General features: G+C 46.0%; 4 protein-coding genes across 7 annotated transcripts; 3 read left to right on the top strand and 1 right to left on the bottom strand.

Moving 5' to 3' along the window:
- The first annotated feature begins 476 nt into the window (after positions 1–476).
- On the top strand, positions 477–1,322 carry LOC125550218 (uncharacterized N-acetyltransferase YoaA-like). Its single transcript, XM_048713164.1, has one exon. It carries the CDS (start codon positions 693–695, stop codon positions 1,320–1,322), a length of 630 nt encoding a protein of 209 aa, XP_048569121.1. The 5' UTR covers positions 477–692.
- LOC125550219 (uncharacterized N-acetyltransferase p20-like) lies at positions 1,246–2,251 on the top strand. Of its 2 annotated transcripts, none has more exons than XM_048713165.1 (2): positions 1,246–1,745; positions 1,834–2,251. In XM_048713165.1, the coding sequence occupies exons 1-2, from the start codon at positions 1,380–1,382 to the stop codon at positions 2,053–2,055; spliced, it is 588 nt and encodes a 195-aa protein (XP_048569122.1). In that variant the 5' UTR covers positions 1,246–1,379; the 3' UTR covers positions 2,056–2,251. The 2 variants fall into 2 exon arrangements, with proteins under 2 accessions (XP_048569122.1, XP_048569123.1); XM_048713166.1 differs by having other exon boundaries at positions 1,246–1,781.
- Positions 2,252–3,282: 1,031 nt separating this feature from the next.
- LOC125550217 (FCS-Like Zinc finger 8-like) lies at positions 3,283–6,764 on the bottom strand. 3 transcript variants are annotated; one of them, XM_048713162.1, is made up of 3 exons: positions 6,360–6,760; positions 5,463–6,247; positions 3,283–3,639 (listed from the first exon to the last, which is right to left on the bottom strand). In XM_048713162.1, exons 2-3 carry the CDS (start codon positions 6,224–6,226, stop codon positions 3,561–3,563), a joined length of 843 nt encoding a protein of 280 aa, XP_048569119.1. In that variant the 5' UTR covers positions 6,227–6,247; positions 6,360–6,760; the 3' UTR covers positions 3,283–3,560. The 3 variants fall into 3 exon arrangements, with proteins under 3 accessions (XP_048569119.1, XP_048569118.1, XP_048569120.1); XM_048713163.1 differs by lacking the exon at positions 3,283–3,639 and adding an exon at positions 3,647–5,212 and having other exon boundaries at positions 6,360–6,764; XM_048713161.1 differs by lacking the exon at positions 6,360–6,760 and having other exon boundaries at positions 5,463–6,298.
- Positions 6,765–44,966: 38,202 nt separating this feature from the next.
- LOC125553379 lies at positions 44,967–59,452 on the top strand. Its single transcript, XM_048717170.1, has 5 exons — positions 44,967–45,044; positions 45,144–45,166; positions 58,415–58,538; positions 58,841–58,981; positions 59,018–59,452. Exons 1-5 carry the CDS (start codon positions 44,967–44,969, stop codon positions 59,450–59,452), a joined length of 801 nt encoding a protein of 266 aa, XP_048573127.1.
- Positions 59,453–71,218: the final 11,766 nt, after the last annotated feature.

The raw sequence follows: 71,218 nt of genomic DNA, 5'->3' as shown, positions 1-71,218 counted from the left end.
GGGCGGCGCGCGGGTGCGAAAGCGGCGACGGCTAGGGTTTAGGATCGACTTACGATAGATATCATGTTAGAAAGGAGAAAGAGATTTGGTGAAATAATTCGTTGTATTGCTTGAGTCTCGTGGGCATATATATAGGAGTACATGATCTACTTAAAGTACAAGGCAAGCCAGAATATTTCCTAGTCTAACCTATGTTTCCTATACAATCACGTTACTCAACAATTCACTTCATAGGAATTTTTTTTCATTGAGTCTAGGCTAATGTTTATTTTCCTATGAAATGCGAAAGATTGGAAGAATTTCTTTATAGAAATATGATTTTATTCATACAAACCAAAGGACTTTAAAGAATTTTTTTTTTACAAAAATCCAATCCTATGAAATTCCTGCAAAAATCCTCGAGGCCTTATACAGAAGAGGAAGAAGAGGAACCACTCGAAACCAGCACCTCACACGTGTCAGTGTACCATTGGACCCGAAAATTCAACCGAGACCAAATGAAAAATCAGTCAGACTGATTAAAAAAAGATTCACCGGGGCATGCATTTCCCTTGGTCTCTGTCTGTGAGTCTGAAGCACTCTGGAAGTCTGGAGTCGATTCAAAACCGCGGCGAGTAGCTTCTTTGTCCGGTCAAGATCGCCGGCTCATCCACACATAAATAATACGTACACGCCACAAAGCGAGAGGAAGCATGGAGCAACAGCGACGGGAGCCGGCGCCGGAGACGGAGGTCACCCTGCGCGAGTTCACCGAGGCCGATGCGGAGGCGCTCTTCGCGTGGGCGTCGGACCCGCGCGTGGTGCTCTTCCAGCGCCGCGAGGCCTACACGCGCGTTGACGAGGCCCGCCGCTACATCCTCGACCACGTCCTCCCGCATCCGTGGTACCGCGCCATCTGCGTCGGCACCGTGGTGGTGGGCTCCATCTCGGTCAAGCCCGCGGGGGAGGAGGGCTCGTCGTCGTCGAGGGCGTCCCTGGGCTACCGCGTCGCGCACGGCTTCTGGGGCCGCGGCATCGCGACGCGCGCGGTGCGGATGGCCGCGTCGGCGGCGTTCGCGGAGTGGCCGTGGCTGGCGCGGCTGGAGGCGGTGGCCGACGTGGAGAACCCGGCGTCGCAGCGCGTGCTGGAGAAGGCCGGGTTCGTGAGGGAGGGCGTGCTCCGGCGCTACCTCGTGCTCAAGGGCCGGCCCAGGGACATGGTCATGTTCAGCCTCTCGTCGTCTCGGACCGCGACGAGAGGGCCATGCCAAAATTTACAAGTGAAAGAACCATTTGAATTGAATAATGAGCAGGTATCGAAAAGCAAGACGATAAAACGTTGAACTCTCAATCGCCAAAGACTACAATCAAACTACACGAGGAGAGGCGGGCGGGGAGCGATGGACCCTGATGGCGACGCGCGGCATCAGCAGCGGCGGCGGCGACCGGAGGAGGAGGGCCCGGTGGTGTCGCTCCGGCCGCTGGGTCTGGCGGACGTGGACGACTTCATGGCGTGGGCGTCGGACGAGCGCGTGATGCGCCACCTGAAGCGCCCCCTGTGCGCGACGAGGGAGCAGGCCGTGGCGCAGATCAGGGACACCGTGCTCGGCCACCCGTGGTTCCGCGCCGTCTGCGTGGCGGGGCGCCCCGTGGGGCAGGTGTCCGTGTGGCCCTACCCGGACGACGGCGGCCACCGGGCCAACCTCGGCTACGCGCTGGCGCACCGCCACTGGGGCCGCGGCATCGCCTCCGCCGCCATCAGGATGGTAACTCCGTTAGCTGGTAACCCGGGCGGAGCTCCGGTTCGGCCTCGCGCGTCGAGTGACTGACTTGCTGTGTTCTTGGCGCGCGCAGGTGGTGGGGAGGGTGTTCGAGGAGCTGCCGGGGCTGGGGAGGCTGGAGGCGGTGACGGACGTCGGGAACACGAGGTCGCAGAGGGCGCTGGAGAAGGCCGGGTTCCAGATGGAAGGGGTGCTGCGCAGCTACATCGTCCGCCCCGGCGCCGGCGACGGCGAGGCCAGGGACGCGGCGGTGTACAGCTTCTTGTCCTCCGACCCTCGTCCTCCGCTCGCGTGATCGCGCCCGCTGTTTCGCTCGCTCGCCACTTCGTGCCGTGTAAACCTCCACTGTTAATAACAAGTTTAAATCTGAAGCCCTGATGATTGCCAGTATGTAGTGTTTGCTGAAGGAATTCCATCAGCAGCAGAGAAGATATTCCCATGGCTTTGCTTCAGTCTTCAACTTTAGCATTTTCTAAGGGATTTTTCATATATTATTATTGTAGGATTAGAGGACTTGTGTGGAACGCATGAATTTGACTGTGAGAGAGAAACCTATCAGTCAGGTTTCAAAAGCTTAAGCTTGCCCATGATTCCGCTCCCAAGTACTCCCTCAGTAAAGAAATATAAGTTTGTTTAGATCATTATTTTAGTGATCTAAATATAAGATCGTTTCAATCACTACTTTAGTGATATAAATATAAGACCGTTAAGAAAATAGTGGTTCAAACTTCAAAGTCCATAACCTAGCTAGGTTCGATAGACTGATAAACTGTGTCGAAACATGGAAAATGGAAAGTCACTAGAACTAGCATATGAACAATCAGATGCAGTGACCTGCCAGGTTAATAAACCTACCAGGGGTCAAAAAAGCTCAGATTAACCCCTTGCCCATGATTCCTCAGGGGTCAAAAGCAGTACCAGCACCAATAATGCAGTAACAGCAACCAAAAGACAAAGAAAAGATCGATACCCAACAGGCAACAGTACAAGCAGAACTCACTCACCCATGAATGATGGCATGACAATCATAACTCATAATCATGTTTGGTCCAGCACCTGCACTGCACCCACCGATTTTTTTACACAAACAGCGTGATGATTAGGAGCAGTTGAGCTCTCATTATGCCGGTCCGGGCTGCTGCATTTTGTTTTAGTACGAGTGATGGGCCATGGCAAACCACACAAACCTATGAATCTTTTTCAAGATGGCTACTTTTGGCCCCCTTGAATCACTGAACAGGGTGCAGTTGGTTTCAGTTCCATCCTCCCTTTTGATGAATAAGCAAGCAAAGCAAAGTGTTTGATGGTGATTGAAAAAAAAAACCCAGAAAATTTGATGATTGACGAGTACTAACTGGTGTTTTGTTTTGATCAGAGTGGATCTGTCAAAAGAGCCATGCTGTGGATGATTTTGCTTTCCAGTAGTTTAATGAACACAGTTTCTTTCAGAGTGCATTGTGGGACAAATGGCTCCATGTCACCTCTAATGGCCAGAATTTAACTTGCAGCATACAGGGCAGGGTAGAAGAACACTGGCATCAAATTTCATTCCATTTAACTAGAACGTCGAACAACATCTTTCAGTGATTCAGGGGGCAAAGTTCTTTTAATCCGCGGCAAAAGACTAAAAATCATTCTGTTCTCCATGACCAAAAAACATCATCCAGTCTTGCAAAGTCGAGAAGAAACCAAAAATGAAAAACAATAAATCTCATCTCGGTTATTCAGGGCCATCATGCATGCCTTCTCCTCCACTGAAACACTCTTGTGAAACGCACCGTCCCTCGCCCGTTTAGCTAGCTAGCGCAGGTTGTCCACCGCTTCGTCGAAAAGCATTTCCCGGTACCGGCACTCGTCGCTGCAGAATGCTTTGCCACCCCTGATGAAGAAAGAAAGAAAAAAGGACCAATTATATCACAGAAATGTGCCAATAATATCCAACTGATGAGTTATTTAAAAAAAAGCAGAGCTTTTGGGGGCAATTGATGTTCATGTTATGCTCTTTGTGCAAAGCAGAGGCACAAACAAAACTGCTCTGATCGAGAAGATAGCATCTGAAATCGTGAGGCCGGCTAAAAGTTTTTGAGCGCATCTCCAGGTTTGAGTTTATCACTTCAATCCATGAACAAAGACATGGCACAGATCCCTTTCCTATCGAACCAAACTCAACTCAGTATAATCTTTTGGCATAAGGCTGTCAAACTAGCAAGCATATACTACTATGCGATTCTTTTTTTGTATTTGCGATGACGATAATAGCTGCTTCGGGTCATGGTCAGGAGTAGGCTTGGGACAGGGACCTCGTTTAGCATTTAGCAACATCATCAATTAGGAGGCCTAATAGTTTAATCCCTAGGATGTTGTTAACATAATCCCCCAGGGGACCCAACATTAGGATAATGAGCTTCTTTTTGCATAGTTTTCTACGCGAAAGCGATGCGGAAGGAAACATTTTATTTTGTTCGCACCAAACAAGGCCTACTCTACTATACAAGCTCCAATAATGAAGAAGAATCAGACCCATCGACGAAGATATATTATTGGCATAGTATAGAACTGCCATAATCTTGATGAAGTATATATACTGAAGATGTACTATCTGCTTCGCTTGACGGAGAGCCGGGGGTATTCCTCCTTTTCGAAAACAATCAGTGAGTTGATGATTACATGGATAAAACTTGCAATGACGAAGCACTCCATGTCAAATTGCAGTAAATAAAAACCAGAACTTGATGTCAATGCACAATTTTATCCCTCCCCTGCCTTGTATTTTTTGTATTTGTGGATGATGATGATAGCTGGTCCGGGTCATGGTCAGGACTCAGGAGTAGGCTTGGGACATGGACCTGGTTTAGGATGCCAAATAGTTTATCCCTAGCTACTCCCTCCGTCTTATATAGCATTAAAAAACGTCTTACATTATGGGACGGAGTAGTAGGAATTAGTTGTTAACATAATCCCCCGGGGTAGGGCCCCAACAATAGGATAATGAGATTGTTTTGCATGGTTTTCTACGTGAAAGCGATCTGGAATCGAAACAACTCCCTCACAAGGACATATTTTGTTCCCACCAAACAAGGCCTACTCTACTAATTAAGCTCCAATAATGAAGAAGAATCAGACCCATCCTCAAAGATCCCTAATAACATATAAAACTGCCATGATCTTGATGAAGTATACTGCAGATGAATTATGTTGATACTATATATCAACAATCAGCGAGTTGATGATTACACACATAAAACTTGCAATGATGAAGCACTCATGTCAAATACTGGCAGTAACTAAAAACTGAGAATTTGATGTCAGTGCATAATTTTATCCCTCCCCTGCCTTCTATCTACTCTGCATCTGATGCATACTACTAGTTGTGACAGTATATTCAGAAATTACATTCTGCTCCATGTTGTGAATGCACATTCTTTTTTGTGTAAATTGTGTTGTTTCAGTACCTGCAGTATAAGTTCATCATGCATGTTGTCAAAATTCATGCCTCCAAGCTTTCAGATCATCTTATACTGTATTTATCATGGACAGACCATTCGCATATATAAGCAGAGCAACCGGTAGAAACAGCGACATCAATCAATCATCAACATATACGCAGTGTCTACAAACCATATATTTGGTACAAGAAAATTATTAAAATGGCGAGTAATAATTTTTTAAAGAGATCTGCATACATACAGAAAGGAAACTCACCGATGGATGAAGGTATCATTGGCATGCCCTGCAAGTTGCCTGCGGCATGCATGGCAAGAGCTCAAGAAACCGCTCGCCGGCACGGCGGCGGTGCCCGGTCCGTTGTCCACGAGCACATCCCCGCAGCTCTCGACTATGCAGTCGTCGAAGATGTGCCGGGTCCTCGGGTTGGGGCCGCGGGAGATGACGCACGTGTAGTCCTCCGACATGGCCATTTCCCCCGGGGCGACGCCGGCGGCGAACACCCGGGCGGTGGGCGAGCTGACGACCTCCGGCAGGAACCTCCTGGCCGGGGACAGGACGGCGTCCCGGTTCTTGACGCCGAACTCTATCGGGGAGGACACCAGCTCCGCGGCCCTGCCGGACGGGACCTGGATCCTGAGCTGCGACCCGAACACCACCTTGCGGCCGCCGGCCTCGGCGTTGCCGTGCTCCCGGAGCACGTCGGCGAGGCCGCCGGCGCCGGCCGGCTCCGCACCCAGAGCGGCCGTCTCCATCTGCGCCTTCCTGAGGCTTCTCTCCGAGAGGAAGGGCGGCAGCGCGGAGCAGCAGAACTGCTTGGTCTCGAGAATGGAGGTGGGGCTCATGGAGGAGGAGGGCCCCTGCTCCGCGCCGTCCAAGAACCCAGCCTGCGGCAGCGCCATGTACGGCCTCGGGGAAGAAGAAGACTGAGCAGTGGCGCCGGCGAGGGGCTCAGGTTGAGGCATGAGACCTCCGCCCCCGCCTCCGGCGCCAACCGCTCTCCTCGATCTGTTCCGCAGCATCGCCTCGGACGGACGGAGCACCTGTGGAGCAGGCAGAGGCAGGCCATGACCAACCATGGAAAAGACGGCAACTGCCGCGCGAGCTTTTGTTCTGTAGCTTTAAAGAATAATCAGAGACGGGCCAAAAGCTCACCAGAAAGCAACGTTCTCGGACGGACGGATCGAACTACAATGGCCGCCGCCGCTCCCAACGCATTTGCCTCGATCTAGGCTCCGTCAGGGACCAGAGTCTCGTTCTGAAATCGAACGGGCCGCGAGGTGGAAGACGAGCAGGGCGGTTCCGGACAAGGGGAATGCTTGCCGAGGTAGGTGGCCGAGGAGAAGCAGGAGAGGAGAACACAAATTCCGCCGGAAACCGCCCACGGATGAGCAACCAGCCGCCGCGAAAACCGCCGGAAAGCCGTCGGGCTGGGCTCGGCTGGGCTTGCGGTTGCTGGGTAGTGGGTCTGTGTATTTATACAGGCGGGGAGCGCGGAGTCTCCCGGTCCATTTTTACCCCGGGGAAGTGGCAGCTCCTCCCACGGCCACGGCGGAAGGGGACATGGAAGAGAAGAGGAGAACAATAATTGATCATCTTTTTTGTTAGCAAGTGCCTACAAACTGTAATTGATGCGATCTTTGATGACGGAAGTGCAGTGTGTTAACTCGAGGGAGTACTGCCACAGTTGAGTTAACTGCACCTGTAAAAAAATTTGGAATCTTAATTGTGGTCATGCTAGTGATCATGACCGTGTTATCTTTGTTTGACATTATCTTTTGTGTGGAGGTGTTTGATTTGTACGATGGAGTAGATATGCGTTTCTCTATGCTCCCACTTCATTAGACCTAATTCCAAAGAATATTTTTATTTACCCTAACTTGTTGGGAAAAGGTTCTTTTTTTTCCGAAAAGGAGGTTACCCCGGCCTCTGCATCAGAACGAAGGGAAAAGGTTCCTAAAGACTAAAGAACCAACATCGGTTTTCTAGCGATTCAGAGCGAACACTCTTCTTACCATCCGATCAAATAGTACGGATCTCGGCGCAAGGCTGGTGCCACGGGGTCATTTGGAATCGTTCGCGCAGTGATTGAACCGAGCGAACGAAGCACCGCGTTTCCTCCTCACTGCTATAGCATGGTCGACATTTTTCATACATTTTGCCATGTCAACATTTTTCATACACATGCCTGCAATCCTGTGGCCACTAGCTTCATTCTAGCTTGTTTCTTTTTGTACAAACAGAGCATGTGTGGAGAAAATTACCTCTCTGTACCCCCTCAAAGTCATGGTTGTTCTGAAATTGCATTGCTATAGGGGCTTGCTTTAGACAAGTTAAATTGGCACCGTAAAGATTTAAAATTGGCATGTTTTTCTGTCATGGCAAGTTCATCCCACTACAAATTTGCCATGTGTCCAGTACGAATCTTTGTACAATTGCCATGATCACAGTATTTGTCATGTGAAACTTTTTTTTATACAAACACACACTTTTGCCATGTTCAATGTGAAATATTATGTAAAATGACATGGAAAATTTTCGACACACTGACATGGCAAAATTCAGAAAAGTTTGTTTACCCAAACATGGCATATTCAGATTTTTTTTAATAAATGTTTGTACTGCGATCATGGCAAATTCAGAATTTTCATTTTGACCCCAAAACTGATGGCATTTTTCTTAATAAATTTGCAATGTCACATGGCAAACTTATGGATTTTGTTCTTTCGAAGTCATGCAATTGCCCACATGGCATTTAAAAAAATCTCACATGGCAAATTTAGGAAATTTATTTTTTATAAATCATGGCAATTCTTAAAAACATTTCTACTTTTTACACATGTCAAATTTATGATTTCTAAATCATGGCAACTTTACAACTTTTTAAAAATGTCCACAAGGCGAGTTTAGTACTTTTACTCCACAAAACCATGTCAACTTTTTGTAGAAATATGTAGTCGTCACATGGCAAATTTAGATCTTTGATTTTCTAAATCATGGGATTTTTAAAAAATGCTTCTACTTTGTCACATGGCAAATGCATTGTATTTACAATGGCATTTTTATTTTGTATACTATGGAAATTGTATACAATGGCAGCTGCTTCCAACCCATTTGACTCGATCTAGATTCTGTCAGGACCAGAGTTTCATTCTGAAGTCAAGCGGGCATGAGGTGGAAGACGAACAGGGCAGTTGTGGGCAAGGAAATGCTTGCCAAGATAAGTAGCCGAGGAGAACCAGGAGAAGAAACCACAAGAAAATCACACGGCAAACTCAACGGAGAGGAGACGCCAAATTCCACCGGAAACTGCCTAGATGAGCAATTAGCCACCGAGAAAACCGCCGGAAAGCCGCCGTTTTGGCCTGGCTTGGCTTGGGGTTCCTGGGATAGCGGGTCTGTGTATTTATTCAGGTGGGGAGCGCTGAGTCTCCCAATCCATTACCCCAGCGATATGGCAGCTCCTCCCAAGGCCACGGGGAAGGGAAAATGGAAGATAAGAAGAGGTCCTTATTCAAAATAAAAAATAAATTGGGCACACTAGCAGAGAGAGATGAGTGGCATAGCTCGGAGAACAATAATTGATCATCATTTTTGTCAAAAAAAAAATTAACGAGTGCTACTAACTGTAATTGATGCGATTTTTTATGACGGAAGTGCAATGTCTTAGCTCGAGGAGTGGTACTACAGTTGAGTTAATTGCACCTATGATTTTTTTGGGGGAGTCTTAATTGTTGTCATACAACCGTGCTATCTTCATTGTCATTTTTTTGGTATGGAAGTGTTTGATTTGTATGGTAGAGTATATATGCATTTCTCTATGGTCCCACTTTAGACCTAATTCCAAAGAAATTTTTATTTCGCATAACTTGTCGAAAAAAAATTCCAAGACTAAAGAACTCACGTCAATTTTATATTGATTTAGAGCGGACGCTCCTCTTACCATCCGATCAAATAGTACGGATCTCGGCGCAAGGCTGGTGCCATGGCATCATTTGGAATCGTTTGCGCAATGATTGAACCGAGCAAACGAAGCACCGCTTTTCCTTCTCACCTCTATAGTATGGTTGAAATTTTTCATAAATTTTGCCATGTCAACATTTTTCGTACACATGCATGCAATCCTGTGCCCACTAGCTTCATTCTAGTTCGTTTCTTTTGTACAAATAGAGCACGTGTGGAGGAAATTACCTCCCCGTACTCCCTTAAAATCATGGTTATTTTGAAATTGCATTGATATAGGTGCTTGCTTCCCCTGAAAGTTAAATTGGTGTCGTAGAGTTTTAGAATTGCCATGTTGTGCATTCCCAGTGCAAATTTGCCCCGGTTTTGCTTCGGAAACAACAAAACTTAATTGCCATGTGTTCAGTACGAATCTTTGTATAATTGCATGATCATTTGTATAATTTAGGAATTTTAGTTTTTACAAATTATCACAACTTTTACAAAAAAATTCCACTTTCTCACACGGCAAAATAAGTTTTATTATCATTTCTAAATCAAGGCAAGCTTACAGATTTTAAAACATGTCCACATGGCAGGTTTAGTACTTATGTTCCACAAAACCAAGGAAACTTTTTGTGGAAATATGTAATGGTCACATGGAAAATTTACAAATCTTTGATTTTCTAAAGCATGTGATTTTTTTATGTTCCAGTTTGTCACATGGCAAATTTATTGACACCTATATTTTTTTGATGGAAAACTTTTTGCCATGGCAAACTTGGTATGTGATTTTGTGCTCACATTTTTTATAAAGTTTTTGCCATAGATGACGATATTGTTTTGCCATGAATTAGAGAACATCTTCTTATAATTTTTACCATCATTTTGTATATGCTTTTATATAGTTTCTTGCCATGGATCATGGCAAATTTATGTGCCCGTGTTTGCCATGGAGCATGGCAAACTTCCTGACGTGTTTTCATATGTCTTATTCGTACTGCTATATGCCTACATTTTTAGTACCAAAATGGCAAACTATACACATCTGTCTGATGACAACTTAATATGCCTATTTACAGTAACAAATTTTATACATATTCAATGGCGATGTTTGTAGGAAATCTCTTTGTTCTACTCGTATGCCCATCTATAATCTTTTATTACTATGGCGGCAATTAAAGAATTTTAGTATGTGCTATTCTCAAGGCACATTCATGCTATTCTCAAGGCAAATCTATTTTTTACGGCAACCATTTCTGTCCTTTTGTCATTCTACTTGTTTTATATCGGTGTGAATCTCATTTGGCCAACATTTTTTTTATTTGTGAGCCTTTTGCGAGTGGCTGAGGTGAGCGAGCGAGAGAGTGGGAGGGTAGTTTCGGAAACGACAGAAACATCGTAACGCGATGGCAATTGTACTAGAAACTCCCAGCGACAATTAAATCGGTACAGAGGGAGTAGAATAAATAACATTATAGAGAACCGGCCAGCATTGGTTGGATAGACAGGAATGGTGGCTGTACCTCAAATCCATCTGGGAGCAAATCATTTTCTCTTTAGCGGGGATGCAAATACAAAGTGTGTCTCATTCATACAGAATAATTTGTAAATTGAGACGGTGTCATCTTGACGACGTCAATCTTGAGCAGTACTAGGTGATGTGCCAGCGTGCTTGTACGCTGTACTCATCCATGCCTTCTTCTTTAAAAAAAGAATCTTTAGCTGGATTCACCATTTGGTTTTGCTTCAATTTTGTATCCCCTCCCCTTCAGTTAGAATCTAGCCAGAGAGAGAGAGAGGGAGCCCACGCGCGGTAGGAAGGAAGGACGCTGCGGATAAGGCAGGGGTGCTGTTGTGCTGTTGGGTGTTGGGGGCGGCAAAAACGATAAATTTGATCAGTGGACGAAACAGTATCATAAAATGAACCGTTGGCAAAAAAAAAAAAATCATCCGGCGGACCCTTTTGTGTAGCGTCTGATAGTTAGGCGCCACACTATACTGTGTAGCGCCTGCCTGACTGACGCTATACGTCTGACCAGCGTCGCATCCCAAGCTTTCTGAAAAATGCTAAGTCAATAATGTGTAACGCCACACAGTGTAACAATAATTGATCATCTTTTTTGTTAAATTTTATTTCCAACGAGTGCTACAAACTGTAATTGATGCGATCTTTGATGACGGAAGTGCGGTGTCGTAACTCGAGGAGGAGTACTACAGTTGAGTTAATTGCACCTGTATAAAAAATCGGAATCTTAATTGTGGTCATGTTAGTTATCATGACCATGTTAAGTACTCCCTTCATTTTATTTAGTCTGTGTATTAGCTTTGGTCAAAGCCAAGTTTTGTAAATTTCGACAAATTTTATAAATAAAAACACTAACATATACAATAACAAATCGATACCATTAAATTTATTGTTGAATGTACTTTCACGTCATATAGATTTGTTATGATGAATGTTTATATTGTTTTCTATAAACTTGGTCAAACATTACGAAGTTTGACTTCAGTCAATTCTAACATGCAGAGTAAATAAAAACGGAGGGAGCATCTTCATTTCACATTATCTTTTGTGTGAAAGTGTTTGATTTGTAAGATGGAGTAGATATGCGTTTCTCATGGTCCCACTTTATATTAGACCTATTTCCAAAAAGAAAAAATTTAGCCTAACTTGTCAGATTCCCCCCTTAAAGTCTAAAGAACTGACGTCAGTTTTCTAGCGATTGAGCGCGAACACTCTTCCTAGCGTCCAGTCTAATAGTACGGATCTCGATGCAAGGCTGCTGTCACGTCATCATCTGCAACCGTTCACGCAGCGACCGAACCGAGCAAATGAAGCTCTCACCCTGTCGACTTTTTCATACATTTGCCATGCCAACATTTTTCCTACACATGCCTGCAGTCCTGTGTCCACTAGCCTGCAATCATGATTGTTCTGAAATTGCATTGCTATAGGGGCTTGCTTTGCTACTGTAGTCTGTAGAGTTTTAGAATTGCCATGTTTTTCAATGATGGCAAGTTCATATGTGTTCCCACTACAAATATGCCATGATTTTGCTTAGGAAACATTTTTTTTGCTTAATTGCCATGTGTCCAGTACGAATCTTTGTACAATTGCCATGATCACAGTAGTTGTCATGTGAAAAAAAAACTGTGCAAACACACACACACACACACACACACACACACACACACACATTTACCATGTTCAATGTGATTTTTTTGTAAAGTGACATGACAATTTTTTGACACATTGACATGGCAAACTTCAGAAAAGTTTGTTTTCTCAAACATATAATTTTTTTGTTCTCCTCACATGGAAAATTCAGATTTTTCTTTCTGTCCCCACAAATGGCAGGATTTTTTTGATAAATTTGCAATGTCACATGGAAAATTTGTGATTTGTGTGCTTTCTAAATCATGGCTATATTTCAAAAAAATTGCTATGTTACATGACAAATTTAGGAAAAGAAAATCAAAACCATGGCAATCCTTTACAAACATTAATACTTTTTGTCACACAGAAAATTTAGATTTTTTTTTTCTAAATCATGGCAATTTACAACTTTTCAAAAATGCCCACATGGCAAGCTTAGTATTTTTGCTCCACAACACCTAGAAATATGTAATGATCAAACGGAAAATCTAGGAATCTTGCGTATATATGAGCGCTTGCGTCTATACTGTGTTAAAAAACATGGGATTTTTTTAAAAGCTACTTTTTCACATGGCAACTGTATTGTACTTACCATGGCGTTTGCATTTTATATACCATGGCAATTGCGTTTTTTCACATACCATGCCAAATGTGATGTACGCATCCCGACTATTTTATTGAGCTTGCCATGACAAACTTTCAAACATACCACGGAAAATTAATTGACGCCAAAGTTTTTCTCATATATGACGACATTTTTGTTGTACATACTATGTGTATCTTGATATTTTCATTGAACACAGTATAGACGCAAGCGCTCATATATATGAATGCACACACGCACACCCTACCCTTATGAGCACCTCCGAGGGACTGAGCCGGCATATCATCTTGAGATTTTACGAAGTCACCGTAGGCGCCTCGTAGTCAACGGGAATGTCTCCTCCCACCGAAAGCGTATCGCCAGAAATCCTGAAGTAAATCTAAGAATAAATGCGAGCAACTGGATTTGAACCCTGGTGGGCTGGGGATAACATTTTTTGTTTTGTATCTAATAAAAATGTTGGTAAATTTGTCATTGCCACATGGGAACTTTTTGGGGGAAAAATTGATCTGGTGACATGACATTTTTAGGGAAAAAAGTTTTGTCATGTCACTTGTGCAAATATCTATGGGTTTTCCGACATGTCTAATTATACAAGATAAAACTATATTTTGCGTACATATAGACCTCTATTTTTTTTAATTTTCCATATCAACCGCTCATACATTTTAGTATTTTTTTCCATGAATTAGAGAGCTTCTTTATATAATTTTTCCATCATTTTGTGTAGGGTCCTATATAGTTTCTTGCCATGGATCGTGGCAAATTTGTTATGTGCTTGTGTTTGCCATGGAGCATGGCCAACTTCTTGATGTGTTCTCATATGACTTATTCGTATCGCTACATGCCTGCATTTTTTTATACCAAAATGGCAAACTATATACATTTTGTGATGACAACTTAATATGCCTATTTACAATGACAAATTTTGTATATATTCGGTGGCAATTCTATGTTTTTCTATTTGATGGCAACCATTTCTGTTTTATTTTGTCATTTTTCTTATTTATACCGGTGCGAATCTCATTTGGCCAGCACTTGATATGTGCAAGCTTTCTAGTTTGAAGCAAAAAGAAAAAACTACATGTTTGCCGCATTGTGCAACCATTTAACTACATAAGTAAACATAAAAAACATTTTTCTCATTTATGATTATATTTTTACGTGATTTTTCTGAGCCTTTTTATTTATGTATATGTATTTTCATCTATAATAAATAACATTATAGAGAAGCAGCCACCATTGGTTGGATGGACAGGAGTGGTGGCTGTACCTCAAATCCATCTGGGAGAAAATCATTTTCCTTTTGCGGGGGTGCAAATGAAATGCTCGTATTTGATTAAATGTGTGTCCCACTCACACGGAATAAATTGTAAATGGTGACGGTGTCATCTTGACGATCTCAACCTTGAGTGCGTTTAAAGATAGAACCTGTGGCTGCAGTCACCATTTCCGTTTTGCTTGAATTTTGTACCCCGTCTCCTTCAGTTTGATACAGTATAGTTTTGTTGAACGGTCTCGTCTCTCTTTTGGGTCATTTCACGTCGTCCGGCCATAAATAGCGCGGCAGTGATCTGGCCTTTTAATCATGAAAACAAGCAAATCATAATGGCGCGACAGTGGATTCGTACGCTACGCGAGCGGCCGGTGATGCCTTGGCCATCACACAATCACACATACGTACGACTGAGCCTCTAGAGGCACGTACGTACGCGTAGGCGCCGGGCTTTTACGCTGGCGCCGATGCACGGATGGAGCAAGTTTGAAGTTTCAACGCTGGAACAGTTGACGCATAGTAGATTAGAGCATCCCAGCCGCGCCTCCAACAAAACCCTTAGGCGATTTTTCGGCCGTCGGTACCAAAAAAATTGGTCCAGTCGCGTTTTCAAAGGTCTTTTTTCATCGGCTCGGGCCGAGATTGACGCCGACGGACCCAGTCCAAACCCGACGCGCTGGTGGGTGCTTGGGGGCGCCGGCCGAATCGTTTTTGACGCGAAAATCGGCGGGCCCTCCTTGACGCCGATCAGCCTCCTTCATTGATGCCTTACGGGCGGCCCAGTGAAAACGGGACGACGCGCGTCCCTCGCCCGCCACGCGTACACATGGCGGCCACGCGTACGCGCGGCGCCTCCGCCCATATAAGCCGTCCCCAGCGCGCCGGTGACGCACAGGCTCTTCACCGCCGATACCCTCGTTCCTCGAAACCCCCATTCCTCCCTCTCTTCTCGCCGTTTCCAGTTCAACCATGGCCGAGCGCTTTCCAAGCGATGGCGCGGCGGCGAACGGCTTCGGCCGCCGCCACCTTCATGAGGACGAAACTCGGCTCCTCTATGAGGCCGAGTACCCAGTCTCGTCGAACATGTGGGTGCCCGGGGCGTGGAGGATCAGCGCCGGCGGGGGGTCCCGGTGCCGCCGCCGCCCACCGGGGCGGCGCGGCGTGCGGAGATCGCGCGTATCCGCGCCAATCTGCCGTAGGCGGCGAGGGAAGGTCCGAGGTACGTCCCCGACAGACCGCTGTGGGAGCCCTACTTCCGTCGCCGCCACGCCGAGCAGCTCGCGGCCACCAACGGCGTCGTGCCCTCCGAAAGGCTCAACTCGGAAGGCCGCCGCCGATAGTGGGGCGTGTCCGGCCGCACGCTGGAGGCCGTCCTCGAGTACATTGAGGGCCACAACACGCCTAGGCTGGAGTACCCTGCTCCCCCGTCCTTCTCCCGCCGGTGTGGGAGCTCGTGGACGCCGAGGCGCATGGATCCGGTGGCGTCCTCCTCCTCGTCCGGCTCTCACTGCCTCCGTCCCGTCAAGCTGGAGCCCCAGGACACGTGGGTCAGCCAGCGCACCCGCAGCCCCGGCGTCCGCATCGCCGACTCCTCCCCCACCTCTGGCCGCCTCGTCCTCATCAGGCCGAAGGTGGAGCCCGGCCTTCCCGCGGATTACGAGGCCATTGTCCGGCACGGCTTCTCCAACGAGGCCGCCCTAAAGTGGGCGCGGGACGACTACCTCCGCGACGAGATGGTCCGGCAGCGCCGGGCCCTGGAGGAGATAGTCGCCCGCAAGCGTGGGCGCGAGGACGAGAACGGCGTGGTGATCCTCGACAGCTACGAGGACGCCCCGGACCGTCCAACCCGCCGCGCCAACCTGGGGAGGGGTGCAGCAGGGACGACGCCCACGGAGGAGGCGACGACGACGACGACGGCGGCGACTACACGAAGTTCTACAGGCTTCTCGGCATGTAGAGCTTCGCGGGCGGCGGGCGGCGAGGAACGGCGAGGGCGACGACGGGCCTAGTAGCGTTTTTTTCTTCTTTTGTAAAATATTTTAAATATGTATGAACTCGCTAAAATTGGGTTGATTTGCGCCTTGTTTGTGCCGTATTTTAGTTTTTAAAAAAATCGTGGGCGCCGCGACTGGGTAACGTCACGTTCCCAACACGCGATTTGCGCCGGTGCGCTTTCAAGTGGCGATTTTTAGCGCCTCCTGGAAGGCCAACGGCTGGAGATGCTATTAGATCGCCAATATGTGTTGGGACGGACCTGCCTAGCAGAACTAGCACGCTGACAAAGTGGGCGCGGTGCCTTGGCTTAGCGTGGTGCCCATGCCATATACCATGACAATTGGCCTGCGTCGGTCCGGACGGAGTCCAGTGAGTGCGACGAGCGGCCTGCCTCATTCATCGCCGGCGATTTGCGACTGTTGGTTGCTCGCGGCGCAGGAGCAACGCGTGTCGGGTGGGAACGAGGCAGCGCGGGAGGCAACAGCCGAGCGTGCAGAAGGTCTCCTCCTCTTTTACTTGCGCGCAGGCGCAGGCGCCGCGCCGTGCCCGTGCCCGTGCGTGCCGTGTCTAGCCAGAGAGAGAGAGAGGGGTGGGCGAGAGAGAGGGGTGGGCGGTAGGAAGGAAGAAGGAAGGACGCTGCGGATAAGGCAGGGGCGCTGGTGTGGTGTTGGGTGTTGGGGGCCGCGCCGGGGCGGGGCGCCGAGTTCGAGGCCAATAGTGGATTGGAGTACTACCCGTACTAATTATGCGTGCGTCCGGGCGAAAGAAGAGGTAATAGCACCTCAGGTACCCTAACTTGCACCCAATGTGATGATCTAGTTTCAAACTTGCAAAACTAGACCAAGCCATACCTCAACTTGCATCCAATGTGATGATTTAGTCCCAGGCCAATGAGAACTCACCAATTGGCTGCCAAGTGGCTGGGCCGGTCAGCGCGCGCATATTTGCAAAAAAACCTACCGTTTATCTGATTCAACCCGCAGTATCCTCCCACATGAATTAAATCTGTCGCATACGAGTTCACGCCCGTTCGAGAGGGAGAGGTTGGTCGCTGTTGGGGCGACAGAGCTCACGGGCTGGCGAGGCGATGGTGACATCAGCGACCGAGGCGTCGTCGCCGCCGTTTGCCGGCGACGTGGAGATGCCGGCATCTGCTCATCTCGTCCGGCCGTTGGGTGCATTCCCTCCTGATTACTGTGAGCTCGGCGCCCCGTCTCTGCTTTCTTTTCCTCCCTCCCTCTCCTCTCCTCTGCTTTGCTCCTCTGAGCTCGTCGCCCCGCCGTTTGCAGCTCTAATCGCGTCCATTTGTGCTCGAATCGGGGTCGTCTAGTTGTGTTTATAGAGTAGGGTCATCTATGGCGAAGTGGAGCTAGGTTTTCGGCAGATGAAATTAGGTTTGGGTTCGACACGATAGCTAGAGTTTATGGGGGACAAATTAGATGTTAATGCCTTTGTAGTTGCCTTTTTGTTCTGCTTTAGCATGTACTCTACTCAAGCATCTGTTCGTTTTGTGAAATTTAACTAGTTTTTGCTGTTGAACATGTTCAGTTATCTGTAGTTCAGTGAATATGTTCAGTTACTGTATTTAACTGAATATGTTCAGTTACTGTAGTTAACTGAATATTTGCAGTTACTGTAGTTATCAGAATTTTGTCAAGTACTGTAGTTATCAGAATTTTTTTCAGCTTACTGTAGGTAACTGAAAGGTTCAGTTAACTGAACCTTAAGCTATTGTTCAAGTATGTTAAATCTTTGTTTATTCAGTTAACTGAATATTTGTTTTTGAACTGATGCATCTTTGTTTTGAATACAGTGTGTGATGCAGCAAATGGAGAAAATGTGGACAGTCCATTTTTTACACTGGAACTTGAGCATGGTGGAATTTTCTGTGGCCCAATCAGAAACCTGGAGTACTGGAATCCTTCTGTTGAGGTGCTAGACTTTGTTGACTCTGGCACTTTCTCTTATTCATTTCTTGAACAACACTTGGTTTGGTTGGGATATCCTTTGAGTGAGCACATCATTTACTTTAGCAAACCAAATAAACCAATCTTAGATGGTTTGATCAGAATTAGCAGTGATGAGGATGTGCAGCATATGATAAGAGCTAGTGCTGAGCATAAGATGCTTGTAGTCATGGTTGACCATACAGATTTCATCAGCAAATTCAGGTCTAACTTGGTGTGCACATTGCCCCTATCTTTCATAACATCAACAACAAGTTCTGCAACAGCAAATGCATCCCCTTCCCATAGCCTAGTTTGAGTCTTTGTAGAAGATCCTTTGTCAGAGATTGCAGCAAATGGAATAGGCCCAGAGATTTTGCTTATTGATGGTGCTGAGCAGAACTTGCTAACTGAAGATCCCTTGTTAGAGATTGCACCAATTGGAACAGACCCACAAAGTTTGCTTATTGAGGGTGCTGAGCACACCATGCTAACTGAAGATGGAGAAACAGTTATTGAAGATGTAGTTGTTTCAGATTCTGATTTCAGTGACAGTGACTATGACATAGATGATGGTGATGATGATCTTTATGATGACAACATTGACTTTGATGTTGATGAAGAAGCTGATCAGGATGAGGATGATGTGGAGCCTGAATACTTGCTTGAGGATGAAGATCTCAACCTATCAACTGAGCAAGAAGATGAACTTAGGTACAAGTTTAAAGCTTTCAATGCAAAGGTGGACATGATTTCCCCTGTGTCTAAAGTAGGGATGGTATTTGCTGATGTGGTTGAACTAAGACATGCACTGACTGCATATTCAGTTAGAAATGGAGTGCAGATCAAGAAGATAAAGAATGATAAGAGGAGACTTGAAGCAGTTTGTGAAGATGGTTGCCCATGGTATCTGTATGCTGGCAATGACAACAGGACAGGGGGTTTTGTCATCAAGACTTACTATGAAGAACATGTGTGTCAGAAGAAATGGAAGATAAGGTCACTGACAGCAAAATTCCTGTGCAAGTATTTCATAAATGAGTCCAGAGATGACCAGAAGATGTCACTAGGTACATTTTCAAGAAAAATCACCAATGAATTTCATGTCACCCCTAACAGATGGAAGCTAGCTAGGGCAAGAACTGCAGCACTTAAGGAGATCCATGGTGATGAAGTAGAGCAGTTCAGTAGGCTTAGGGACTATGGTCATGAATTGAGGAATACCAACCCTGGATCTACATTTCTTCTGTCAACTGAGGTTGTTAGAGACAAAGACTTCCCACAGGGCAGGAAATGTCTGAAAACTCTATATTGGTCTTATGATGCATGCAAAAGGGGTTGGCTCAAGGGATGCAGACCTATTATTTTCATTGATGGCTGTCACATGAAAAATAGGTTTAAAGGAGTGTTGCTTAGTGCAGTGGGTATTGATCCTAATGACTGCATTTTCCCCATTGCAATGGGTTGGGTAGAAGTAGAGTGCACTAGTTCTTGGGAGTGGTTTCTCACTACATTGAGAGATGACCTTAACATCACAAATACTGCTCCTTTCACTATTATGAGTGACAAGCAGAAAGGTTTGATCAATGCTGTGCAAAAAATCTAGCCAGATGCTGAGCATAGGTTTTGTGTTAGGCATATTTATCAGAATTTCAATGAGAAGCACAAAGGAGAGCAACTGAAGCAAGATCTATAGGCCATTGCAAGAGCACCAAATAGGGTTAAGTGGAGCCAAAACTGTGAGAAAATAGATGGACACAGTGCAGCTGCTTTCCACTGAACTGAAAGACTTGATCCAAAGACATGGTGTAAATCATTTTTAGTGTCTTTCCCAAGTGTGATATTCTGCTGAACAATAACTCTGAAGTATTTAACAGCTACATTCTGGAGGGCAGAGAGATGCCAGTGTTGTCCATGTTGGAATACATCTTTTACAAGATCATGCAAAGGCTAGTGAGTAAACAGAGAGAGGGTATAGAGAAGTGGGCAGGGCAGAGAATATGCCCAAAGATCAAGAAGAAACTAGACAAGAACACTAAATTTGCTGCTAATTGCCATGTCTCTGAAGCTGGCCAACAATTGTTCAGAGTTCAGTCTGGTAACTCTAGTTATACAGTTGACTTGTGCTTGCACACTTGTGATTGCAGGAGATGGCAGCTCTCTGGAGTACCATGTGGCCATAGTATAGCATGCTGCAGGGAGGAGAGAATTGACCCAGAGACAATGGTTCATGACTGCTACAGTGTGGAGAATTATCTGAAATCATATGGATACACTCTGGTTCCACTTAGAGATCCAAAACATTAGGAGAAACAGAATGGAGACAAAGTATATCCACCAGTTTTCACTAAACAGTTGGGAAGGCCAAAGAAAAACAGGAAGAAAACAACAGAAGAGAAGAGAAGCAGGAATGGTGTTAGATATCTGAACAAAAAAGGTGTGACAATGCACTGCTCAATTTGTGGCAGAGCTGACCACAACAGGAAAGGGCACTACAGGTGGCAGGAAGCACTAATTGCAAAAGGGCTAGAGCTTGTTGATGATAACTATGACGATCCAACATTTCTTCAGGTATGCTTCTGTTGCATCTCATTTTGCACAGTTGGCTCTAATGCATGAACTCCCTAAAATGAGCTTATCTGAACATCTTTCTTTGCAGAACATCTTTCCAAACAGGTCAGATCCTAGGTTGGATTCTACTGAGTCACCAACTAGTATGGTTTTTAACATGGCCAGCACGGACAGAGCAAGAAGACCTCCTCAAAGGGTCCATGGCCCACTGCCTGAGCTCTCTTCATTTGTTGCTGCTGCTGGGGCTGAAATACCACAACCCAGGGTGACTACAGAAATGAATATTGCTAGGCAGACAAGGGCAAGAACTGTAGTTGACATTGCAAGAGGAAAGAAAAGGAGAGGCAGAGGAGAGGTGCATCCAAATGCAAGAAGAGGAAGGGGAGCAAGTGCAGTCTCAGCTCCAGGAAGAGGTGCAAGGGCAGATGCAGGGTCAGGAGAGGAAGCAAGGGCAGATGCAGGGTCAGGAGAGGGAGCAAGTGCAGGTGCTGGGAGAGGAGCAAATGCAGGTGCTGGGAGAGGGAGAGGAGCAAATGCAGGTGCTGGGAGAGGGAGAGGAGCAATTCCAGAAGCTGGGAGAGGAAGAGGAGGCCAAGCAGGTGAGAGGGCATGGTGACTGATGTTTGGAGATGACATTGCCAGTCATATTCCTGACCTAAATGCTCCTCCCGATGATTTTCCTGCTGCCTGATCTAGTGGCAGTTGTCAGCCACCATTTTTTGACAAGGCCTATACTTATGTAACTCATAAACTGGCCTTTTTTGTTATGTCAAACTGTGGCATAAGTTGCCTCATTTTTGGTGGCAAAATATGGCATATATTGTCTACTTATTTGGATGGTAAACCATGGCATACATTTCCTTTTTTGTAATTAAATATTATAATTAGGAGTTGACTGAATGTTGGAAGATATGTGAATGTTGCAACATATCTGAATGTTGCTGTTCATTGAATTTTGCTTGTTCACTGAAAAAAAACTTGAAAAATTGTTTTGGAGTAGAGCTTGTTCACTGAAAAAAAAACTTGAAAAATTGTTTTGGAGTGAATATTGCTGCTGTTAATTAAAAAGAATTTTTGAAAAAAATTGTTTGTCCTAGGCATCAAACCCAAGACCTATGGATAGCTAACCTAACTGCATTGCCAGTGTGATAGTAATAGTGATTTGTTTAGATGGTGCCACACACTGTAGATAAGCAGACCCACGAGTTCTGAATTTAGCTGAATTTTATTGTGTTAACAGAAGTGAATTTTGCTGCTTTTTACTGAAAATAAACTTTATAAAATGTTTTGGAGTGAATACTGCTTATGTTAACTTAATACTTATCTATTTTGGAGTGAATACTGCTGTTGTTAATTAAAAAGAATTTTTATAAAAAAATGTTTGTCCTGGGCATCGAACTAGAACCTGTCGATAGCAAACCTAACTGCATTGCCAGTGTGATAGTAGTAGTGATTTGTTTAGGTAATGCCACGCACTATAGTTAAGCAGACCCATCGTTCCACTAGCTCGGTCGCTCCGCCGATTCGGTTTCCTAGGCCTTTAAAGCCAACCACCTCACTCCACTAGCTCAACTCCACTCAACTCCACCGCGCTCCCAGTCCACCCACGTTGCACCTCGCTCCTCGGACTCCCCGCTACCCCGCTCCACCAAGAAACCCCCCGCCGCCGAGCTCCACGCCGCCGCCGCCGCCATGGACAACACCCCCGCATGGCAGAGGGCCATCGAGGATCTGGCCGGCGACGACGACGCGCTCCGCGCGGACCTGAAGGAGATAGCAAGATGGTTCCCCTCCGGCGAGATGCTCCTCCACCACGCGTGCGGCCTCGTAAAGGTCATGACTGACGATGAGAAGCATCGCGCCATGCCCGCACCTGGAGTCGCTCCGGTCCTGGTCTTGCGCTTCGCAATGACCGAGATGCGGTCGGAGGATCCGAGGCAGCGCGCGCGGTGGTGGATGTACCGCTCCGCCACCACCCTGTCGCCGCACCCGGATCCGTTCCGCGTTGCCTCTAGGATGCAGCGCGTCGATGACGTCGTCCTCGCCCTCCCCACGCCGGTCAACACAGCCTACTGGAACCGCTTCAACCCCGACCTGCTTTTCCACGACGACGTCTCCGACATCCAATCCTCATCTGACGATGAATGCTACTCCGACGACTCCGACTCCGACTCTGGCTACATGCCGGATAGTGAGTCTTCAGGCGAGGAGGATATAGAGGTGGTCGTGCTATCTGATGACGAGCCGGATGACGTTGTGATGCTGGCTCCCGTCGTCGCCGGCAACGAGGGCGACAGGGAGCTCCCCATTGACGTGGACCTGCTGCCAGAGGTCCCTGACATTGTGAAGCAAGAGGTGGTGGAGGAGGTGCTAGCGGAGGTGGTGGACAGGCAAGCACGGGAAGGATCGAAGAAGAGGAAGAAGCCGACGAAGATTCCAGTTTCAGGGGAGGTGCGCCGCTCCCAGCGTCTGAAGCAGCTGAAGAACTGAAGACTGCTGAATGTAGTTAGGTATGCTCAGTAGCATATAAGTTAGCATATCAGTTAGTATTTAGGTGTGCATCACTTAGTTCTGAGCACATAAGTTATCTGTAGTTTCGAATGGGCAACTTTTGCTGCATGTGGAGGGTGAAGGAGATCTTAGTTTGAGCTACTTTTGGTCTGTGTTGAACTACTGCTGCAACTGCATGTGGGTTGAACTTATGCTGCAAGTACCTAAGTTATATGTATGTTGCTTTCATATGTTGTTGTTCCTGTTGTTAGTTGAATATGCTGCTTTTGGTATATGTTGGTTTCATATGTTGTTGATGCTGTTGTTAGTTGTATATGCTGCTACAAAATGCTGCTGTTCAGTTAAAGTGAGTTTACTGAATTTTTTTTCAAATTCAGTGATACTTACTGAATACAAATTAGCTGGCCATTAACTTGAATACAAATCCAGTTAAACTTACTGAATACAGATACAAATTCAGTTAAGCAACTACAGTTAAACTTAGTGAATACAAATACAAATTCAGTTAAAAGGAGTTTACTGAATACAAATTCAGTTAAACTTACTGAATACAAATTAGCTGTCCCACAATAATGGGCCGGGTTGGGTTTTTGACTAATATTAGCCTAGGACAATGGTATGGGATTTTGACTTTTGTGCCTAATATTAGCCTGTAAAAATTGGCTTGTCTTTAATTTACAGCCTAATATTAGCCCACAATAATGACATACCAGCCACCCACCACCAAGATTTACCTACCACCCACCCCTCTTACTGCTATATAAAGCACACCCAAACCCAAATGGCACAACCAGCAGTCAAAGGCCAATTCCTCTCTTCTCCTCCCCCCAGACGCCAAAGAGAACCCTAGGAGGACATGGATCCTGGAGAGGTAGTAGATGTAGAAGAGGTACCCAGTGTAGCTAGGCGTAGAGAGGCAAGAAGGATGCAGAGAAGGCAACTGGCTGAGAGAATCCTTGCAGCACGCAACCGCAAGGATGTTCAGCAGTTCCTAGAGGCATTCCCACTAGGAGGAGGAGGGCTAATCTCCATCCCTTCCAGGTCACTAGGATGAGGTGGGCCAGGATTCTTTACCCAGAAGATTAAGCTATGAAACACCCCAGATCTTCTATCTATGTATGAGTGACTCTTTTATTTATCTATGTATGAGTGAGTGTTTTATTTACCTATGTATGAGTGCACTGCATGTCAGTGCTTTATCTATGTATGAGTCAGTGTTTTTTCTTCAGTTAACTCTTACTGCATTTTACTAAATCTATACTACTTATTCTCTGTTTAGTTCCAGTTCTGAACATTTTAACTCAGCTAACTAGTCTTCATGTTAACTGAAACAAATACAATTAGTTAACTGTATAGTTAACTGATACAGTTAAGTAGTCTTCAGGTAAACTCATAATCCATTTAACTACAAATTCAGTTAACTGGACATGCAAACAGAGAGAGACAAATTCAGTTAACTCAATTCAGTGAACTGGTAATTCAGTGAAACTGAATCTTCAGTAACACTGTCAAAATTTCAGTTATCTAATAACACCTTGCAACAACATAACTTGGGCAGTCATACAAATTCAGTTAACTAAAATCAGTCATACAAATTCAGTGCCTTAGATGATACTGGCATACAAATCAACAAAGTTCACTAAAGAAGTACAACTAATTAATAGCTCCAACTTAAGGCAGCATTACACCAACAAGGAATTACTCAAATTCATCTAAGATCTCCTTCACCCTCCTTATCTTGCTCTTTGTCTCCTCCTTGTGCCTGAATAAATCACCAATCATGTACTCCAGTTTCTTCTTCTCCTTCTTCAGGTCATCCCTCCGTGACACAACTTTGTCCAACTCTTCCTTCATGTTGTCCATCTGTTGCTTCATCTCATCCCTATCTTTCTCTGCCTTAGCCCTCACAACCTGATGAATGCTAGTGCTACATTTATCAGACAGCTTCTTCTTCTCAAGCTCTTGCTTTAGGTCAGAAACAGCAAGTCTTGCATTGCCCAACTCAGTAATTGCCTGCTCCTTGCCAGCCACCATCTTAGCAAAATCTAGTTTAAAAAACCTCAGATCTTTTTCCATCTTTTCTTTCTCTCTCACAACCCTAAGATTTTCTTCAGCAAGATGTAAATTCTCACTGATCCTTAACTTGTTCTCATCATCATACATGCCCCAAACCCTGGCTAAACTCATCTTCAGAGTGGCAGGCCATTCAGGGTCAATCCACTCCACAAAGTTGCATTTAGGTGATCCCTACCAAATAACAAAGAAAACAACTTTAGATAAATGACAATCTTGGAGCACTATTGATTCAGTTAAATTTATTTAAATGAAGTTAGGTTCACTTAACTCATTTAAATTCATTTAGGTTCACTTAACTTCATTTCAATTCAGTTAAGTTAATTTAAAATCAGTTAAGTTCAGAAAACAACAAGCTGTTAACGGAAGATGCACTCCTCCACACTCTTATACAGATCACTTAACACATTGCAAGTTTGAAAATTAACTGGAGATCTACTAACCTTTTGTGCACAAGCAAGATATCTCCTCCCACTGTCAACTGATTCAAAAGACACAAACTTCTCACAAACATCTTCATGTTCACATCTAGCTGCAAGATCTGTAGCAAGGCCTCTCCACTCAGAGCAGAAAATGGTGGCAGGAGCAGGAGCCTACAACATTGTTTACAACATATTCTAGTCAGCAAAGAGGCAGGCATCATCTATGCTGAAATTTTGCTACTCAAGAACATACACCCTTCCCATTTTTGCTCAATCCCTAACTGCTAGAGACATAGTCAAGAACTAACCTCACTTGTCACAGAGTAGCCGTCTGACGACGAGCTCGATCCTTCACTCCAAGATACCATGGGGGCGGCCTGGACGACGGCGGTGAGCTGGACGGCGGCGGCGAGCTTGCTGTCGGCGTGGAGAAGCTGATGCTGGAGTTGAGGGGGCAAGGGGGCAGATGGGGAACGAGTGGAGCTGGATCTGGACCGGACGTGAAGTGGATTCCTCCGACAGATTTAATTCAGGTGGGGGGATACTGCAGGTTGAATCAGACAAACGGCAGGGGGTTTTGTGCAAATATGCGCGCACTGACCGGCCCAGCCAATTGGCGAGTTCTCATTGGCCTGGGACTAAATCATCACATTGGATGCAAGTTGGGGTATGGCTTGGTCTAGTTTTGCAAGTTTGGGACTAGATCATCACATTGGGTGCAAGTTAGGGTACCTGGGGTGCTATTACCTCGCGAAAGAAATGAATGCTGCCTGTCCCCCGAGACAAGGCGAGCCTATAGCCCCCGCCCCGCCCCGTTCACCCCTCGGGCATGGTCCAGGCTCCCCTCCCTCCCTCCCATGCACCACCCTTCACTTTGCTCTCTTGCTACTCTTTCCTCGACGATTCGCCGTCTCCGGCTCCTCAAGCTTAGGGTGTCTCCGTCCGATTGTAAAAGATGACAGGCTAGACCATCTACAACCACAACAGACTAAGGCCGAACTCCACCGCGCGACCCTATCTTGTCCGGCCTCGTTCGTTTGGGGTAAAACGGACAAACAAGGCGGCCCGGCGCGCGGGAGCAAACGGACTTTTGTCCGTTTTGTGTCCACTTTCGACCTATCAGCGGCCCAAGCTTGCGCCTTTTTGGAGTGAAACGGACACCACGCGGACGCGCAGGTCGTCTGCACGTGTCCTCCCCTGGCCCGCCCGTCGGTGGCACAGGGCGGGCCTTTTTCTATCCGCCCCTCCCTCCCTCCGGCCGCACCCCCTCCACTTTTCCCCACTCTTTCCCTCGTTGCCGCCGCCGCCATTGCAGCAGTGCAGTTCGGACGCGAGCTCGCCCAACCCCTTCCCCTCGGCGCCGCCGAGCTACCCAACCATGGCCACCTGGTTTGCGCACCCGTCGGCCGGATTTGGGGCGGGTCCGGTCGGTCTTGAGCTCGACCGGCTGTGGGAGGCCGGGCCGCGCCATGGACTGGCCGGGCACCTCGCCGGAAGGCCCTGGCAGGGCCGCAAGGCCACATGCAGGCAGTGGCTCCTCCTCTAGCCGCTCGGATCTGCACCGTCGGTGGTTCGTCAGCAGATACACAAATGGCGGTCGGCTAGGCTCGGTGCTTACCCAAAAGCTCACCGGCGCACCGTTGCCACTCATTAAGTGCGACCACTGCCCAAGGATGATCGTGCGCCGCGTGTCTACAACGCCGAAACATTCAGGATGGGTGTTCATCAAGTGCTTAGACGATGGGGTATGCGCTTTTTTTAGTTTCGGTTTGTGCTCTAGATTTGACTAGTTGTGCTAACTTCAAATTTTGTTATGTAGAATGGATGCAAGTTTTGGTATTAGAAAGAAGAGTACATCGATATATTGATAGAGCGAAATTTAGTACATGTTCGTGCACTTTTAGCTAGCATAGAGGCTATAAATGAGACAAGTGCACTTGTTGCTAGATTAGAGGTTAGACACGAGACTATGTCTGAGGAAGCAACAATGAGTGTATCGAGAAGGCCCTAACCCAACTCAAAGGAGCAGTTATGAAAGTTGGGTATCTTCTAAAATGGATTCTTGTGGTTCTTGTTTCTTTGATCTTACTTTACTAGTCAAAATGTGATGATATATTTTTCATGTACCAAAAATGAATGATGAAATAAAGTTAAGGACTTGCAAAGAAATAATACGCGGACAGGATGCGGCCGGGATGCGGCCGCGCGCTGGGCGCACGACCACCGCATCCCAGGACACGACCCTAAATATCTACCCAAACGGACAAAATCCGGACAAAACGGACGTCCGTTTGGGGCGTGCGATGGAGTTGGCCTAATTTAAGCTAACTCCAAGGCGGCGACCCATTTGTTCCGCTGGCATCCGTTTGGTTTGCTGGATAAAAAACACCGCCTAACACAGCAACACAAACGAAGGGGTGTCTCTTTTCTTTTTTATTATATGCCACAATTCATTTTCAGCCCAAATTTGGGTCGGGTTTGTGTCGGTGCGGACGAGTGTGATGCCCTCTCTTGTCCTCCCTGACCCGTTTGTCGATGGCGCAAGGACTCCATTTCCCTTGTCATGGACGCACTCTTTTTTTCTCTCTAAAAAATAATCATCATGCTGGGTATACCGAGAAGACGTTGCTGTTGAACAACATCCCTTAATGTGTTCCGCAACCAACAACACTGGTGCAGCAGCCAATATAACAAACAAACGAAAAGTAGAGCTGAAAACCACCTTGTGTCGGCAGCGCGGTTGATCGATTGCAGCGACAGAGCTATCATGGAGCAGCGTTGTCACTATATAATCCATGATACACTGATTAATGTACTCACGCATAGAGGCGCTACTTGAGTACGAGAACAAATATAAATACACGAGATATCTAAATTGGAAATAAAATGTCCATATGCTTGTGCTGCAAAAACAAACAATTTTTGAGTATTTTTTCCTTCAAAACAGAGGCATAAGCTTTGCCTCGATTATAATTTTTAGTATACTTTTTTTTCTTGAAACAGAGGCATGAGCTTTGCCTCGATTATATTTTTGAGTATATGCTTTCGTCAAGATGGCAGTTGTTCTATGCTTCACTTTGTCATATCGGTATCTGTTTTGTTCTGTTAAGTATTTCATCCGTTCCAAAATAAGTGTCTCAACTTTGTACTAACTCTAATGCAAATTTGTACTAAGTTCAAGACACTTATTTTGGGAGGAAGGGAGTATATGCTTCACTTTGTCACATCGGTACCTTTTCCTTATCTCTTCCTGTTACCAACAGGGACGCACACAACAAAACTGATTCCAGTGTTTATTGCAGAAGAGAATATCAATCGTAATACCATCGTACGGGGGACAACCTCCAATTAGTGCCTCCATTAACTTAATGTGGAGAGGCCAGAGTTTATTATGCAATTCTGTCTGGTAAAGTCATAGATGGTGTTAGAACTGTGAAGAATGTTAAGGACTCAACAGATCAAGATTAAGTGCTTAAGACCCCAACAATTTTTCTATATAGAAGAAAAAGAGATGACATGCACAACTTGCTTCTGGTCTGGTCGTAACATGAAAGATTTTCTAGTGGGACACAACAGACAGGGGCACCATAGACCATACTACAGTGACTAACACCAGGTGTTGTACCTCTCATCTCTAGTGGTTTTGCTTCCTGATGTAGTGTAGGCCCAATAACAAAAGCTAGGTTAGGTGGATTAGGGTGATAGAATCAATGGATACTATGCACTTGTGTCTAATGCTAACAAAAGGCATGAACCTACAGGAAAAGAAAATGAGACAAGCAAACATCACATGATCCGGTGGTATGGGCAACCACACACATGAGTTAGCGGTAGGAGTAAGGGCATCTCCAACGCCAACCCGTAAATTTCCCCGGTATATGTCCGTTTTTGTGTCTGGATGTGGTCCACAGACATGATACGAAAGAGCGCAAACCAACACTAAATACAAAGTATTCGGGTGGGAGGAGAAAAAATAGATGGGGACCATGCATATGGTGAAATATTTGTGGGTTAGGACGAGAGAGAGAGAAGAGGGGGACCATGCATGTGCAGATGGGAGGAGAGAGAGAAGAGAGGGACCATACATGTGATTGGTCAATTGCATGTCCGGATTCCAGCAAAGCACCACTACTTTTGTCTTCAAAATACCAGAATTTAGATGTCCGGACAGCTTCGGGGATTGATACAGGTCCCGTTGGGTTGCAAAAGTGAACAAGTGTGTTCGATCGGACATATACCGGTGTTTTACGGGTCTTCCTTAAAGATGCCCTAAAACCACAAGCTAGGCTATATATGAACCTATCAACCACAAGTCCACAAGTTAGGTTATGAACGAGCGTACCACAACAATCCATTACTCCATGCTACTAATTAAGATGCCATGAGAAAGACTATGATGTTTGACTAAATGTGTTGTTGCACACTAGGTAAAAGTTTCTAGGAGAAATCATGCTAGCTAAATTCTCGAGTCACCGTGAAGATGCATAGCATACGCACGATTACTTTTGAGTGACAAATATAAGTTAAGGATGACAAAGATGCATAGCGTATGGGCTCAATCCTTGCGGTTAATCCATCAACTCAAACATAGAGACACAGTGTTACCACCTGAGTGCATCTCCAACAGCTACCTTATTTTACATCAATTGCCTAACACCCCCGCTTTTTACGTCATTTTGATCCAAAATCGTAGGTCCAACCGTTGGCCTGTCTTCAAATTATTATGTGGTCCTATTTTAAGGTAGCCTAAAAAAACAACCCTTTTTGCCGCAAAAATACAGCATGCACGTGACTGCCACAAAACCAAAACCGTGGTTGTGCACAAGCCAACCGTCATCCTGAACATTCCACGCGCAGCCCTCCCATGACAGTTTCCCCTCCAGCGCCGGTGCCGCCAACGTATCCGTCCGCTTTCGGCCACGACAGCTAGCGTCGCAGCCGCATGCCCTCCCACGCATCCGCCACTACCAAATCCGACTAAATCCTCCACCGCCGCACCTCCCGCCACCGGATCCACCCACCGCCCCACCACCTCACGGGAATCAGCTGCTACCGCGCAGCAAGCCAGGAGCAAGACGGGCTTCCACAGCTTTCGGCTGCGGCAATCCAGACACTACGCCGCCGAGCTGACGTGCTATGGGAAGTGGCATTGGCTCGAGACGTTCGACACGGCGGAGCTCACCATGCATGCATTCTACATCGTGTGTTGGAGGCTCTCCATGCCGACACGCGAGATGAATTTTCCAAAGTTCGAATCCCGGGAGAGGTCGCGGAGTTCATCGGCCCCGAAGCGAACATCGTGTCCCGCAAGGAGAAGAGGAAAACCTGTATCGTTCTCGACCAGGTCAACACCCGTGGCACGATGAGGTGGCTATGGCGATTTTCGCCGCGGGAAATCCACATCTGATATTGGCGGAGTATGAGTTGTGAAGGAGGACGAAGTTGCCTCCAAATCAAGGGTGGTTAAGGTCGAGTCGGAAGATGAGGTAAGCCCAATGAGGATGACGAGGAGGAGGAGGACAACATTGACCGTGACAATCTTAGTGACGAAGAGTAATTGTCCGTAGTTTAAGTTTGCATGTTTATAATCAAACTATGTTAAGTTTGCGACTTTAAAACTTTGAATGCTTGATGTTTGCATCGAATATGCAATGATCAAGTTTTAGTTTAGACGTTTTGGGTGCACCATTTCAAGGCAGCTATTGGAGCAGTGGCGCCCTATTTTAAGGCAGCTCTTGGAGAAGAAATTTTCTTGATACCCTAAATCTCACTTTTTAGTGCGCTGAAACTGTTTTCCAATGCCCTATTTCAGGACAAGTGTTGGAGATGCTCTCATCTGATCCACATATTAATCCTCCTAACCAACACTCCCATTTATCATGACAACATGTTTTGACAAGAACGGTTCTTAATGTCTGATAATGTATTTAATTTGTCATACTCAGTTCCTATGGTACTTGTTAATATAAATAAATTTGTCCTAATCGGTGCACATGGCAATCCACTAGATGATCAAGAGTTCGAGATAGCTACCTGATCAGATGTCCTGAATATTTATAACCGTGTGTTGGTCAGTCTTGAAGCTTCTCGAATATGGTCCAGCCCTCCCTTAAGAGTTGGACAGTATTTTGTTATGTTTATTACTAGTATTGAGACGATCACGCTCTTTTGGGTCATTTCACGCCGCGACGCCATACATAAGTTGGGTGTCATTCATCCAGTAGTAAGAAATAATAACAGCGCAGCAGTGAATTCGTTGGCACCAGAGGCTGACAATGCGTTTGGCCGGTCATCACATTCGTCGGTGTCTTCCATTTCAAAATAGAGCGCTTCGTCTGTTCCCGTGCTTAACTAAACCGATTACGGCACAAGCAAAAATTATATCAGTGAATCCGTATTTTAAAAAAGTTTTCAATTATATAATTTTTGGTCCTGTCGCAGTCGATCTCGTTGGTTAAATTTATGGTTAAAGTTGAATCTTAAAAAACGTGGACGCATTATATTTTAAAATGGAGGGTGTAGTACGTACGACGTACGACGGGTACGATTCAGCCAGAGGCACACGCATCGGAGCCATCCCGTACACGGATGGAGCAAGCTTGAAGTTTCAACGCGAGAAAAAAGGCCGGAGAGCAAGTTTGAAGCTTGGACGCGGAACCTAATCTAATCTCGAAGATGTGGTCGGATCTACTACTAGCAGTAGCAGTCGAACAGAGTGGGCTCACGCACTGGAGTAGCGTGGTGCGCCGGTCGGGGAGGTCTCGCGAGCGGCCGGCCTCACCGGCGACTGGCGACTGTTGGTTGCTCGCAGGGCAGGAGTGTCGGGTGGGAACGATGCGATTTGATTTTTTGCCACTCTTTACTTTGGACTTTGATAATTTGCCACTCCTTACTTTGTAATTGATCTGGTGACACTTTTTTGTTTGGATTTTGATCTTTTGCTACTTTTCAACACAAAAACAAACTTTCTAAATAATAGACAACATAAGTGAAGAAAATAGAGGACTAATATACCCTTATACCTCTCTGATCCAAACATAACACAGGGGGATGGATGAACTCGTACTCCACTCCTCTCCTGCACCTTCCTGTCGCTCCTCGCTGGTCCTTGCTGCTACTCGCCGGCCCTTCCTGCCCTGCTGCTGCCGCCCCCTCTTGCTCCCCTCATGCACCTTCTACCCTGCCGCTGCTGCCCCTACCACTGGAGTCTTCTTCCCCTGCTGCTCCTCATCAAGTTTTGGTCCAAATTTGCTCAAACTAGTTGAAATGCATAGATTCGTTGAACCAATGATCCAAATTGCATGAAACTTTCTCAGATTAGTCACACATATATGAATGATTTATTGTATTTTTTTCAATTTTTTCTGACAACTTTTTAATTTCGGTCAAAATGTGGTCAAACTAGTTAATCTGAAAGTTGAGATGCATTTTCCCGTTGAACCAATGATCCAAATTGCATGAAACTTTCTCAGATTAGTCAAACATATATGAATGATTTACTGTAATTTTTTCAATTTTTTCTGGGTTGTTCGAAAAAAAGTTCAAATTTTGGGCAGCATATTGGCTCAATTTGGACAGCATTTTGCCTGTTGTGTGCACAGAATAGAAAATTCAAACATATATTTCCAAATGAACATATTCATACACCATGACACAATATCAAGACAATATAGCGAAATAAAGCAGTTAACATGATCATACACCATCTACCATAAGGCCATAATTTCTGCCATGTTTTACAACCAAAAGCAGAAGGCCATTGTAACTGCCATGTTACAACCAAAAGCATAACACAATAGTTGCTGCCATGTTACATCCAAAGTAAAGGATGCTAAGTTTGCCATATTACAACCAAAAGCATAGAGAAGATAAGCACAACACTAGTACTTCCTTCTCTTTGGGGTCAACTTTCTAGCTTTCGAGCTTGAGGCCATGTCATATGCTATCATGGTGTCCTCCACGGTTGGGGTAGGTTGCTGCGACGCCTCATCAGCCAATGCCATGGCCAACATCCTTCTTGTGACTGGATTGGGACTTCCTTGCAGACTCTGTGGCATAGTGAGCATGTGCCTGGTTGGAGTGACAGCCACATCAAGTTCTGTTGCTGCATGTGTTGCCTCATCAGCCAACGTCGAAGCCAACATGCTGCATGTATCGAGAAATGTAATGAGTGCAAGTTAAAATAGACATTGTTGTAGTATGTGGATGTGTTACCTTCTTGTCACTGGATTGGGACTGCCTTGAAGACTTTGTGGCATGGTGATCATGTGCCTATTGGGAGTGACAACAACTTCAGGTTGTTGGGCTGCCACTTCAGGTTTCGGTGCTGAGGCATCATCATCAACTGGATATCTTGGTGCTCTCTTCTTTCTTTTCCTGCACAAGGTACACTAGTAGAAAAAGGGTCAAATGTGAAGCACATTAGTGCCGGTTTGAATTTGAGCCGGCACTAATGTGACCATTAGTGCCGGTTCCAACGGCTAGGCGGGCGGGCATCATTAGTACCGGTTCGTGGGTAACCTTTAGTACCGGTTCATGCCATGAACCGGTACTAATGAGGCTGTGCCAGACTATGGTCAGTCTGGGGCCCCACGAAGACCTTTAGTACCGGTTCATGCCATGAACCGGTACTAGAGTTTCTTTGTAAGCTGAATTTTAGTCCCACCTCGCCAAGAGAGAGGCAGTATGAGCGGTTTATAAGCCGTGAGTGCACAGACAATGACGAAGAGTTGCAATGCTCACCTACATGTTGATTAGCTTCAAGCCTTGCGGAATAGCATGGATTGCACTCAGCTATGTGCAGTGCAGTCTACACTATTCCGAATGGCTTGAAGCAAATTAACCAGCATTGCACCTCTTTTTTATTTTTAATAACTTATTTGAACTCCGGACTTCTTTTGTGTTTAGTATGCAGCATTCAAAGTGACGTCATCAATTTCCAACATGTTCTGACATCATTTGTTGTTTTTCGGTCATTTACCTAATTGTTTAGAGAGCTAAATGACCGTGAAATTGAAAATCACTACAAAATCAATCCTGAAAATGTTGAAACTTGGCATGGTATCATCATATCACCCGCATAGCATGCACGAAAGAGTAGAGAGGGTCACGGCAAAAACTGGACGCACTTCGTGTACAAACTGGACAAACCCTTTCAGAGTATCAGGGTTTCGGACGAGAACTCATCTGTTACACGACCACTTCAATGTTTTTTAAACTTATTTGAACTCCGGACTTCTTTTGTGTTCAGTATGCAGCATTCAAAGCGACGTCATCAATTTCCAACATTTCTGACATCATTTGTTGTTTTTCGGTCATTTACCTAATTGTTTAGAGAGCTAAATGACCGTGAAATTGAAAATCACTACAAAATGAATCCTGAAAATGTTGAAACTTGGCATGGTATCATCATATCACCCGCATAGCATGCGCGAAAGAGTAGAGAGGGTCCACGGCAAAAACTGGACGCACTTCGTGTACAAACTGGACATACTCTTTCGGAGTATCAGGGTTTCGGACGAGAACTCATCTGTTACACGGTCACTTCAATGTTTTTTAAACTTATTTGAACTCCAGACTTCTTTTGTGTTCAGTATGCAGCATTCAAAGCGACGTCATCAATTTCCAACATGTTCTGACATCATTTGTTGTTTTTCGGTCATTTACCTAATTGTTTAGAGAGCTAAATGACCGTGAAATTGAAAATCGCTACAAAATGAATCCTGAAAATGTTGAAACTTGGCATGGTATCATCATATCACCCGCATAGCATGCGCGAAAGAGTAGAGAGGGTCACGGCAAAAACTGGACGCAGTTCATGTACAAACTGGACATACTCTTTCGGAGTATCAGGGTTTCGGACGAGAACTCATCTGTTACACGGCCACTTCAATGTTTTTTAAACTTATTTGAACTCCGGACTTCTTTTGTGTTCAGTATGCAGCATTCAAAGCGACGTCATCAATTTCCAACATGTTCTGACATCATTTGTTGTTTTTCGGTCATTTACCTAATTGTTCAGTATGCAGCATTCAATTTCCAGAAGAAAATAAATAGAAGAAAAGAAATAATACAGAAAATAAAAAAACTATACAAAAAAATTACTCAAAAATAAATAGAAGAAAATAAATAATGCAGAAAAGAAAAAACTATATAAAAAACTACTCAAAAATAAATAGAAGAAAATAAATAATGCAAAAAAACTATATAAAAAATTTGTTGGCGCGCTGCCCAGTGGGCCTGCCAGACCTAGGGTGTGCAAATGCAGGCCCAGAAGGGCCAGCAGGCTCACAGGGCAGCGCGCCCTAGTTAATTAGGCCCAGAAGCCTGCTATATAGAGAAGCTTGAAGGAGCAGCTGCGGCTGGGTTTATAAACCAGTGCGGCTGCCCTTCGCTCGGCGAGGTGGGACTAAACATTGTGCACCGCCGGTGGCAGCGCACAACCTTTAGTACCGGTTGGTCGCTCCAACCGGTACTAAAGGGGGGGTCTTTAGTACCGGTTCGTGGCACGAACCGGTACTAAAGGGGCCGTTTCCCGCCCCTTGGCCTTGCGAAAATTGGCCTTTAGTACCGGTTGGTGGCTCCAACCGGCACTAAAGACCCCTCCTATATATATGGAACCTATGAAAAAATTAGTTCATCGACCACCAGTAGTTCTTCTCGATCCAAACTTCTTCGCCGCGCGCCCGTCGCCCCATCGCGCGCCGCCCTCGCCGCCCCCGCCAACCGGTACTAAAGGGGGGGTCTTTAGTACCGGTTCGTGGCACGAACCGGTACTAAAGGGGCCGTTTCCCGCCCCTTGGCCTTGCGAAAATTGGCCTTTAGTACCGGTTGGTGGCTCCAACCGGCACTAAAGACCCCTCCTATATATATGGAACCTATGAAAAAATTAGTTCATCGACCACCAGTAGTTCTTCTCGATCCAAACTTCTTCGCCGCGCGCCCGTCGCCCCATCGCGCGCCGCCCTCGCCGCCCCTGCCGCCCGTCGCCGTCACCGCCCGACCCGTCGCCCCCGCCGCGCCCGTACGTCGCCGCCGCCTCTCGCCCGCCGCGCCCGTCCCCCCGTACGTCGCCGCCGCCTCTCTCCCGCCGCGCCCGTCCCCCCGTCGTCGCCCGCCGCCGCCCGTACGCCGCCGTCCTCCGGTCGTACGTACACACACACATACACACACATTGTTAATTTTTACTTATTTTCTATTTTCTGTTGTTTAGATCAATGTTAGATAAATTACGTAGATAATAATGTTAGAATGTTAATGGTTAGATGAATTATATGGAAAAGATGTTAAATATTAATGTCAAATATATTTTACATGAATTAGAACAAATTGAACTAGTTGAATTAGTATAGCTAGATATTAATTAGGTATATATATGAGATTATTTGAACTAGTTGAATTAATATAACTAGTTTATTTTTAGTATGAAAATTAATAGAACAAGTTTATTTTTAGTAAGAAAATTTAGGTATATGAGATTTGATGATCTAATCAAAATATTACTATATAGAACTACCTACTTTATTTTAGTAAGAAATTAATAGAACTAGTTTATTTTTAGTAAATGCTTAGTTGAATTAATAGAACTAGTAAGTGTTTAATGTTTCACCTATATATGAACATATATGTTAGATATTAGATGAATTAGTTTAATTAATTAGTTGAACTAGTTAGTTGAATTAGTTTAATTAATTAGGTATATTTTTCGTAAGTGCTTAGTTGAACTAGTTGAATTAACAGAATTAGTTGAATTAATAGAACTAATAAGTGTTTAATGTTTCACCTATGAACATAGGAATGTCGTCTGACGACGAACACGATTTCATTATGTGTGAATACTGCGAAGACCAGTGCGGCCTGTGCGGCCAAAATTTTCTAGTTGATGATAGACGCTTCAACATCAAGCTGGATGAGAACTTTGAAGTGGATACAGTAAGTCACAACGACAAGTCTTTTTTCGTAATTAAGCATGACTTATGCTTCATTTTGCTTCACCTTTTAATTTTAATTTTTCACTATTCTACTAGTGTATCCCCTGCCATGCAAGAATTTTTGTCTTGGATAAGATAGGTTTCAGTCCTAACGAAACTATGGAGGTAAAAAGAGTTTACTTGAAGACCGAGCATGGTTATACCTTCAACGTCAAATTATACAATGTGGACACATACACCTATTTTGAATGCAAAACTTGGCAAGCACTATGCAAGGCTTATGCATTTGAGCCTGATATGGTTATCACCTTTGATATTCGTCCGGAAGATGATATTGAAGGTAATAGAGACATCTGGGTCGATGTGCAGACGCCTCCAGTTCTACCATTATGTAAGTTTCTCAACCATATTTATGTCTTCGATATGAGATTATTTGAACCAGTTATATAATTAATAGATCTCAATTAATATTGACAGCTTACTTCCAGTCAAGCAAACATGTTCGGCGCTTGGTAGACAGGACCATCCACTGTCCCGGAGCTGAACTAAACTGCGAGGAGACAAGTCATTATGTTTCATGGCTTGAGGATCTTGATGCTGTCAAGACAAACTTCTTTCCTGCACTTAGAAATGTTAGTACTCAAAACGTGCGACCAATAGTGTTCGTACTGAACTATGGTCACATATATTTAGGAAAGATGGTAAGATTTCTACTATTTCTTCTCAGTGCATCTTTTGCATACATTATTTTTTTAAGCTAAACTTCATTGCTAAGTATGTTACTATACGATGTTCTTCAACAGGGACTCCCGATGAATGTTGTGCCTGATTGGATCGAGACTAAAGGTACCATGAATATTGTTAGCTTACAGCCAATATATCCTACAATGCACTTTAGTGCATTCAGGATTTCTAATAGCGAGGAATGCTTAATAGTAAAAGACTGGAGCAAAATTGTGAACGATCACAGAGAAGTACTAGGGGGCAGCAATCAGAAGCGCGACCCACGATTAGGAGACAGGCTCATCTGCATGCTCCAATATGATGAATCAGCAAAGCTATACATGTTCTATGCTATTTTACCTGAGAGAGAGCAGCAGGAGTGATTAATTAGCTAGTTCATGCTCTTAGTACTTGTCCTCTCATGTCCGTGTTCTTCGTCCTGAACTTAATCTCAAACAGTGATTTGCTTTTGTGGTGTTATGAACTCTTATAATATCATTACCATGTTGAACTCGATGATATCTTTGCTATGAAAACCGTTGGTGATGATATATATGATGCAAGAGTTTTTATATTAATTAATATGATGATGATGAGTTATTATATCATTTATGAAAGAAATTGCATATTAGTTTCAACTGGATGGATTCTAGCTAAGTGATCAAGTATATATATGCCATATCCATATTACCTCGATCACTTAAGTAGGTGATCAAGTATATGTAATATGGATATGACATATACTTGATGACTTAGCTAGGATCCACACGCATCCAGTCAAACTAATCACCTAATGATTTAACAACTCATTATAATGTAAAACAATCACTAAATTAAATTGAAAACACATAATTAAAGTAAAAAAACCAAAACACACCAAAACATTTAGTACCGGTTGGTGTTACCAACCGGTACTAATGTCCTACGCGCCCACGGAGCTGGCTCGTGCCACGTGTTTGCCCTTTAGCACCGGTTCGTGCTGAACTGGTACTAAAGGGGGGGGCCTTTAGTGCCCACACTTTAGTGCCGGTTATGGAACCGGCACTAAAGGGCCTTACGAACCGGTGCTGTTGCCCGGTTCTGCACTAGTGGTAGTACACAGTAAAATAAGTGATGAAATAAACATTGATCATTACAAGTGATGAAATAAACATAAATCATCACACGTACCTTGGCCTTGGTCCATTCAGCGGACAGGTGGACTGCCTGTGGCCTAAAATGTGGCATCTTTTGCATCTATTCTTGCTGCCTAGCTATTTTGGTTCTTTCTTCTTTTTAGGACCACCATCTCCACCTTCGAGGAAGCTCTTGTACCTGTTTTTTCTAGTCCTTCCAACACCTCTTTTCTTGTCTAATGGAGCCTCCATGTCAAACGGAAATTGTACATGTGACCATTGAGACCTATCTGCCAATGGCTCAACCTCTCCAGCATATGCTGCCCTAAACTTCTCTAGAGAGAAATAGTCATGCACGTAATCCTCCCATTTGGGGTTCCTTCTATCCAGCAAGAAAGCAAGTGCATGCTCACAAGGCTTCCCTGTGTGCTGCCACTCCAAGCACGTGCACTCGCTTTGGGCAGTTTTCACAACATGTCGCAAGTTGTATTTACTTGTATCCCTCACCTCACAACTTGCAACTCCAGATTTCCCAACTTTCAAATGTTTAAGTCCCCTTGTCCTATTATGAATCTGTTGGATGATGGTTGGAATAATTTTTCCTTTCAGTTTCATTCCAATCTTTCTCCTTTTCTCACGAAATTTCATGACTAGCTCTCTAAGAGTGTCAGCTAGCTCATCAGGTGGCAACTCTTTGTAATCTTTAATCCAACCATTAAAAGACTCAGCAAGGTTATTATTGATGTAATCACATTTAATTGAGAGGTCAAACATGCATCTCATCCATTTTAAGCTATGGTACCTTGAGAGATACTCATGCACATCAGGTGCTTCTGCTAGGATTTTATTCATGTGGTAGTTAAAAACTTGTGGCCTATATGCCCTAGCAGCTGGCCACATTCTGCCAAACACATCTCCTTGGAACTTTTTAGAGAAGTTAGCCATGAGATGCCTAAAACACTCTCTTTGATCTGCATGAGGGAATATTTTTTTGACTGCATTCTCTAAACCTTTACATGCATTTGTGCATATAGCTAAAGGGGAAACAGGACCTAATGCCCTGTTTAGTTGTGACATGAACCATGTCCAATTTTCATCGGTTTCACCATCAATGAATGCAAATGCTAGAGGATACATCCAATATGCCCATCTAATGCTGTACAAGCTGCTAAGTGACCTCTCCATTTACCGGTGAGTGCAGTTGAATCTATACTGAGATATGGTCTACAACCAACTTTAAAGCCATCAATGCAAGGTTTAAGAGCCATAAAGAATCGATTAAAGCGAACAATACCGTGAACCATCTTCATATCTATTGGGGAACGTAGTAATTTAAAAAAAAATCCTACGCACACGCAAGATCATGGTGATGCATAGCAACGAGAGGGGAGAGTGTTATCTACGTACCCTCGTAGACCGGAAGCGGAAGCGTTAGCACAACGCGGTTGATGTAGTCGTACGTCTTCACGGCCCGACCGATCAAGCACCGAAACTACAGCACCTCCGAGTTCTAGCACACATTCAGCTCGATGACGATCCCCGGACTCCGATCCAGCAAAGTGTCGGGGATGAGTTCCGTCAGCACGACGGCGTGGTGACGATCTTGATGTTTTACCGTCGCAGGGCTTTGCCTAAGCACCGCTACAATATTATCAAGGACTATGGTGGAGGGGGGCACCGCACACGGCTAAGAGATCAATGATCAACTATTGTGTCTATGGGGTGCCCCCTTGCCCCCGTATATAAAGGAGTGGAGGAGGGGGCCGGCTAAGGAGGGTGGCGCGCCCTAGGGGGGAGTCCAACTCCCACAGGGAGTAGGACTCCCCTTTTTCCTATTAGGAGTAGGAGAGGGAAGGAAGAGGAAGGAGGGAGGAAGGAAAGGGGGGCGGCCCCCCTTCCCAATTCGGATTGGGCTTGGGGGGACGCGCCCCCTCCCTTGCTCCTTTCCCCTCCTTTCCACTAAGGCCCAATAAGGCCCATATACCTCCCGGGGGGTTCCTATAACCTCCCGGTGATCCGGTATTGTCCAAATATAGTCGTCCAATATATCGATTTTTATGTCTCGACCATTTCGAGACTCCTCGTCAAGTCCGTGATCACATCCGGGACTCCCAACAACCTTCGGTACATCAAAATATATAAACTCATAATGAAACTGTCATCGTAACGTTAAGTGTGCGGACCCTACAGGTTCGAGAACAATGTAGACATGACCGAGACACGTCTTCGGTCAATAACCAATAGCGGAACCTGGATGCTCATATTGGCTCCTACATATTCTACGAAGATCTTTATCGGTCAGACCGCATAACAACATACGTTTGTTCCCTTTGTCATCGGTATGTTACTTGCCCGAGATTCGATCGTCGGTATGTCAATACCTAGTTCAATCTCGTTACCGACAAGTCTCTTTACTCGTTCTGTAATACATCATCTTGCAACTAACTTTATTAGTTGTATTGCTTGCAAGGCTTTAAGTGATGTGCATTACCGAGAGGGCCCAGAGATACCTCTCCGACAATCGGAGTGACAAATCCTAATCTCGAAATACGCCAACCCAACATGTACCTTTGGAGACACCTGTAGAGCACCTTTATAATCACCCAGTTACGTTGTGACGTTTGGTAGCACACAAAGTGTTCCTCCAGTAAACGGGAGTTGCATAATCTCATAGTCATAGGAACATGTATAAGTCATGAAGAAAGCAATAGCAACATACTAAACGATCGTGTGCTAAGCTAATGGAATGGGTCATGTCAATCACATCATTCTCCTAATGATGTGATCCCGTTAATCAAATGACAACTCATGTCTATGGTTAGGAAACATAACCATCTTCGATTAACGAGCTAGTCAAGTAGAGGCATACTAGTGACACTTTGTTTGTCTATGTATTCACACAAGTATTATGTTTCCGGTTAATACAATTCTAGCATGAATAATAAACATTTATCATGATATAAGGAAATAAATAATAACTTTAGTATTGCCTCTAGGGCATATTTCCTTCAATATCCACCTCTACAATGCTGCCTGGGGATCTCTTCTCAACTTCTGCTTTGAAGTTAAACAAATATTGAAAACTCTGCCTCATGCTACCATATATCTATTTCTGTGCTATATCTTTGCCTTTCCACACTGTATGATACTAAATGGTTGTGCCATATGTATCTTCCAAATGCCCCAACAGCTCTTTGCATCCAATAGTAGGGTCACTCTGTATAATGGGTACAGTCCTTTATGCTACCCATCCTTGATATGGCATGCTGCTTTTTATTCTACCAGTAGAGGAGCACTTGTGCTTCATGGAAATCTTGGTAACCTGCAATACAAGATGAAACACATCACAACATAGGAAAAACTTATGAAAAACATAGAAAAAACAGCAACAATAACAATGCTTAAATAAAACGTTAGTACCCTTATGCTTTGTCCATCAGTCCTTATTCTAGCTGTAATCCTCCATGGACAACCCTTGGCTCTACATTTGCCAAGATACCCTTTCTTATCAGTCTTATATCCCCAAATGTCAATTTCCCTTTTAATTGCATATTGTCTGATAGCCATCCTAAAATCTTTCATTGAAGGAAACAAAGCACCAAGATACATCTGCGGGTTCTCTTTGTCATATGCAATATCCTCCTCTGGTGGCACACTATCATCAACAGGAATGGCAGCCTCAATGAAAAGTTGACGATCCTCCTCATCGGTCATGTAAACTTCCTCACTAGGTGGAGAAGGTGGTGGCTCGGAGAACACCTCATCGTTGATACCAAGAATATCACACATATTCTCTTCGGTTATGGGAATGTCGACATCGTTGATACCAAGAGGATCGCACATATTGTCATCACATATGGGTGGAGCTATCTCAATCAAGCTCCAATCTGTGGGTGGTTCTTCCTGGGTAAGCACAGAGGACTCACATCTCTCACTACTATCAACCACATCACAAACACTTTGAAATTGCATTGTAGCTGGGTGGTCAACATCATCCGGTGAAAACTCCATATCATCTGGAAAAACTCTATACTGACTCCCCATTGGCTGTGCCAACTCAAAAGCTGACAAGTTTGAATTATCAACAACCATAGATGAGCTAGCACTGCATTCTACAGAAGTGTTTGTTGCTGCCTTCTTACTAGCAGCACTTGGCTTTTTGGGAGCTGGTGGGTTTTGGGGTTTTCTAGGAGCACTTGGCTTTCTGGGGGCAGCTGGTTTTTTAGGAGCTGGTGGTTTTACGGGATTTTTTGGAGCAGTTGGCTTTTTGGGAGCCTTCTTCTTTCCTACTTTCTTTGCATTGGGTGCCTCCAATGTAACAACCTCAGCTAACAGAAATGATTTCTTGGCCTCAAAGTCCCAATGATTGCCAATAAAGTGTGAATTAAATTGTTGACCATTAAGTACAAGATCAACAGTGCTCTCAACGGTGTCTAATGCAAACAACCGCACCTCTTGGCCAATCCCCATTTTGATATGTTGTGCCACAACTTCATTGAAGCTAACCCATGACATATCGGAAATGTTAAAATCAAACACAACGTCATGCTTGTCAATGACTTGCTCGCTTCCATCATCAAGCTTGTAGACATAAGGAGCTACTCTAATAGTTAATGTGAACACCAGCAGCGGCCGATGCGGCCTACTCGACAATGACCAATAACGAACAACATACGATGGAGTTAGCGTCTATTCACTAACGTGCATTCAGATGAGCACCAAAAAGAAGCTACTTTGCTTTCTCACCTCGGCTCGGGAACAAACAAAGAAGGAAAGTCGAAGCCGTCTCCAACAATGTGCTCACCCCTCTCCGGTTCGGCCATCTCCAACACCTAGCTCATCTGAGTTATGTGGTCTGCAACAGCAAGAAATCAAGCAAACATGAGATATACAACAAAGTAAGTAGCTTGTGTACAGAACAACTTAGAACATTAACAGGGTCAACTTGCTCGTGTACAGCACATAACGGCGGCAGCAGAAGCACACAAGCAACGGTGGCACATCACGGCCACAACCAAGCCAGAAGCCGCCTCGCCGCCGCGCCGCCTGCCCTAACCCTAGGGCCGGCCGCCTCACCGCCGCGCCGCCTGCCCTAACCCTAGGGGCTCCGCCGGGGAGATGAGCGCGAGAGAGGGAGGGAGCGGGAAGAGTGAATTGCAAAAAACCACCACATTTGGGGCATCGATTACAAAAAACCACGAGGTCGCTAATCATTTGCAAAAAACACCGCACATTCAGTAAACTTTTTGCTGTGTGCACTGATCGACCGATTTGCTTCGTTTGAGTGTGTTTCCGACAGATGGGCCCCGGTTTCACCCTACGTGGCATAACGGACGGCAAATGACACCGTCTGGTCGAGACGACTTGGTCGGCTCGCGTCGGATCGGCCGACCGCGCCGCCCCTAGTCCACTTCTCACTCACTCGCTCCTCTGCTCTCCCTCCCGCTCTCAACCTTGCTCTGCCTCCTCTCGTCTCTGCTCGCCGCCGTCCGCCATGGTGTCTTGGAGCGATGGCTCGAGCAGTGAGGACTCCGAGGTGCAGATCATTTCTTCCTACGACTTCCCTATTAAGGTCAGTTGGTTCCACCGGGACTGCATTTAGGGTTTGGATTTGGGCATTTTGGATTTAGGGTTTCAGCTCAATTTGAACCAGTACATTTGTGTTGCCCAGATCCCACCAACAATGGATGACCCGTTGTTCACTGGTGATGAAGCTATGTACCTAGGGTAGGGTCATGGACCTGTCCCAGCTGCCCAACCCAAGGACATCTCAAGAAGAAATCACCTTTCAATCGACTTGGAGGTGTTTCACTCGACAGACTCGAAGACACTCGACCAAGAAGCAATCACTCGACGGCCAGGAGACCTAAAGGCACTCCCCACGCTAACAGTCGGTAATTAAGTAGCTTTTATGGTCATCATAGCACTTTATTAGAGGCGTTACCAGTAATGCCTCACCTTAATGTATTTAAAACCCTGCGCAACTGAGGGCCAGAGGGGTCGAGCGGACTCTATATAAGCCACCCCCCTCCTCAGTGTAAAGGGTTCGCACCCCTGTAATTCATACACGCATAATCCAGTCGACCGCCTCCGGGCTCCGAGACGTAGGGCTATTACTTCCTCCGAGAAGGGCCTGAACTCCTAAACCTCATGTGCTTACGACTTCTCCATAGCTAAGATCTTGCCTCTCCATACCTACCCCCTACATTACTGTCAGACTTAGAACCACGATAGTTGGCGCCCACCGTGGGGCAGGTGTTTTAGCGATTTGTTGGAGGAGTTGCGATCTTTTCTGATCCAAATCATCATGGTTTCTGGCGGAGTTTTGGTGGAGGGCCGCGAGATCCGTCTCGGCGCGCTCACGTTCATCGCCGACGACTCCGCTTGGCTTCAGGAGGCTCCGCTCGACGTGGACGCACTCCCTATCCGCGGGGCGACGCACTTTCGCGCGTGCGTCCGCGGTGTCCTCTTGCGGCAACCGTCGACCCACTATCGGTCGGCTCCTGTGCTGTCCTCCCTCCCTATTTCCGCTGGCGCAAGCACTCCGGTCGGTCAAGACTTCAGCGGTGGGTGAGACACGCGGTGGCACGCCAGTCGGCCACCCCTCAATCGCGGCGATCGAGCCCGACGAATCCCTCTACGGCCTGTTCGACCTGTCGATTAGCTCCGCAGAGACCGCATCCGAGTGCGACAGCAGTGATCCGGCGGCGGAGGTTCTGATGGTCGATGGACCACCCAGTCCTCCTGGTTTTCCCCGCACCGACGGAGGCGCAGGTGGAGGCGACCCGTCGCGTCCCCATGAGGAATATCTCCCCGAGCCTCTCACGTCGCTGCAGAGAGAAGAACTTCGTCGGCGGAACATGGATGCACTGCACACTCCTATCGTTGGAGAAACCCCCGAGGCTCGTGCCTTGGAGGACGCGCGCTTGGCAAACTTGGCCGAGCACGCTCGACTGGAGAACCTCCAGCGAGCACTCGACGAGCGTGCGCGACAACAGGTTCCAGAATCCAGTCAACGTCAGCTCTTTCCGCCCCTGCAAGTATATCAAACTCCGATTCAGAATTTAGCAGCTGCAGCCCGTATAGCAGAGTCGATTTAGCCTGCCTAGTCAGAGGCTGGCAGAGGCTTGCTGCAGATCAGAGTGTTACTTCGGGCAGCAGGAGACCAGAATTCCGTTGTTTCTCAGTCGTGGAACAGGATTCATAGCAGATCCGTTGCTGCAGACACAGTCTAGTCGGCTCATAGCCCAAGATCGCCCCCGAGGCGTGAGGGACGTGGGGACCGGCGTAATCAGTACGAGAACCGTGAGCAGTACGATCATCGATTCGATCGTGATGATCGACGTCGAGTGCCCACCCCTCCCCCGAGGAGCGGGTCGTATGCGCCTCGACAGCAAGATGACAGGCGCCCTCATAGTGTTGGGCGAAGGATTCCAGTCGACCCCAGGGAACCAGGCTTTGATGCGAGATCCATTCTCGTTCAAGGTTTGGTCGACAGGAATAGAGCTCACCGAGAAGGTCACGACAGAGATGCACCTACCAGTAGCAGAGTACATGTTTCGGGGCCAGAGTGCTTTAGTAGAGCCATCAGGGCCGCTGTGATTCCTTCCAACTTCAGGTTGGCAACTAGAGTCAGTAAGTTCACTGGTGAGTCCAAGCCCGATACTTGTCTTGAAGACTACCGAGTGGCCGTCCAGATTGGCGGCGACAATGATGAAGTGGCCATGAAGCACCTACCTCTCATGTTGGAGGGCTCGGCCAGAGCGTGGCTGAATCAGTTAGCACCCAGCAGCATTTACACTTGGGAAGATCTCGCCCGAGTGTTTGTCACCACATTTGAAGGAACATGCAAGAGACCGACAGGGCTGACGGAACTGCGGTCTTGCGTGCAGAAGCCGAATGAAACTTTGAGGGATTACATCCAGAGATGGATCACGTTACATCACACGGTAGAGAATGTGCCCGACCACCAAGCAGTATGCGCCTTCAAAGAAGGCGTCAAGTACAGAGAACTGAATCTGAAATTCGGTCGAACCGGAGATATGTCTCTGAATCGGATGATGGAGATTGCCACCAAGTACGCTAATGGTGAAGATGAGGATCAACCTAGGAGTGGCAAGCTTAAGTCAGTCGCTCAAGAAACCGGAGGAAATTCCAATCGGAAACAGAAGCGGAAAGCTGAGCCAGCTGCTCCTGGGGAAGCCTTGGCTGTAACTTAAGGAAAGTTTAAGGGGAAACCCAAAGGACCTTGGAACCCCAAGAAAGTTAAAGACCAGGACGGAAATGATGTGTTGGATTTTCCATGTCACATCCACACCAAGAAAGATGAAGAGGGTAATTTCATTTACCTGAAACATACCACTCGACAGTGCCGACTCTTGATCCAGCAGTTCCAGGGCAAGCAACCCAAAGATAAGGAAAAGGAGTCGGACAAAGTTGAGGACAAGGAAGATAGTGACGATGGATACCCCAGGTTAATTCCACCCTGATGATTTTTGCCGATGTTGAAAGCAAAAGTTGACTGAAAGTTATCAACCGAGAGGTGAATATGGTTGCTCCGGCGACACCCAGTTATCTGAAGTGGTCTCAGACTGCCATCACATTCGACCGGTCCGATCACCCAACGCACATTGCCACCCCTGGGAGACAAGCTTTGGTGCTCGACCCAGTTGTTGAAGGCACTCGACTGACCAAAGTCTTGATGGATGGTGGTAGTGGTTTCAACATACTATATGCTGAGATGCTGAAAGGGATGGGCATTCCGATGTCCAGACTCAGTACCAGCAACATGAGTTTCCATGGAGTCATTCCTGGGAAGAAGGCTGAATCACTTGGCCAGATTGCTCTTGATGTTGTTTTCGGTGATTCCAAGAATTACCGCAAAGAAAAGTTGATGTTCGAAGTTGTAGACTTCCAGAGTGCCTATCACGCTATTTTGGGCAGGTCGGCTTATGCACGCTTCATGGCCCGACCATGTTATGTGTATCTCAAATTGAAGATGCCTGGTCCCAAAGGTGTGATCACTGTTACGGGCAATCGGAAGAAAGTAGAAGAGTGTTTTCAGAAAGGCTCAAAGATCGTTGATGCTCAGATGGCAGTGGTGGAGCTGCAGGAATACCAGAAGACTGCAGACCCAAGTGATTTGTTGCGAGCCAAGAAGCCCGCTACAGAATCAGCTTTTCAGTCGTCTGGTGAAACGAAGACAGCTCACATCCACCCGACTGATCCCAGCGCTGCTCCAACTCATATCTCAACAACACTCGACTCCAAATAGGAAGAAGCGCTCATCCAGTTCCTCCGTGAGAACTGGGACATTTTCGCATGGAAGCCTTCTGACATGCCAGGTGTTCCCAGGGAGCTGGCTGAGCATCGCCTACGAGTCGACTCAAAAATAAAACCTGTCAAAGAACATCTCCGACGGTCCGCCGTCCAGAAGAGAAAGGCTATTGGTTAGGAGGTGGCTCGGCTGTTAGTAGCGGAGTTCATCCGAGAGATCTACCACTCCGAGTGGCTCGCCAACATTGTCATGGTCCCCAAGAAGGACAAGTCACTTCGCATGTGCATTGACTTTAAACATATCAATCGGGCCTGCCCGAAAGATCATTTTCCTCTCCCCCGCATCGACCAGATAGTCGATTCGACTACGGGATGTGAGCGACTGTCTTTTTTAGACGCCTATTCTGGGTACCATCAGATCCGTCTATATGGACCTGACGAGGTCAAAACAGCTTTCATCACTCCATTCGGGTGCTTCTGTTATGTTACCATGCCATTCGGCCTCAAGAATGCCGGAGCCACATTCATGAGGATGATTTAGAAGTGTTTGCTCACTCAAATCAGTCGGAATGTGGAAGCATACATGGATGATACTGTGGTCAAGTCACAGAAGGGTTCTGACCTGCTGACTGACCTTGCTGAAACCTTTGCCAACCTCAGGAGGTATGACATCAAGATTAATCCATCAAAGTGCACATTCAGAGTTCCTGGCGGAAAGTTACTCGGGTTCCTCGTTTCCGAACGGGGAATCGACGCAAATCCGGAGAAAGTCGGTACTATACTCCAAATGAAAAGTCTTGTGCGAGTGCACGACGTCCAAAAGCTTACTGGTTGCTTGGCCGCTTTAAGTCGATTCATCTCTCGTCTCGGTGAAAAGGCATTGCCTCTTTACCGATTGATGAAGAAGTCAGACAAGTTCGAGTGGACTCCTGAAGCTGATGCAGCGTTTGCAGAGCTCAAAGCTCTATTCTCCACCCATCCGGTGCTTGCTGCCCCAATCAGCAAAGAGCCTTTGCTGCTTTACATCGCAGCCACGGGACAAGTCATCAGTACGGTACTGACGGTCAAGCGGGAAGAAGAAGGAAAAGCCTTCAAAGTTCAATGCCCAGTGTATTATATTTCTGAAGTTTTGACCCCATCAAAGCAAAGATATCCTCACTATCAGAAGCTTGTATATGGGATTTATATGACCACAAAGAAAGTTGCTCACTACTTCTCTGATCATTCCATTACAGTCGTCAGCGACGCTCCATTGTCAGAGATCTTGCATAACAGAGATGCAACTGGTCGAGTGGCAAAATGGGCGATTGAACTCCTTCCTCTAGATATCAAGTTTGAGGCAAAGAAAGCTATCAAGTCCCAGGCAATAGCTGATTTCGTCGCCGAGTGGATTGAACAGCAACTGCCGACTCAGGTTCACTCGGAGCATTGGACCATGTTCTTCGATGGTTCCAAAATGCTGAATGGTTCCGGTGCCGGGTGGTGTTGGTCTCCCCCCGAGGGGATAAGCTCAGATATGTTCTTCAAATCCACTTTGATTCCTCCAATAACGAGGCAGAATATGAATCACTTTTATATGGGTTGCGCATGGCCATTTCACTCGGCGTCCGTCGCCTCATGGTCTATGGCAACTCAGATTTGGTGGTTAATAAGGTGATGAAGGAGTGGGAAGTCAGAAGTCCAGCCATGACTAGTTATTGCAATGCAGTGAGAAAGCTGGAGAAGAAATTCGAGGGGTTAGAGCTTCATCACATACCCCGACTGAAAAATCAAGCAGCTGATGATTTGGCAAAAATAGGTTCCAAAAGAGAAGCCATTCCCAGCAATGTGTTTTTGGAACACATCCACACACCATCAGTTCAGGAGGATCCCTTCACTGAAGAGGCCCCGCAGCCAAAAAGTGCCACGGATCCGACTGAAGTTGAAGTTCCAGCTGTGGTCGACCTGATCATGGAAGTCTTGGTCATCACTCCCGACTGGACAATACCGTACATCGCATACATCCTAAGGAAAGAACTCCCAGAAGACGAAGAAGAGGCTCGACAGATCGTCCGTCGATCCAAGGCCTTTACAGTCATAAAGGGACAGTTGTATAGAGAAAGCGCGACTGGAGTAAGTCAGAAGTGTATAGCACCAGAAGAAGGTCAGATGATCCTTGATGATATCCACTCGGGGACCTGTGGTCATCATGCGTCCTCTTGGACCATTGTGGCTAAAGCATACCGAGCGGGATTCTACTGGCCAAGGGCCAATGAAATGGCAAAAGAGATAGTCGACAAATGTGAAGGATGTCAGTATTACTCCAATATGTCTCACAAGCCCGCGTCAACCCTGAAAACCATTCCACTCGTCTGGCCCTTCGCTGTTTGGGGGCTGGACATGGTTGGACCACTGAGAACGGGCAGGAGCGGCTTCACTCATGTGCTAGTAGCAGTCGACAAGTTCACCAAATGGATTGAAGCTAAGCCTATCAAGAATCTTGATGCTTGCACTGCTATCAGTTTCATCAGAGAGTTGATATTCAGATATGGAGTTCCGCACAGCATCATCACTGATAATGGGTCGAACTTCGATTCCGGCAAATTCAGGGCCTTTTGCGCCTCTCAGGGCACACGAGTCGACTACACTTCGGTCGCTCACCCCCAGTCGAATGGACAAGCGGAAGGGCAAACAGCCTAATTCTCAAAGGACTAAAACCTCGATTGATGCGCGATCTCAAGCACGCAGCAGGTGCATGGGTCGACGAGCTTCCATCAGTCCTTTGGGGATTGAGGACAACCCCAAACCGATCGACCGGAAGAACCCCATTCTTTCTGGTCTACGGAGCCGAAGCAGTCTTCCCGAGTGACCTGCTTCACAACGCCCCCCGAGTCGAGCTCTACTCTGAAGATGAAGCAGAACAAGCCCGGCAGGACGCAGTCGACCTCCTGGAAGAAGAAAGAGAAATGGCCATGATCCGATCGACCATCTATCAGCAAGACTTGCGTCGATTCCATGCCAGAAATGTGAAGAGTCGAGCCTTCCAAGAAGGAGACTTAGTCCTCCGAGTGGATCAGCAGAAACCACACAAACTCGCTCCTACCTGGGAAGGCCCCTTCATAGTCACCAGAGTCCTCCACAATGGAGCGTACCACCTCTATAATGTCGATCGCCAGATTGATGAGCCACGAGCCTGGAATGCGGAGCTCCTCCGCCCCTTTTATACTTGAATTCTCACTCGGATGAGATGTAATAAGAAAAACTCCTGTAGTTTATTTACCAAAGACAAGAGCGTTATAATTTTCCCAGTGATTGTTATTGTTTTTGTTTACGTGAGAAATCCCCCAGTGGGTGGCTTAGCTGCGAATTCGTTTCGCCTAAGTTTGTAAAAATAATTTCCTACCGAGTGGTGAGCCAGCCTCCCACTCGGGGGCTTAGCTGCGAACCCGTTTCGCCTAAGTATTTGAAAATCCTACCGAGTGGTGAGCCAGCCTCCCACTCGGGGGCTTAGCTGCAGTCCAGTACTCGCCTAAGTTTTTGAAAATCCTACCGAGTGGTGAGCCAGCCTCCCACTCGGGGGCTTAGCTGTAGTCCAGTACTCGCCTAAGTATTTGAAAATCCTACCGAGTGGTGAGCCAGCCTCCCACTCGGGGGCTTAGCTGCAGTCCAGTACTCGCCTAAGTATTTGAAAATCCTACCGAGTGGTGAGCCAGCCTCCCACTCGGGGGCTTAGCTGCAGTCCAGTACTCGCCTAAGTATTTGAAAATCCTACCGAGTGGTGAGAGACCCTCCCACTCGGGGGCTTAGCTGCAGTCCGGTACTCGCCTGAGTTTGAAAAATCCTACCGAGTGGTGAGCGACCCTCCCACTCAGGGGGCTTAGCTGCAGTCCAATACTCGCCTAAGTTTGAAAAATCCTACCGAGTGGTGAGCGACCCTCCCACTCGGGGGCTTAGCTGCAGTCCAGTACTCGCCTAAGTTTGAAAAATCCTACCGAGTGGTGAGCGACCCTCCCACTCGGGGGCTTAGCTGTAGTCCGGTACTCGCCTGAGTTTGAAAAATCCTACTGAGTGGTGAGCGACCCTCCCACTCGGGGGCTTAGCTGCAGTCCAGTACTCGCCTAAGTTTGAAAAATCCTACCGAGTGGTGAGCGACCCTCCCACTCGGGGGCTTAGCTGCAGTCCAGTACTTGCCTAAGTTTGAAAAATCCTACCGAGTGGTGAGCGATCCTCCCACTCGGGGGCTTAGCTGCAGTCCAGTACTCGCCTAAGTACGAAACACATCTCAACCCTCAAGGACGACGAGGTGCAGGTCGACTGCCACCTTCTCTTTGGGAGCTTCGCCACAAATACAACGTGTGCTCCATCGCCGACCCGCAAGGACGATGAGGTGCAGGTCGACTGCCACCTTCTCTTTGGAAGCTTCGCCACAAATACAACGTGCGCTCCATCGCCGACCCGCAAGGACGACGGGGTGCGGGTCGACTGCCGCCTTCTCCTTGGGAGCTTCGCCGCAAATACGACGTACGCTCCATCGCCGACCCGCAAGGACGACGAGGTGCAGGTCGACTGCCACCTTCTCCTTGGGAGCTTCGCCACAAATACAACGTGCGCTCCATCCCACTCCGCAAGGACGACGAGGTGCAGGTCGACTACCGCCTTCTCCTTGGGAGCTTCGCCACAAATACAACGTGCGCTCCATCGCCGACCCGCAAGGACGACGAGGTGCAGGTCGACTGCTACCTTCTCCTTCGGGGCTGCGCCACAAATACAAAAGTTGTCTCGAGTGAAGAACGATTTCCACTCGACGAAGGATTCATGAAGATATTCAATGATAAACCAAGTTCAGATAAATACTAAAGGTTCCGGACCACAGATCGAAGTGCTCGGGCATTCAGCCCGAAAGAGTTTAACGGTTACAAAAACCACTCGACATTCTGAGGCAAATTTAAGGTGAGGCATAAAAGTTTGTTCACTCCGCGGGAGGAGGACGGGCAGGCTCGACGAACTCGTCTAGGTCAACGCCGTCGGCGCTCCGAGTGGCTGTAGCGATGAAAGTCTCCATAAAAGATCGGAAGTCATGATTCTGGGTGTTGACGACCTTGATTGCTGCCAGCTTATCTTGTCGCACCTCCTTGCAATGGACACGAACCAAAGACAGAGCCACATCAGCACCACACCGGGCAGAAGATTTCTTCCACTCCTGCACTCGGTCAGGGATCTCGTTAAGTCGAGTCATCAGAGACTCAAGATCATTCTGGAGCGTGGCCTCTGGCCAAAGTGCCGGGTCGATCCGTGACGTGGCGACCTTCAGTCGAGCCAAGTAGTCCACAACACCGTCGATGCGGGATTCCAGTCGGAGCAGATTCATGGCAGTTTCATCTTTCACGGGAGAATTGATTGGGTCCAAACCTGGCTCAATCCGTCCAGTCTCCTCCTCGAAGTTCTGGCAAAACTCTGCATTCACGATCCAAAGATAAGTCAATTTTCGTACGCTGAGTCGACAAAAAAATCGGTCGGAACAAAATGTGTACCTTCAAGCTTGATGAATAACTTCTTGGCAAGGCTCCTCAGATAGCTCTCCAGATCGTCCCTCCTGCGAGCGATGCCTTCCATCTTCTCGTACAGGTTGAGATTGTCCTTCTTCAAGCGCGTGCACTCCTTGTTGGTTTCGTTCAGAGTAGATTTTATCTTGGTATTCTCTTCTTCCAACTGGCCGACCGAAGCCAGTTTCTGTTCAGCCAGAGCGGTCCTGTCGTCAGCTTCCTTTCGAGCAGCAGCCAAATCCTGATCCTTCTTCGCCAGAGCTTCTCTCAGTTTTCTGCAAAGAAATGATGCATGATTCAGAAAGAGCAGAAGGGTACTCAAGCCTAAGACAAACCAGTCGACAAACTCGTCTTACCATTGGCGCCATCCTTGGCCTTTTGCAACTCTGTCTTGGCCAGCTCCAAGTCAAGGTTCAGTTGGATCTGCTGTCTCTCCAAGTCAGCAAAGCGATCTCCAAGATCACAAGATTTCTGCAATCAAAGAGGAGAAGTTATTTTACAGCAAAAAACGACAAAGACAATAAGTACTAAGACTACGGTCGACTGCCCGTAGTCCACCATAGTCTCGGGGACTACACCCAGTGGGTGCACTTTGCGTTCCCCCACCGGCTCTGATCCCACTCGACCGGCCCGCCGGAGTCGAGTGCGGGAAGTAAAAAAAAAGGGGGAGAGAAAGAAGAACTCAGACCACAGTCGACTGCCAGCAGTCGACCGCGGTCTCGAGAACTACACCCAGTGGGTGCACTTGGCGTGCCCCCACCGGTTCTGATCCCACTCGACCAGACCGAGTGGAAGAGACAAACTACCAGTTCGGTTTACACTCGACAAAATAAAAAGACTATAGTCGACTGCCAGCAGTCCACCGTAGTCTCGGGGACTACACCCAGTGGGTGCACTCAGCGTGCCCCCACTAGTTCAAAAATTCAATCGACGCACCCAGTGGGTGTACAGATGCAAAGATTTTTGGAAAGAGTCTTCAGATAGCATATCCTAACAGAACAAGCAGTGACCAACTAACCTGAACGTTGCTTTGGACAGCCGAGCTGGTGTCGTAGGCGGCTTGACTGGCGTCCCGCACCATCTTCATCTTCTCCATCATGATGCCCGCCTGGCATATGGCTTCCTTGGCAGCATTCACTTCGTCCTCTGGGACATGATGGGTCGCAAAAATTGAAGGTGGGTCAACAGGGGCCTGAGCAGTCGATGAAGAAGGCAAGGCACTCCATAGTGGCACGACGAAGGTAACAGAACCCCGATTGGCGTCACCAGTGTCCTGAACGACTGGTTCCGCCCTCGGCGTCGACTGTGGCACCTTGCTTGCAGGAGCTTGCCTATTCTTCCTCGTCAAAGGTCTCTCGGGCTCTTCATCATCATCGGGGTGGTCAATAATGTTGGGAGCTGTGCAAAGTTCAATCGCCAAAATCACATCACCCAATGGTGCACATTGCAGTTGAGTCGACCAAATAAAGACAGAATGGCAGAAATCATACCCAGATTGGAAGTGACCACATCCTCCATTACCTCATCCTTGTCCCTGTAAGCTGAGGTCCCGGAAGTAGCAGCACTGCCAGTTCTAAAGTTCGTCTAGTTAAAACAAGAAAAACAAACAACGCGGGGCGTCGAGTGAATACAAAGGGAGACACTCACGCGGAAGCGACGGGGATGTCAATCTTAATCTTCGGCAATGCCTTCTGAGTCTTCGGCTCTGCAATTTTGGGATGCTTTGGCGCTTTTTCGGTCGGGGTTGGTGAAGAGATCCGAGGACGCTTTGAAGACTGACCAGCCTGAGCAGTCGCCTTTTCGCGGGCACTCAGTCGTTCTTGGTCAAGCTTGGATCGCCTCTCCCTGCGAGGAGGCGACTCGACTTCTTCTTCGTCACTTGAGTCGTCGCTTTCTCCGTCCCCTTCACCGTCAGAAGTCCATTCGCCACTGTCGCCGCCGCTCGCCTCGCCTTCCAGTTCTTGCTCTTGCTCTCCGTTGGGCATTGAATACATTTTGATAAGGGCCTGAAAGAAAGCAGGAAGAATAAAGTCAGTCGACGCGGTATAGACGGCTGCGCGAGTGAATTCAGATTACAATCAAAAGCTCGGAATCGGACCTTCTCTGGTACATGGGACTGGTCGAATGGAGGAACTCTCCTGGCTCCCCTGGGGTTGTCCTTGTTTCCGGTCATGCCCGGCAACCACTTCTCTAGTGTGTCGTCATCGACCTCCTCTGGGTGAATCCGAATGGAGTCATCAAGACCCGAATACATCCACATCGGATGGTCTCGAGCTTGAAGAGGCTGGATGCGTCGCTGAAGGAAGACCTCCAAGAGATCCATACCGGTGACCCCGTCATGGATAAGCTGGACCACTCGCTCGACCAGCACCCTCACCCGCGCCTTCTCCTCCGGGAGCACCTTCAAAGAGGAGGGTTTCCTCACTCGGTCCATGGTAAAAGGAGGGAGGCTGGTCGACTGCCCTGGCGTCGACTGGTCTTTGCAGTAAAACCAGGTCGACTGCCATCCATGAACCGAGTCGGGAAGAATCATGGCCGGAAAGGAACTTTTCCCTCTCATCTGAACACCAAGACCCCCGCACATCTGAATCACTTGAGTTCTCTCGTCACTCGGATTGGCCTTTTTCACCGTCTGAGAGCGACAAGTGAAAATGTGCTTGAAAAGACCCCAATGAGGCCGGCAACCCAGGAAATTCTCGCACAAAGAAATGAAAGCGGCGAGATAAACGATTGTGTTGGGAGTGAAGTGGTGGAGTTGTGCCCCAAAGAAGTTCAGAAATCCCCGAAAGAAAGGGTGAGGAGGCAAGGAAAATCCACGGTCGACGTGGGTGGCAAGGAGAACGCGCTCACCCTCCCGAGGTTGCGGCTCGGATTCCTTCCCCGGAAGCTGCGCCGATTCATGGGGGATCAGCCCTCCTTCGGCTAGGTCGTCGAGATCCTCTTGGGTGATCGTCGAGCGGATCCAGTCGCCCTGGATCCAGCCCTTCGGTAGGCCGGTCCGCGAGGAAGATCCGCCCCGACTGGTCGCCTTCCCTTCGCCTTTCCGTCGCTTTCTTCGCCCGCTCCAGAGCCGCCGTCTTCTCCTTCCCCATCGTCACCGGCGAGACGTGTACCGAGCGGTGGCGCTGGGGCGAGAGCGAGCGCGACGAAGGAGGCTGAAGAGGAGAAGAGATAATGGAGACGCACTGTTCAAGAGACCCCGGTCCAACGCCTTATATGAGGCCGCTTCCGAGTGGCTGACTGGTAGGCCCGGGCGATACGTGGTGAAAAAGGTGGCGCGGGGATCGAGGCGGCTCCGCCCTATCCCATCAGATTACTGCGGCCTTCCCCGTCCCGCGCGCTTCCCAAAATTCGGATCCCGCGAAATCTGCGGGCAGCAGAACAACTTGTCAGACCGAAGATCTCCTCCACACCGTCACTCAGAGCCTCTCAAGTAAAGAAACTCACTCGACAAAAACTAAGAATGGATCAAGGCGACTGAAAAGGAAGTTGCTGTCATCACTCAGGTTCATTGATCCGAAACAAGATATGCTCATAGCATGAAAAATGAGTCGGAGAAGTGCTCAACTCCTTCCCCACTCAAACCTCGATCCATTCGGGGGCTAATGATGAAGCTATGTACCTAGGGTAGGGTCATGGACCTGTCCCAGCTGCCCTAACCAAGGACATCTCAAGAAGAAATCACCTTTCAATCGACTTGGAGGTGTTTCACTCGACAGACTCGAAGACACTCGACCAAGAAGCAATCACTCGACCAAGGTCCAATCACTCGACGGCCAGGAGACCTAAAGGCACTCCGCACGCTAACGGTCGGTAATTAAGTAGCTTTTATGGTCATCATAGCACTTTATTAGAGGCGTTACCAGTAATGCCTCACCTTAATGTATTTAAAACCCTGCGCAACTGAGGGCCAGAGGGGTCGGGCGGACTCTATATAAGCCACCCCCCCTCCTCAGTGTAAAGGGTTCGCACCCCTATAATTCATACACGCATAATCCAGTCGACCGCCTCCGGGCTCCGAGATGTAGGGCTATTACTTCCTCCGAGAAGGGCCTGAACTCGTAAACCTCGTGTGCTTACGACTTCTCCATAGCTAAGATCTTGCATCTCCATACCTACCCCCCTACATTACTGTCAGACTTAGAACCACGACAATTGGTTCTGCTGACGATTTGAGGGTGATGTGCGAGCATGGCAAGCCAGGGAAGAAATGTGTTGCATTCCAGGGGATAAGCACTGGGAGGAGGTTCATTGCCTGTGCCGTAGAAGTAAGTTAGTAAATTAGTTGCAATGTGAAACCTCTCCTGTGTAGTATAGTTCATTTGTTCTAGGGTTAACTGTTCATGTTCTAGGGTTTACTGTTCATTGCTCATAGTTCCTGTTCATGGTTCATTGATATTGATTTATGTTCATAGTAACTGTTCATGTTAGGAAACATGCTCACAATAATTGTTCTTTAGTTTTTTGAGTTGAATTGATCTAACTGAATCTGCACCTTAACTGTAACCTGAACTTAACTGAAAATGTAACATGTGACAACATGTTTGAACTACTTTATTTTGTATTGCAGGGAGTTAATAACTGTGGATTAGTGCAGTGGGTAGATGAGGAGTGGCCAGATCATCTGCAGAATGCACTCCACAAATTGTGGCTTATGTATGAGGATAGCATCCAGGCCAATAAGATGGCATGCCTTGAGCATTCATTTACTGTGCACAATCTAGCACAACAGAAAAAAGAGTTGCAGGAGACTTATGAGAAGCTTGTTGAAGATGTGAACAACCTCTTGGATTCTCAGGATAATCTGCCACATGAAACTGATATGAATGTTGCTGACAGCAGCATGGAAAAGGATGTTGAGATCAAAAAATTGAAGGCAGTTGTTGATCAGTTGAAGTGCATTCATGTTGCTCAAGCCAATGTCATTAGGAATTTGAAGTTCAATCATCTGAAAGAGAAGGAAAAGATGAGCTCTGATAAGAGGACTTTGGAGTTTAGCTTTGCTGACCTGAAGAAAGAGAAGGAGAAGCTGGATTGTTACATTGCTGAGTTGACTAAAGAGAAGGAGAAGTTGAGCATTGAGAAGAGTACTTTGCAATGTGATGTTGCTGACCTGAAGAAAGCAGGTGAAAGTAACAAGAGGAAGCTGAAGGAAATCAAGGGTATTTGTGGTGAAGAATAAATTGTGCTGTCATATGACCATGTGGGTCATTGTCTTTAGTTACTAGCTTTGAACTATGGCTTGTAATGTGTTAAGTTTGAATCTGTTGAACTAATTTACTTATGAAGCATTGAACTATGGCTTGTAATGTGTGCTAAATTTGAATCTGTTGAACTAAGCTGTGAAGTATGGCATGGCATGTAATGGGTTTAGCTTGGATCATTTAATGAAGATGTTTGTAGTGTTATTTTTATGTTGGTTTGTGATGAAAGGTCTGTTTGTAGTTTGGATCCTTCATTTAGTGGTTGGTCGACACCAAGACACCCGAAGTGAAAAAAATGGTTAAATTAAGGTTGGTCGACGCCGAGACACCCTAAGTGATAAATTTGCTTCACTTAGGGGTTGGTCGACTCCGAGACACCCTAAGTGACAAATTTGCTTCACTTAGGGGTTGGTCGACGCCGAGCCACCCTAAGTGACAAATTTGCTTCACTTAGGGGTTGGTCGACGCCGAGCCACCCTAGGTGACAAATTTGCTTCACTTAGGGGTTGGTCGATGCCGAGCCACCCTAAGTGATAAATTTGCTTCAGTTAGGGGTTGGTCGACGCCGAGATACCCTAAGTGAGAAATTTGCTTCACTTAGGGGTTGGTCGACGCCGAGCCACCCTAGGTGACAAATTTGCTTCACTTAGGGGTTGGTCGACGTCGAGCCACCCTAGGTGACAAATTTGCTTCACTTAGGGGTTGGTCGATGCTGAGCCACCCTAAGTGACAAATTTGCTTCACTTAGGGGTTGGTCGACGCCTAGCCACACTAAGTGACAAAAATGGTTCATTTAAGATTGGTCGACACCGAGCCACCCTAAGTAATAAATTTGCTTCACTTAGGGGTTGGTCGACGCCGAGCCACCCTAAGTGACAAAAATGGTTCATTTAAGATTGGTCGACGCCGAGCCACCCTAAGTGACAACAACATCATCATCATTAATATAAAATCCTAAATAGCTTGATGCAACAAAGTCTAAATGACAGCATCATATTCAACATAATCATTATCACAGTCTACTTGACATCCTCATGCATAAAAGTCTTGATCACAACCATAATTAGGTAACTTACATAGTGCCATCACAAAGTAGCCAAAATAGGCTGAATTAAACTGGTTTGAACATGATAAACTCACAGCTGTTTTGAACATCACAAACTTGAAATTGTTTTCAACATCACCATCATGAAATTACTTCTTCTTGCTGCCCTGGGAACAATTGAACCACTCAGATATCTTGTAAGAAGGTTTTCTTAGCCTTCCAGTACCTGAAGCTCTAGGTGGTATGAATGTTTTCTTTGCAGCAGTAGAAGAACTTGGCCTAGAAGCACCATCAGTAGATGAACTTGGCCTTCTAGCTGCAATAGTAGATGAACTTGGCCTAGAAGCAGCAACAGTAGATGCAGTTGCTCTCCTAGTTGCAGGAGGAGCTGATGGAGCTGGCCTAGGTGCTCGTGGAGCTGTAGTTCTTGCCTTGGGAACTGCTGGAGCTGATGGAGCTAGCCTAGGTGCTGGTGGAGCTGTAGTTCTTGCCCTGGGTACTGATGGAGCTGCCCTTGGGGCTGATGAAGCTGCATCAACTCTTCCGTTTTCCTGCAGTGTAAACATACAAAGATTAGAACATAATATAGGAAATATAATCATAAACTGAATTTTTTGAAGTTTGGACAATTAACCTGATGTTGGTTCCTTCTCATTGCAAGGGCTGGCTTAAGATTTTTGTGGCAGCTAGTGTACCTATGCCCACTAAAATTGCAATTACTACAAGTGATTAATGCCATCCTAGAAGTATCCTTGGGAGCTGGCTTCTCAAACTGATTCTTTCTCCTCTTTGTATGCTTCTTTCTTGGCTTGTCTCTGAAAACAGGTGGCTCTATGTCAGGGGTCCCAGTCTTTGGCCATAGATCAGGCCCAGGCACAGGGTAGACAATTGGACTGTAGGCTTGTTGATACATTGGTTTCTTGAAGAAAGCATTAACAAAATCTTCTAGATGTAGTTTAGCCTTGTTAATTGCAGAAACACCATGATTGCAAGGAACCCCAGTCATGTCCCATTTTCTACACCCACATGTGTAATCTTTCAGATTTACTGCATATGTGCTTTCTCCACTTGCAACCTGGTATAGATCAGGTCCAGCCTTGATTGACTGACAGAATCTGGAATGATGTTTAGCTTCTTCCAGCTTTTCAGCATATGTTGGGCATATCTGCCACTTAGCTGTCTCTGTCTTGGTCCTATTGGCATTGAACTTAACTAACAATTTTTTTCTGATCCCATCAACCATGGTTTTAATTGGTTTTCCTCTCACATCAAGTATCATTTTATTGAATACTTCACTTATGTTGTTCACAACGAAGTCAGTTTTACAATTTCTGTCCATGGCATGTCTAGCCCATGTATGCTTTGGTATCTTACTAAGCCATTTCCAAGCTGCTTGACACTCTTTTTTCATACCATCCATTGCTTGATTATATCCATGCTCAGTATATGAATAACTAGCCTGATCCATGTATTTCTTTAACTCTTCACCTCTAAAGCCAGCTGTTTGGAAGTTCTGAGATAAATATGTCTAAGGCAGAATCTTTGAGGGCAATTTGGGAATACATTGGTTATTGCTTTAAGCAACCCTATGAAAGTAAACTAATGTTTGAATATGATGCCAGAAGACACTATTTGTAAGTACTAAGCATGTTCTAATTTGCACTATTTGTAAGTACTAAGCATGTTCTAATTTGCACTATTTGTAAGTACTAAGCATGTTCTAATTTGCACTATTTGTAAGTACTAAGCATGTTCTAATTTGCACTATTTGTAAGTACTATGGTGTATGAGTTACCTTTTGTCTATAGATATGATAGTGTAGTAGCCATGCTTCCCTGACTCACCACCAAGAGCATACTTCAGTTGTGTTAGAAACCATGACCAGCTGCATACTTCAGTTGTGTTAGAAACCATGACCAGCTGGCAGTGTCTTCCTTGTCAACAATTGCAAATGCAATGGGAAATATGTTGTTATTACCATCTCTACCAGTTGCAGCCAGTATTTGCTGCCCTGTGGTCAACTTAATGAAGCAGCCATCAACACCTACAGCAGAAAATTTCACATTAGTACTAGGACAACATAAATGATTGTGTTCACACAAATTAATATAGGTACCTATGAAGGGTCTGCAACCATTTAGGAAACCCTTTTTGCAAGCATTCAGGCACATGAACAAGCCATGGAATCTAGGATTTATGCTAGGATGGGCCTTCAATTGCTTTGTTGTAACAATGCATCTACTTCCTCGATTGGTATCCAACACAGCTTGGAGGTAATCCCTTATCCTTGTGTATTGTGCCCTTTGATATCCTTGGACAACACTCTTAGCTGCTTTCCTTGCTCTGTAGGCCATGTGAATGGACACTTCTATTCCAAGTTTATTCTTCAAATTGGCTATTATGGTCTGGACTGGTGTGTTTATGTCTGCCCTCAACTGTTCCTCACACTCATGTCCAACCATCTTGCAGTCACTTTGGTGCTCTCTCCTACAGCAGCACAATTGTGGTACAAGCTCATCTTCTTTATACAAAAAGTTTTCTCATGTGCTATTTGAGAAGCAGCAATGAAAAAAGGACAGTCTTCTGTACTGCAAACTGCAATAACTCTATCTGAGCAGTTTCTATGAAAAGAGTAGTTCCTGTTTTGTGAGATGTGAAATGTAAGAAGTGCTCTCCTGAATTGTTGGACATCTAGAAAACAAAGTTTCTTCACAAATTGTTCTTGTGGGTTCTCCCTCTTCTCATCATACCAAAGCCTAGGCTTCTGCTTTCTGGCCCTGCTCTTCCTACCATTTGGTTGCCTAAATGTTGGAAGCCGAGCACCATCATTAGCATCCTGACTTAAGTCACCTGGGTTGCTCTCTTCATCAAATGAAGGTATCCAATCTTGCTCTATGATTTGTTCAAGACTTCCATGTGATCTGGTTGTTGGCCCCTTCCTCTGGCTTCCTCCTGTGTTGCTGCTTCCTCCTGCACTACTTCCTCCTATAGTGCTTCCTCCTCTCCTACCCTCCTCAGCTTGCTCATCCTGTCCTACCTCCTCCTCTCCTGCTTCATCCTCCAACTCCTCCTCATCTGGTTGATAAAGCTCTTCTACATCAGTGTCTCCTTCAAAGTGATTGAGAGGATCAGCTCCATGCCTCTTCATTGCCTCCAGCCTAGCTATTATGTCTTCATCTTCTAAAATCTCATTGTCACTATCACTGTCAGTGAACTCTTCAGCAAGCAGCTCTGGAAGTTTTCTCTTTGCTTCCTTGTACTTCTCTTTTTGTTTTTTATTGGTCCTAAACTTTTCAATCTCTTCATTCCTCCTTTGCTCCATCATCTTCTCAATCTTCTCTTGATCTTGGTCTGTCTCCATGAAGTACTCATGCCTCTCACTACCATAGTCCAATGCAAACTCTGGTTCACTTGGACCCTTTAGCTTCAAACATGAACTCTCCTGGGTGTTCATGGCCTGGATAGGCTGTGGTTGGGGCTTAACTGGACTGGGGAAAAGAACTCCTGAAGTATCTACCTCATAGACAAGTGGTACACCTAATTCAGACAAAGGGAACTGCTCTTCATAAACATGACCAATGTTCAAGTCAGCTGGTGTGGGTGCATCACTTCTCATAACTGTAATGTTAACCACATTATTTCCTTTACTGCATATGTCATCCAACATTTCTTCAACCTTGTCATCATCAGTTAATTCTTCCATTCCCGACACCCCAACTCCTGGATCTCTGACATAATACATATAATCTCTTGAACTAAAGCCTTCCAACTCTATTAGTGCAATAAGATTCCAATATGTTATGTCTGATAAGCAAATGGTTCTTTCCAAATTATCTCTATCAAAGAAATGGAATCTCACTTCCCATTCTTCATCATCCAACCTAGTTCATTTAACATAGTTGTTAACATTCAGATAAAACTTGTGTTGAACAATACAGATAAAATTCAGTAAACCTAGTGTTAAACAATTCAGTTAAAACAACTGACTATTGAGCCATTATGTTCAAAACTAGTGTGCAATTGCAGTTGAAACTACTGAGCCATTATGTTAAACTAGTGTTAAACTTAAGTTAAAAACATCTTAGTTAGCAAGACTGAGCAGTGCAATTATGTTAAACTACTAACCAGTTCAAATTCAGTTAGCATGACAGAATAAATTACTGTGTAAGTTGAAAACTAGTGTTACAGCTAATTTGCACTCCAAACCATTACTGTAACCCAATAATCCTAACCCTAGAACCCAAACATTACAGATAAAATTCAGTTAGCATGACTGGATAATTAAAGGCAAGCTAATTTGCAGTTCACTAACATTACTGTAACACAATAATCCAAACCAAATACCAACAACATAATCCCCAACTCTGTACTTGTCCTAGAACCCTAACCCTAGAACCCTAACCCTAGAATCCAGATCGGGGAAACAGGGAAACAGTGAGGAGGGGGAGAGGATGGATGCTTACACCACACCGCCGAAGGAGGATGCAAAGTGCTGGCTGCCCGTCGGATTTTCCTTCACCGCCTTGGCAAATGCCCTAGCCGCCGTGTACTGCGGGTCCGGGGATTGGGGAGGAGGCACCGCCTGAGAAGGATTCGAGCTCCCGCAGAGCTCCAGTGGATCTCCATCACTACCAGCATCACCAGCGGAAGCGCCGCCGCCAGGTTTCGCCTTCCCCATTGAAGCCCCAGGGAGAGCAGAGGAGCGAGTGAGTGAGAAGTGGAGTGGGGGTGGCGCGGTCGGCCGGTCCGACGCGAGCCGACCAAGTCGTCTCGACCAGACAGCGCCGTTTGCCGTCCGTTATGCCACGTAGGGGGAAACCGGGCCCCATCTGTCGGAAACGCACTCAAACGAAGCAAATCGGTCGATCAACGCACACTGCAAAAAGTTTTCTGAATGTGCGGTGTTTTTTGCAAATGATTAGCGACCTCGTGGTTTTCTGCAATCGATGCCCCAAATGTGGTGGTGTTTTGCAATTCACTCGAGCGGGAAAGAGGGAGGGAGCGGGAGAGAGGGACTCACCAGGGCCGCCGCCGTCGAGTATCCCAGGGCCGTCGCCGTCTTCCAGTAGCCGCCGTCGTCTGTCGCTGCGTTCGTGAGCGAGAGAGGATGAGAACGAGCTCCTCTGTTCTGGTCAATCGAGATGTAAGGGCAAATATGTCTTTTTTTGTGAGACCCATATGACAGAGGGCAAAATAACAAACATCCAGGTAAAAAGTGTCATGAGATCAAATACAAAGTAAAAAATGGCAAATAGTCAATGTACCAAGTAAGGGATGGCAAATAATCAAATTGCCCGTGGGAACGAGACAGCGCGGGAGCCAAGCGTGCCATGCCGATGCCGTGCAGGGCGCACCCAGCATAAGTTATAGGACGCCATGCCGATGCCGTGCATGCTGCAGAATCTATAGGTAGCACGGCGAGAGAGAGGCCACGCGCGCCGCACCGGCGCGTGTGCCCCAGGACCCCCCGTGCTCGAGGACCATCCCGCTCCCGCCCGCTGCGCGCCGGAGCGCCGGACGGACCGCGGTGGAGTACGTGGGGAGCCGGCCGCTGCGGATAAGGCTCCGACCTGGCGCTGCTGGTGGATGCGCGCGGTGTTGGGTGTTCGGGGCCGGGCATGGAGCGGGGCGGATGGCGACGCCGGGGCGCCGAGTTCCAAGCCAACAGTGGATTGTACCCGTACTAATTATGCTATGCGTACGTCCGGGCGAGGGCAAATGAATGCTCTGCCTGTCCCCGAGACAGGGTGAAGAAGCTATGGTCCGGCCGGCCCGTGCCTTCAGCCCTCGGGTGGGCGCGCCACGCCCACGCATGGACCATGGGCCACGGTACACCGCCTTGCTTTGCTTAAGGTGAAGGTGAAGGTGAACTACCCACACGGACCATGCTTTGGCTATCTCACAAGCTTGGGTGTTTCCTTTTGATTGGAGGAGATGATAGGGTTTTAGCGGCTAATAATGGTGCTTATCCTCCTGCAGGGACAACAATGCATATCTTTTTAGAGGCTACCACCAGTATATTTTAGTACTTCCTCTGTAAGCTACTATAAAAGCATTTAGATCGCTATCTTCGTAAACTAACATAAGAGCGTATAGATCATTACTCCTTCGTAAACTAATATAAGAGCGTTTAGATCACTACTTGCTCTTATATCATTTTACAGAGGAAGTGCTAATTTATAACAAGCTTCAATGCACGCGCCATTATTTATTTCTCCACGAGAGAATGACACTTGGCAAGTCAATGGATTGAACTACTCATGTTTCCCTCTCTCGTTTTTTCACAGCAGAGGAAATTGAAATCATCATGCTGGGTATACCGAAAATATGCTATAATTGTTCCTGAACAGGAGAATATGTTTGCCACATTCCACACATTATACGTCGGCGGTGGCCATAGTCGTGTTTGTGTGGACGTAGCTATAGTTATTATTAGTATAGTTTTTCATTTGGGGCCGCACATACGACGACTCCGCTAGAGTTGCTCCAATGATACTCCCTATGTCCAGGTTTATTAGACACCATTTAATTCGGGTCAAATTTGACAATGAATTTAACTAAGGACAAATCCAACAATATATTTTTGTAGCATATACTTTATATTTTCCTAATCAAATGCATGGTCAAAATTGGACCAAAACTAACAAAGGGGCCCAATAACCCTGGATGAAGTAGATATCGGGTGATACCACCATGCACAAGCTCTCATGCTTCGATATTGAAAAGTCACATTTTAAATGTTTGTAGAAAATCATTATAAGATTCTGAATGTTCACAATATATGTGTCTGTGAGTTAATTCAGATCAAAATTATAGATTCGCGTTGAGAAAAAAAATCGGGCATGAATAGTATTAAAAGAAGATAAACACCAATAGTGCTAGAAATGACACACTCACATCTGGTTTTGTCTTCTCAATATGTGTTTTGAATTTGGATATGAATTTGTTGGCACATATCACGTGGACATTCACAATAGAATAGAATATTCCAAAACATTTGAAAGTGACGTTTCAAAATTTGAAGCATGGAAGCATTTGAAGGATGTTATGTGTAGAATCAAAAGTATCGACCAGATGGGGTGAATGGGAGATTATAAAAAAAATCTAGAACATGAAATACTTCGGTAAATAGAAGAATAAAATGGATAGTGAAAATCTAAGCAGCGGAATAGAAGTGTGAGTATTAAAAAGTCTTTCGGAACAATCACAGGGAATGAGGAATGGGAAACTCTTTGAAACTCAACAGTTTATAGAAAGTAAAGTTGAGTGAGGAATGAGAGCATGATGCTTGACAATGACATAGATATATGTTTACCACAGTTCAAATTGTTGGCATAGTTTTACATCTGGGTTCGAGAAGTTGAGTCATAGTTGTGAGGAAATACAGGCCTTCACCTTATTCTACTCGAATTAAGTTTCTCATAACTCACCCAATCAATGGTGGTAGATCTTGCGGTGATCTCTGGACCAAAGCAAACTTGTTCTTTGGCGAATACATACATAGGACGCTCTTGAACGACGCCTAAACTTCTAGAGGATGCACAATCCTCAAGAGTAACAAGTCCAAGCTAGGCTTTGATCATATTCTTCGATGATGCTCAATCACAGTTCAATCCTAGGTTCTCGGATTTTTCCTCACTTAGGATTTCCTAGATTAGTGTGAGGAAGGGTTGCTCATACAACATTTGTAAAATCATGCGGAGTGGCCAACCAAAGATATGTTAGGTCGGAGGCTATTTATTGTCGGGGAGCAACCCAACGGTGTTGATATGATCGTTGGGAGCACACTCACCAACGTACCCATGACATGTGGCTAACGGCCAGACTTCAAATCACAACGTGTGTGGGTTGACTTGCCGGGCAAGACATACAACTTCTCAGTGAAGAATTTTAATCTTGGTGTCCTGAGGACTTAATTAACCTCAACACCGAAACTAAATGATTTGTCTGGAAGGAGATTTTGAAGTCTTCCATCAAAGAAGAAATAGTTTTGATTGAGCTCACACACGAAGACTTCAATCTTGCTTTCACTTAGACCCATCTTAATAGTATGGTTTGCCCTAAGATTCAAATGAAGAACAAAGAAACTAGCAAATAGAAGTCAACGCCTCATCTTCCAATTTTTCAAAGAGCATCTCTGAAGACTTCAATGTTCTCACAACATTTTTATGGGTCATCACCCACTGTAACGAAATCCTCATAAACTTTCGTCTGTGTATACTCGCAAACACATTGCATATTAACTGTTTATCATTAATCATTCAAAACCCACAAAAAGACACTAGTTGCACTTAAAGTATCACCTGGTATTTCCCCATCCTTTGATGTATTCCGCAACTAACGGTGGTGCCGCTGATAGATGAAACCCACCTTTTTTGCGAAAAAAAACCACCATGTCGGCATCGGCTTATCGATTGTAGTAGTCTAGAGCAGGGTTGTCACCATATAATCCATGCACACATATTTAGTAATGTATTCATATATGCTACTTGAGTAATACGAGTGTACGTATGAGTAGAAAAAAATTAAATGAGAAAGGTGTGATAGCTCCTGGGTGCCCCTACACCCTCATGAACGGTAAATTGATTTTTTTAAGCAAAATCTTAAATTCGGGCTCCAAGAATGTTATTTGTGGCTGAAACTTTGCAAGAACATCGAATGTTTGATCATATTTGTTGTCCGAAAGTTTAGGTTTATTTTTATTTTTTAATGTTTTCGAATGTACTGTTCATGGAGGGCGTAAGGGCACCCGGGTGTTGAAAGGCATGTCTCATTTTAAATATTGTAGAAGTCCATATGCTTGTGCTGCAAAAAGGCGTTTTACCCGAAAAACAAACAATTTGGGAGTATATACTGTCAAGATGCTAGCTGTTCTGTTTTCGCCTGCTTTACTTTTTCACATCAGCACCTTTTCCTCATCTTTTAGTGTTACCAAAAGGGATGCACACAGCAAAAACGATTCCAGTGTTTATTGGACAAGAGAATAATCCAAGTACCATCATACCGTGGACAACTTTTAATTAGTGCCTTCATTCAAAATTCATGAGGAGGCACAAGATTTCAGGACCTCTTCGATTTGCAGGATTTTGAAAATGCAGGATTGAAGTTGCATGCCCATTTTAATCCTATATGATTAGCAAGGAGTGTTTGATGCAATAGAAAAAAAACAAAGAGATTATAAAAAGTGGTTTGAGTTGATGTTAGATTTCCTATGAGACAATCATATTTTCTTGTCTTTTTAGGGAATAAGATTTTCTAGTGGGAGCAGAAAGGATAAGGCACCATACTACAGTGACTAACGCCAGATGCTGTACGTCTTGTCTAGTCGTTTTGCTTCCTGCTTTAGTGTTGGCCCAATAACAAAAGGCAAGTCAGGTGGATTAGGATCAATGGGCAGTACTGATATCTAATGCTAACAAAAGTCATGAACCTACAGGAAATGAAAATGAGACAAGCAAACATCACATGATCTGGTGGTATGGGCAACCACACATTCTTTCAGAAAAAAAGGGCAACCACACACATGAACTAGTGGTAGGAGTGTAACCACAAGCTAGGCTATATATATGAACCCATCAACCACAAGCTAGGCCATGGGCAAAGCTACCACAACAATCCAGTACAAAGATGCCATGAGAAAGATAATGCATCTTGACTATATGTGTTGTTCACTACCGGACTCGCGGCCTATGCCTATGGCCCAGGGCCGTTGGCATAGGTCATTTGCCGTTGGCATAGATCTATGCTTACGGCTGCCGTCGGCATAGGTCCATCGGCGTAGATCACGTCAGCGTAGTCTTGTCAGACCGTCGGCGCACTAAAGCCGTCGGCATAGCAGCCTATGCCTACGGCTTCCGTACAGCCGTCGGCAAAAAAATGGACGAGACGGCGGCTAACGGCGCCGTTGCGAAGTCCGACCAACTAGGAGTTGCCACATGGCAAACCTATGCCTACGGCTTTGCCGTCGGCATAGCCTTCCACGTGGCAGCTCCTGATTGCTCCTGGTCGTGGACTATGCCTACAGCAAAGCCGTGGGCATAGATGCAAAACTATGCCGACGGCTTTGCCGTAGGCATACACGCCACATGGCAGCTCCTGGTATCACAACAGCCATCTATGCCTACGGCATTGCCGTCGGCATACTTGCTGACCAGAACCAAAAAAAATTTTAGCCAAAAAGGCAAGCTATTTACAAATGCTTATACAGACACTAGTAAGCGTTTGGACAAAAACACATGATTTGAAACAAGACCAAATGTGGATAGATTTCTCAAAAAAATGAAATTTCAAGCAGTGACAACACCTAGTTCATCAATCATACTAATAATTTATAATATCATTCTCCGGAATCAACATACTTGTTGAAACAAATATATATCACACGCCTTTGCATAAATTATATAATCTTTTATCTCAATGCACAATTTCTCAACACATGGTGCCTAAACATTACAATCTCCTGTAAATGAACTATAGTATGTGAACCATTTGAAATTTCGGTGTCATATTGTTACAGTATAATGAATGCCCTTGTTGGGCAATGGACCATTTTAAAACTTCATCACCATCGTACCTACACACATATAAGTGTTGTTCAGTAAATAATCATTTATGTATCAACTAAATTCAGTAAAGGACTATTACTATGAGAAAATCAAGTGTTGTTCAGAAAAGAGAAGTGCCCATTATCACTTTAGTT

This window comes from Triticum urartu, chromosome 4 (assembly GCF_003073215.2).
Source record: "Triticum urartu cultivar G1812 chromosome 4, Tu2.1, whole genome shotgun sequence".
NCBI lineage: Eukaryota > Viridiplantae > Streptophyta > Magnoliopsida > Poales > Poaceae > Triticum > Triticum urartu.
The sequence above is the reverse complement of the archived record's forward strand: the minus strand, read 5'-3'. Positions and strand labels throughout refer to the sequence as shown.

Excerpts from the sequence above, each read along its gene's own strand:
- LOC125553379 (XM_048717170.1), top strand. The coding sequence starts at position 44,967 with ATGGTGTCTTGGAGCGATGGCTCGAGCAGTGAGGACTCCGAGGTGCAG. Across the intron at positions 45,167-58,414 it reads CCACCAACAATGGATGACCC|AACCACGACAATTGGTTCTG; the intron begins GTTGTTCACTGG and ends TGTCAGACTTAG. Across the intron at positions 58,982-59,017 it reads GCCTTGAGCATTCATTTACT|GAGACTTATGAGAAGCTTGT; the intron begins GTGCACAATCTA and ends AAAGAGTTGCAG.
- LOC125550217 (XM_048713161.1), bottom strand. The coding sequence starts at position 6,283 with ATGGTTGGTCATGGCCTGCCTCTGCCTGCTCCACAGGTGCTCCGTCCG. Across the intron at positions 3,640-5,462 it reads AATGATACCTTCATCCATCG|GGGTGGCAAAGCATTCTGCA; the intron begins GTGAGTTTCCTT and ends TTTCTTCATCAG.
- LOC125550219 (XM_048713166.1), top strand. The coding sequence starts at position 1,380 with ATGGACCCTGATGGCGACGCGCGGCATCAGCAGCGGCGGCGGCGACCG. Across the intron at positions 1,782-1,833 it reads GTAACCCGGGCGGAGCTCCG|GTGGTGGGGAGGGTGTTCGA; the intron begins GTTCGGCCTCGC and ends TGGCGCGCGCAG.
- LOC125550218 (XM_048713164.1), top strand. The coding sequence starts at position 693 with ATGGAGCAACAGCGACGGGAGCCGGCGCCGGAGACGGAGGTCACCCTG.